The 70,790-nt window shown below is 52.7% G+C and overlaps 1 long non-coding RNA gene across 2 annotated transcripts; it reads left to right on the top strand.

The window, feature by feature from the left end:
- The first annotated feature begins 17,425 nt into the window (after positions 1 to 17,425).
- On the top strand, positions 17,426 to 44,556 carry LOC126492921 (uncharacterized). Of its 2 annotated transcripts, XR_007589708.1 has the most exons (5): positions 17,426 to 22,550; positions 26,910 to 27,132; positions 32,932 to 33,004; positions 34,283 to 34,349; positions 37,859 to 44,556. It is a non-coding gene; the product is annotated as an uncharacterized lncRNA (long non-coding RNA). The 2 variants fall into 2 exon arrangements; XR_007589709.1 differs by lacking the exon at positions 26,910 to 27,132.
- Positions 44,557 to 70,790: the final 26,234 nt, after the last annotated feature.

Genomic DNA, 70,790 nt, shown 5'->3' with positions numbered 1-70,790 from the left:
ATGTTTTTCTTTGGTTGTTGGGACTAGATGGCAGGCAGCAGAAATATTCGTTAGGCCAACATATACCCTACGGTGAGTAAATATTATCTGTTCTTCTGTAGAAGATGCTTGCATTGATAGGTTATCAATCAAACACTTCGTGGGGTCCCTAGTAAACACAAGTGCTTACGTAACCAGCATGTGAAAATCTCAATGAAAATTTTATGTGGACTTAAGGAGAAGTGATTGGTGTACCCTAAAGTTTGGCATGTAGAGGAAAGGGCCATTCCTTCTTGGGCTCTTGGATTGGGCTTCACGGTGGCTCTGTTTTCTGTTTAAAGTCAATTTAAAGGTGCAGAAATTTCTGGGTAGCAGAGAAGTAAATAAATCTTGGATTCATGATGTCAAATGATAAACGGTGCTCTTGGGGTAATTTAAAATCATCATCTCCTTAAAAAAACATGTATTTTAAGCTTATGTGTACAAGAACTTCTATATCTCAAATCTTTTCTTTCACGAGTGACCCAGCTTTGATTCACATCTGGAGCACACGGCTGGTTTCAAGACAAGAGGCCTAAATTTGTTTTGTTTTCTTTTTGTCAGTAATGTTGCAGAGCTGATTTTGTGATGTGGAGGGATTCTGTCTATGTTTCTAACTAAAGAATTTCTTAGCCTTCAGGTAGGGTCTTCCTTAAGAAAAAAAAAAAAATCCGAGGTCCTGCAGGATGGAAAAAACGGCAGAATTCTGTCACATGCCGAGCCAGGGAAGTTTCAGTGTTGCTTTTGCGTGAAAGGCTTGGTGAGGCTCCCTGGAGCGACCCCTGCGCGGGCCGGGACACCAGGGCTGTGGGCTTGCAACTCTGAGCTCTGAGGGTGCAGGCTCAGCCTCAGTTTCCCTGACTGCGCGAAGCCAGCGAGCCGCGGCCTGGAAAGGGCCAGTGCCCCTGGGAGGTCCGGGCGGCGGGTCTGCGCCACCGCCAGGGCACGACCCTCTAATCCGCTTTAGTCAATATAGTGTGCGCTCTGCTCCGCCGAGCAAACACGGGAACAAAGCAGCGGCCCTCGGCCCGCGACTCCTGACCCCAGGGTCGCGCCCTTTGTTCACCCTCAATGGGGCCGCCCGCCGCCTGGCCCGCGGCTAATTGGGGCGCGTGCAGCCTTTCGCTGCCTGTGCCGGTGCGTGCCTGGCCTAGACCTGGACACCGTCGGAGACCCCGACCTGGACACCCAGCTGGGCACAGACAGGCACCCGGCTCCAGGCACCCACATGGACCCTGGAGACTGTGCAGAGTAAAGATCAGACCAGGACCCTGGGCTCGGACGGGAATCCAGTTCCGGACACTCCTGGACACTGAAGTGGACCGTGTCCAGGGTGAAGATCAGACTTGAACATTGACACAGACCCAGTTGTGACTGCAGACTCCTTCCCCAACACCCATACAGACACTGGTTTCAAACCCAGATCCAGTCTAGGGCCACAGACTTAGGCCTGGTCCTTGCCAGACAGACGCATGCCCGGCCGCTCCTCCTCCAGCATCCAAGCAGTCGCCAGCCTGACTGTAGGTTGCACACTGGGTTGCCTCGGGCTTCAATGCCTCATCTTGAGCCCAGGACCTAGCCGGCTTGGCTCCTGACTGAGGGAAGAAGCCCTCTTCCCTACACCTCCAGATCCGAGGTTGCCTGCAGGAGGAGCGCCAGGCCAAATCCTCTCCAGCCAATGGGTGGGTGCTTCTGTGCCAAGCATAAGGGTCCCAAGCAGGCCTGTCTCCAGGTGGGACATTGGTCTTCCTAAGTTTGACACTTGCCCGGGAGTCATTAACGATCTCGGATGGTTGGTTGCGGAGTCTTTTGTTAGCCTTTTTCTGCTCGTCACCGCTGCTTGAAAGTCTGTTCACGTTGCAGGAAAGACAGAATTCTCCATCCTCAGATCCTTCTCCGCACCACATTTCTTGCCCCTCCGGATGACATCTCCAGAGAAGGGTCATGCCAGGTACACCAGCACTGGACGTCATGAACACAGCAGGCACCGAATCCAGGCCCGATCACTGCATGTCCTGCCGTCTTTGTTCTTCCACTCATATTGGACAAGGCTGTAATTTTTATCCCAAGGAGCTTTTAAAACTTAACTCCTCCTGTTTTGAAAATGGGCTTTATCTATTTTTTTTTATAAAAGGCACTTTCTTGTAATTAGGTGCAGAAAGGAAACAAGCAAAGGACTCTTAGAAGCCTTTGCCTTTGAAGATGGCAGAGAGAGACCTTCAGCCCCCTGGCCCTTCTGGGCAAGGTCCTCTGGCCTGATACTCAGCTGTTTCATTTTGTTCCTAGCTTTAACTATTGCCAGGCTTTGTCAGGAAGACTTTCAAGATGTGGGGTTCGCTTCTGAACGTGTTGTTTTCAGGGTAGAAAGTACCTCCGGAAGGGCCTGGCACGCTGGAGTTGCCAGGGCACGCCTTTGCGTTGTAAGGATAGCTCTGGGACAGGGGCCTACCATGACCAGGAGTGGAGGAGGCAGCGGCATTGTAACTTGGTCTGTGTGTGATGCACGGTGGCTGGGAAGCACAGTTGTACGGAGATAGCTCTTGCATTTGGGTCTCCCATCAGTTGGCTTGCCAAATTATTCTCTTTCTTCAGGCCTTCTTCAAATTTTAGTTCCTCCTGTGAAGCAGAACAACCTAGCCTTTTCCCTTTTCTGAGCCATCCGCAGTAGACAGTTGCCTTGGAGTGCTGAGGATTCTGAATACCTTCCCAGGAAGGAGGGGACCTCAGAAACGAGTAATCTGTGACCTTGCTGGGCAGGGGAGACTTTCAGATTTTCCCAACCATTTTCATCAATTGCTCCGCTTTTGATACCGAGACCATAGGGCAAGTACCTGCCAGGGTCCCAGACATGGGCTTGGGGACCACTCTGCCTGCCTGGCTATGAGGGCTCCAGTTTCAGGGTGCTGGTACTTGGGAAATGAGGGCAGAGCCCTGGAGATATGATCCTTCAGTTCAGGCTAGGTGGTTTTTTCTGCGCACTCTCACTGGCACAGTGCGGAGCACGTGTCTGTGATTTTTATACGTCACACCTGGTTTTAGAAGGGTGGTCAGGGAAGAGTTCGAGCCTCAGATGACCAAAGCTGGCTTCAGGGTTCAGATTGGGGAGGTTGCCCAAACGGATCCAGCTTAAGGCAGTTCTGTCCTGAGAATTCAAAGGTGCTCTGCTTTTTTTTTTTTTTTTTTTTTTTTTTTTTGGAAATTGCTTTTACCTGTGAAGTAAGCCTCTCTGGGAAAAAATGAATGGTGATGTGTTCATTTAAAAAAAAAAAACAAGTGCCCACCCATGTCTGTACAAGGGTTGGGGGCCTGGGTCTGTGTAATATTAATCCAAGTCTCTATTCTCTGCCTGCTGGGCCTTAGTCTTCCAGGAGGTTTGACCATTTCTGTTGTTCCTCTCAGATTGGGAGGTTCATATGGGATGAGGAGGAAGCGTGTGTGTAAGGTGTGGAGCGTGGGCTGTTCGTATGTGATGCTGCCCTTCTGCTTTCCAAAAGCCCCTCTACCACGGGTCAATCATTTATTATTAAAATGCTTAAGCGGCTCATACAGAGCTTGGTGCCTAAGGGGTAGCAACGCTGCCATTGGCGTGAACCATATCAAACTCCTCTGCACGGGCTTAATAAAGGGGGCGAATGAACATGGGGCAGATAGAATCTTAACCTTTTCCTTTAAACATGCTAAGATGGCCCCAATTTGGGAGTCTGGAGTCAGTGGTCCTCTGGGCGCCAGCTAGCCCATGTGTAGCTCATTTGTCTGTCTAGCCTGGCAGAGGCTGCTGTCTCTGACCTGATCCTCAGCCTAGTCTACACCCTTTGGCTCTACTAACATGGCTTTGAGGCCCTTGAAGCTTTCAGAGTGGCTGGGCCAGGAGCCCTTCTCCCTTTCGCAAAGCACGGCTTTTCTTTGGAGGTTAGCTCTACTGTATCCGAGATCTGTCTCTTATCTAGGTCACATTTTTCTAGCTTTTTGGGTGTTGGCACAAGTGTAATGAGGAAGGGTACACCTCAGGAGGCTACAGACAGGGCCTACCCTGCACCTGGCTGACAGCCCTCCAGAGGGAGTTCGGATCAGCCCCGTGGGCCACAGAGGAAACAGAACTGTGATTGCTGCACATGCACACGCACGTGCACTTGCACACAGGCACACACACACACATGCACGGGTGCACACATGCACCCCAAGACATTACCTTTATAAATCTAACACTTCATGTTCTCAGTATTAAAGACTGAGGCACCAACAGGCTGTCTTCAAAATCTCTCAGCCTGTCTGCCTTGGAGAGGTTTTATTTATAATTCTTGTCATATCAAAGAACTCTGTGTTTCTTGCAGACTGTTTTTCGGGGCTGAGTGTTTTGGGTTTTGGCTACAGCCGGTTAATTTTTCTGAATCTGTGGCTCCCGGTGTACACCGACAGACTTTTCCTAGCTCACCAAGTTCTTCCTTCTGAGCCTTGGGGTCCTGCTGTAAATTCAGTGTTCAGCACAGGACAGATTTCCAGGCTTGAAATTTTGAGAGGTAGAGAGGGAGCTGGCAGTACCCCTGTCCGCTGCCTCCCCAAGCCAGAGAAGACTCTGGGCAGAGTGTGCTTTCGAGGCCGAACCTTGCTGCCGAATTTAGAACACTGAGTTGAAAAACTGGTTCGTGGGTTAGGCATTCACAGAGGTGAAAATTCACACACGCGCGCGCGCGCGCGCACACACACACACACACACACAACACCCAAGGTCAGTAACTCTTCTTGTCCAGTGGCCTATATGACAACTTTCTTTTGGTTAAAGAAAACAAACTTCATATTCTTTTGAAATCAGGAATCTTGTCGAAAGTTGCTCTGTAAATAGCCAGAAGCAAAATGAAAGCACCGGTTGTTTCTTCCTCCTCTGGAATCTTTCTTTCGAAGCAGTTAAATATTCTCTTTTCTGGAGGAAGGAGACTTAGCTAATATTTTCTCACGTCTTGTATGAAGGACAATGTGCGAAGAATTGGGGTTTTAACTCTGAAGTTAGCATTGGATACAATTAGGACAACGAAGCTGTAGAGTAAAACTTCGTTTTGTGAAATCACATTTGACTTTGAAAATAATTAAGAATATTTCAGTAAATAAGAGCAGTGATCAAAATCTAAATACTTTGCTACAAACTCTTAGAAAGCTAAATCCTGTCCCAACCCTTAAAAAAAAAAATCTGTGAAGTCTTAAGCTTTAAAACAGTTCCTGCAACCACTTCAATTTAACGATGAGCCGTTTAAGTTCTGCATCAGCTTCAACCCCCTTTCTCTCTAAGATCTTTACCCCAAAGGTCTTCTAACTCGCCTCAACTGTGTAACACCGAGGTGCTGCCGAAGGCCTTTCGACTGGGGGGGGGGATGCGAATTTTTCAACTGACTTTATTATCACGTCAGCATTATTTTAAAATCTGGAGCACAAACATAAATGCTTGGCGGTTGCTGAAGTTTAGACTTTCACGGCTGTGTTAAGCTTACACGTGCTGCACAGAGAATGTGTGGCCAGTAGAAACAGTGGCTTTTCAAGACCCCCATCGAGGGACAAGGTGCAGCAGGGCTCCTTCGACAGCGAGATGTCTCCGTGAGGAAGGAAGGCAGCCCTCTGGCCTTTCGTGGGTGGGAAACACTTTCCAAACTTTTGAATGCAATGTCATTTTCTTGGAAATTTGTACCACCTACCAGAATCTGTAAAATTACCAATTCTAATACATCTTAAATTGCTGATAAAAATCCTGGGAGGAGCACAGTAGATTCTTTAGAAGAATGTTAGCTTCCCAGTTTATGAGGGTTCCATTTTAGAAATTGTAGAATTGAGCAACTAAAATTAACTCAGCACTCACTTCCCTTTGAAAGGTAATTTTTATTATTATTTTTTTATCTTTAGCCGAGCTTATTCTTATTCCACATATAAAGCCAAGAATCTAGCCACGGCACTGATCATCGGGGATAATTTTCCTTTATCTTAGTTCATACTTTTTTAATTTTTCTTGTTACTACTTTGGGTTGAAAAATAGCAATTATAATCCATCATCTGAATCAAGGCAAAAATCTTCATCCTAGGATGCATATATTATAGATAAAAATCATGTATTTATGACCAAACACATTTATCACAGATTCCCAGTTGTTGTGCTTCCCTTCTATTTGAGAGATAATAACCACTTAAAGATGTGTTTGGGGTGGTAACATTCTTTGGTGACAGTACACGGTAACTGAAAAGGAGAATGGGCCAGCTTCTAAAGTGCATTAAAGATGCTACGTAGTGGCTCGGAGAGGCTCTCTAAGCACAACTGATTACATGGATATGGAGTTAAGCGCCCACCAGCTATGGGAGTGGAGAGCCTCGTCACCGTCAGCTGCACGCACACTTAAGTGTGGTCTTATATTAAAAAGAAAGAGGACTGGAAAGAGGATGGAGTGAGGGGATCAGCAGGCTGCCTTGGTGGAGGTGGTGGTGGCTGTCCTGCCCTGCATCTGCTTTTGTCCTCACGCAGGCTTTGCTACAGCCAGCATTTCATTACTGTTGGTAACAAACGGATGCCAAGTTGGACATAAAACGGAGGGAACCGAAGCAAAAGATTCTGCAAATGGCTTCATTATGTCAGGAGGGAAGGGAACCCTTTCCCTGGTTGCTTGCTTGCCTTCGGTCTAACAGCTTGGAATTCTCTTCCACTGTTTTATCTGTATGCGAATCAGTGAGCTTCTTTCCTTTCTCGGTTTCCTCCACAATCGATACATATACATATCAATATATAATGTACACTCAAGGGACACGGGTGCTGATAGGTTCTGTGCATAAATAACCGAGCAGGAAGGTCGCCTTCCCAAGTTAGAAGCACAAGTTTGTATGATATACGCGTAGTAAAACGGGCTCTCAAACCTGCACTCTACTTCAAGACAAAGACGAAAGAAGAAAAGAAAGAAAGAAATCCTAAGCCTGGTTTGCCTTTTCACAGAATACTCAAAGCTGGCTCGCAGCTCCTCTGAAGGGCACATTGTCAGCAATGATTGAAGTGGCATCTTAGCCAGGAGCGGCTGCAGACTCGCACTGCCAGGGCTCCCGGGCCAGCTTTCTAAACACCATTATTCTTGGACATGCGAGTCGAACGATCAGAACCCGAGTGAAAATCTGATTTCCCCCCCCTCACACTCATCTTGTTTTAACTAGATTAAGTGCATCTGTTTACTAAGTCCTCATAATGCCCGGGATCCTGAAAATTTAACACCATTAAACATGTCTTTGTGGAGAGAAGCGAATCGAAAGTAGAGCCCCACGGCTTTCTGAGGCTGCACTGTGGGCCAGAGGCTGAGGAGAGAAAACCAGGACTCAAGAAAGGGCATGGCAGGAAGTTGCTGGCTGAATTCCCATCAAGCAGATCTTGGGAGAAATCAGGAAAAAATAACTATATAAGGCCAATATTATAAACATCCTGGTCCAGGGACAGGCTTCCTAGGACTTCTTTTCAAACAGCTGACCCCAGGCATGGCTGTGGTCCAGAGGGACAGCCAAGGGTTTCTTAGCAAAACTTGTCTAGCAAATGCTCACCAACAATATAAAATTTTTTCAGGTTTCCTTTTTGAACATTTGAGTATAGTTTAAATTTTTCTTACTTTGAATAATATAACTTGGTAGCAAGTAGATAAAAATTAAAAACAAAATACACACAACAAAAACAACAACAACAGCAAAAAGCTAGCCAAACCGAGTAATGGCCAATAGAATTACCTAAAGGCCATTATTTCCCCTAGATTAGGCAGAATTTGATTTCTGAATTTGCAACCAAATTACATATAAATCCTTGCCAAGTACAGAGAGAATTTTTTAAAAAGTATGTGTTCTTGACTATTGTTCTGACTCACCCAATTTCTTACATTACTAAATAAAAATTGGGAAGGGGTTAGAAGACATGAAATTAATTTATTACAATGTGAAGGTAAGGGGGAAAGTCGGCTAATAAGAAGGTTAGCAACCCAGCACGATTGCACAATGATTCCAGGTGAAAATTACAAAGCTAATATCCTCGCATTTAATCGTCGTGCTCCCTAATGATACACTTGTCAAATTTGTATTTGTGCCAGTGGGACAAAACTTGTAAGCGGCATAATGGAAGATAATCTCCTTTTCTTTGTGGCTTTTTAAAAATTCAATGTTTTAATCCACCCATTTAATCACAAAACATATATCACATTACTTATAATATTTATAGTGTTTAGGAGCATGATTAGAAATAGATTATAGTGTTGTGGTTGGATGCAGTTCTTTCTCTCTCTCACGAGTGGATCTCAGAGGTATGCAGCCATTTTAGAACTTGCACTTGAGAGCACTCTTATGTGGAAGTAAGCACCGAATATTTGTGTTCAGAATCCCCGTTTGGCCGTTCCTGAGCTTGCTCATTATTTTGGAAAAAGAAGATTCGGCATTTAGAAGGGCCTGGTGTTTAGAATGCCAGGATCTCTGTGGCCAGCCCAGTCCTAAAGTTTCTGTCCTTCTATAGCCCCGAAACTTGCTAGACCATAAAATGTCTTTAGTGTTTTCTGAACCATTACAGCAATAGATGCTGAAGTGAAACCTCATGGTTGAGGTTGTCCTCCTTGTCCTGCTGTGGCTGGTGTAGGAGGGGCGTCCTAGGGACTTAGGTGGCGATAGGGGACTGCCCAGCACAGGGTCACCCTGCTCCACACTGCTGGATCAAGACTGAGAACTTTGATAATAAGGAAAATTTTAAGTGCCAGAAAAGTTAGGTTTCACCCGCCCTGTGGCTGGGACTCGGTATTTCCACTTGGGTAGAGAGCAATAGGGCCCCTGCCATTCTGGCCCTGGGACCCTGGCCCTGGGAGCTGGGGCCACAATGCCCCTTCCCCAGGAAGGGTGAAACTCACTGTTCGTGGTTGTCTATCTTCAGTTACTGGCAGTTGTAGAAAATGAAAGTTGATCAGGACAGGACATATCCTGGATTTTTTTCCTTTCCCCTAAACTGTATGTTACGGGGTTGCTTGCATTGATGTAGCTGTGGCATTAGCCTAGGTCAGGGTCATGGTGGTCTACTGAACTTAAAAGCAAGTCTCTGGTAGTTAAAGGCCCTGGGAGAACTGGCCAATTCGGGCCAGCTTTACCTAGTGTGTCCAGGCCCTCCCTCGTGGCAGTCCAGTACAACGTGGAATGAAGTTTCCTGGGAAGCCGGACACACAAGGAATTTTTGAATTTACCAATGGCATAAAAAATTATATTTTTTATTACAACGGGCAAGTTTCAATTGGTTGACAGAAATGGCGAGATATGACGTCAAAGGATACTGGTTAGAATGCCAAGGCCAGTGGGGAGGGGGAGGAGGGAGACAGGCACAGAGACTGTGGGACGGGCCCTGGAGGCCTTGTTCTCCCTGGCCCTGGTCGTCAACGGGCTATCATGCACCTCCAGAACCAGGCAGGTCCAAGTGGCTGTGATCCAGAGCATGTCTGGACAGGAGGAGGGAATCTAAGTCTAGGGACCCTGTGTTCACATGTGTCTCTGAGAGCCTGAGGCCCAGGCCGGCCTCTGTTTGGAAAACGCTTGGGCGCGCCAGTGAAGCGATCTGGAAGACGCTGAGGCCTCCTTGGCATTCTAACCAGTAACCAGGCCTTGGAGCCCAGCCGTCCCATTCCCCCTTGTAGGGGCCCGGTGTGGCCTAGAGCCAGCAGTGTCGCAGTTGCGCTGAGAGCAAAGCTATGGCCTTGAACTACCCCCGCAGCTCCCGTGCCCTAGTCCTAGTAGCAGGAAGTTGTTTCCAGCGAGAAGGGGGCGAGCCTAGAGCTGGGTACGGGCACTGGGCACCATGCCTGCGCGAATCCCATGCCTCCCATGCCTCCCCGGGCACCTTGCGTGCCCCCTTTGCATGCTCAGTTCTGTGCATTACCTCCCCACACCCACTCGCGAGGTTCAGTGTGCCCTCCCTGCCACTCCCCGCTGGGCACCACGCTCCTTGCTCTGTTGGACTGGCGGGGTCGCCCGTGCGCGCGCCCCTTCCTTTGAGAAGCCACTGCCACTGTCCGGCCCACCACGCTGTCTCAGTACCCAATCTAGATCTCGGCGACCCTGGCGGTTGTCCTTAGCACCCACTGGACTGTAGGCAGGCAGAAGAGACTGCTGACGGCTGAGGGTCCCACTCGGCCCCAGCGTGCGCGCGCGTCCCGGTGCTGCCCGCAATCATGGCAGCCGGCGCCTTGGAGCGCAGCCGCGGAGCGCGCCCCGGCAGCCTTCTCCGTGCCAGGGCGGCGCGGGCGGAGCGGGCAGGGGACGCGCTCCTGTTCAGCCCTCCCCTCTGCGTTGGCCTCGGGGCTCTACGGGTGGGTCTCCGCCGTGCGGTGCCCAGTGGGGTGGGTGCGCGAGGGCGACGGGCGGGGCCGCGGGGCGGGAGCGCGCAGGCGGGGAGCGCCCGGGGCGGCGTGCCCGCGGGGGCGCGCACGCGGAGCTGCGGGGCCAGGAGCAGGGCCGGGGCGGAGAATCCGCAGCTCCCGCCGCCCGCCCAGCCCGAGCGCGCCCGTCCGGGTAGGGGGGTGCCCGGGAGGGGCGGTGCCCGGACGCACTGGTCCGCAGCGGGCACGGCGGCCGCGTTGGTATTCCGGGCGCGTTCGCAGCCCTGACCTCCGCGCGGAGCAGGGGTGCCCGGGTGCTCGGGCACGGCCGCTGCCGCCGCCCCCGGGCGGTCTCCCCAGGACGCAGGGCGCGCGGGCGCCTGCTTTCTCCATCCCCTCCTTCCCGGTCCCCTGTGCCCCCTCCCCCGCCCCGATCCGGCGGCGAAGGGGTGGGCAGGGAAACGCGCTCTCTGGGACAGGTGCCAACTCCGAGACAAAAGACATAAAATAGGCGGCAACGGGGGAAGCGCGGCCAGCGCGCTCGGGCGGGGACCGCGGTGCCGCGGGGGCCGCATCCTCGGTGCCGGCCGGGGAAAGTTTGGGAAGTCGGTGCGGCCGCTCTGCAGCGGCGGGGGACGCGCGGCCCAGGCCGCCCTCCGTGCCGCGCTCGTCCTCTCCGCGCCGCTGCTGAATAATTCATAGCGCGCCCGCCGGCCATTAGCATGCACCGGGCGCGCGGCGCGTCTGTGCCAAGCAGCCGTTGCATTCGGAGCCGAGGTAGCGCCAGACCAGTGGCCCGTAATGTCCCGATGCCCTCCGATCTTCCCCTCACCCTAGTGGCCCGCACTGTGGCCCCGCGCGCACCCTGGGCCGCTGGGTCCCGAGCCCGCCCGACGGCCAGGCTCTCTCTGAGCGTCCGGGCCCGCTGCGCCCGCCTGACCGCTCCGGGATGCACGTGAACTTGGAGAAAGTCACGGGGCACGCCGGGCCGGTCCTCCGCGGCAGGGCGTGGGCACATGAGGGTCGGCATGCTTTCGTTTGCGTCCCGGACAAAGGTCTCCAGTGGCGCCAGTCGTGCACGCGTGATTCGTTCCTTCTGGCCACTCTTTTGCGTGGTGGGTCGTTGGATGCAGGACTGCAGAAATCCGGAGAGCAGGAGCTGTGGGTACGGAGCACGGGGCCTCGCTGTGCGCTAGCCGGCGGCCGTTCCAACCTGCGAAGAGTTGCGGGAGCTGATCCGCGCTGCCCTCCGCTGTTCCTGAGTGCCCAGGAGCCCGGCGCAAGTCACCCCAGACTCCAGCCAGCGGTCGCGGGCACGCCAGCGCAGCGCTAGCCGCGGCCAAGAGGTGGTCTGGCAGGGCGGTGGACCTGTCTGCCGCGGGCATGATCAAGGTTGGAGAGGTAAGCGCTTTTTTTCACTTAAGCTTCTTGGCATTTAAATATTTAATGGACACATTTCTAAGAGGGGTCCTTCTTCAGGGACTGCCTTTCACAGCCCGGGACATATCCGAGGTAGGTTGCTTTTGAACCCGAAGCCAGCCAGCTTGCAAAGAACGCCAAGCTGTCCTCTATCCAGAACTTGGAATTTGTGAAACACAGCTTCTGATCTCAGGTGTGGGGGCTGCTATCCTCGCAGAAATTTTATCACGCATATAAAATACTATAACAGACATCTTAAACAATAGAAAAGAGAAAATATCTCGGGGAGGAGGGTGTTTGGAAATGTTACTTGGAAGCTAAAGTCCTTTCTTGAAAACTTGAACTGTTTTATTACTAAACCCTTACTACTTTAACAATGTTATTTAACGCTGGATGGACTTTTGCAGAGAGCTGGTTTAAGTGTGGCAGCCAAGATCCAGGGTGCAGTGGAAGGCCCTAGCGTGGAAGTTCTTGCTTGTGGGGCAGTTAAATGAGCAAAGCAAAGCAAAACCAAACAAAAAACTCCAGTTCATAGCCTCTTGAAATAAGTGCAGCTATAGGTGATTTGCACAGCCCAGCTAGCAGGCCTGAGGAGGTTTGTGGGGACCAAAAAAGGGGTGAAAGAATTTGTCTTCGCCATAATTACAGGGTTTTTAGGTAGAACTGAAATTAATTTCTTCGAAGTTGGATTTCAAAAGCCTAGGTGGTCTCTCCAGGCCCTCGATAACTTCATTTTATTTGAAACACATAGGTTCCGGGTATCTGGGAAATAAAACTGTGTCTCTGTGTGTGTACCTAGCCTGGGTTAAAATGATAAACCACTTCGTGGGGATTAAGCCTGCTTTCATATAGTCGTGCGTCAGGTGTGAATATACGGATTCTCCACATTTTCAGTGTGGTTTGGATAGCCTTGCTGGGGCCATTCACTTCAAATCACACACAGTGAGGGACACCTATTTCCATAACACCCCAGAGAGCCATGCGCTTGAGGCCCTGTTTCCGAGAATGTGGATGAGGCCGGAGGAGTCCAGGCCTGCTTTATGCCTACCTTCCTGGACCGCGTGCTCTGGTTGATTCAGGCTAAGAGCCTCAAGGAGTAGGAAGTCTCTTTTTGCAGAGTCTGAACTAAAGACTAACCTTGACCATCTTTTACTTCTTTCTTTCTTTTTTAACTAGTCTGCTTTACGCTGCTGACCACCCCTGTTTTGAGCTTTTGTTTATTACTTAATCCGAGGCATTTAGCAAACAGAAAACCCTGGGTAAGACATTTGGGAGCCATCTCAGCTGTAGAGGTGCCTCTGTGGAAGGTATGGCACCCAGAACTGCTTGGCTTAACGCTGGACACGATGGGGTCCTTAACAGAAGCTCACTCTCCTTGCCGGAAAAATGCTGGCAGTGTTTTCCCTTGTCCACCGAAGACCCACGGCACAGGGTTGGCAGGGTGGAGAATAGGTGGTGGTTAGCTGAGGTTCTTGATCATGCTTAGGACTACAGCAGATGCACAAACAAATGGACATCTCCCCAGGCCGTCGTATGGAAACCAGGGCAAGCAGGAAAGACCAAAGCCTTAGAGGAGGTGGTTCGAACCAGGACCTTGAACCAAAGGCACCATTTTGACGAGCATCAGGGTCCTATGTATTGCCAGACCATACCCTAGTACCTGGGAAATAGCAGGATTAAGCGTGTTTGTTTCCAGGGAGGCTGTCCAGGACATCCCCCCATTCTCAAATATCTCGTTTTGGTACCATTTGGCGGGAGGGGGGGTGGTGGATACACACACACACACACAAAAGAGGAAACATGTACTTGTCTGTTTTTTTCCCTGTTGGATTTAATAAAAGGAACGGGTAAGTAGGGCCCTGGTGGAATGGACGGCTGTGTGGACTTCTTGGGACATGAGGCTCTATTTCTGCTATTAAATTAGGGCTGATCCCAGGGTGGCTACAGAAGAGCCTCACCACTCCTCACACTGTCCTTGGCAAGTGATCTCTAGGGCAGATGCAGGCTGGGTTTAAGCACCAGGCATGTGTGGCAACAAGGCCCACCGTGCTTTCTACCATGGCAGTGACCTCTGTAAACTAAACCTGGCTTTCTGCCTCTATCTACTCTCCAGCAGGACACATGGCCCCAGCCCATCATAGACAAGGTCCTACTGAAAGGCAGGAGAAGAGAGGTGGAGGACTTTGCCCATCCAGATGGGCACCCTGCTGGGCGGGTACTTCTTTCTGTCCAGGAGAACCTCTTACAAGCCTTGAAAGAGGAACATTGCTCAGGGAAGTACCAGGCCTTGTGAGCCGGGCAAGAAACATCTTACAACTTCCATGCCTCGTTTTTATTGATTCTGTTGGATTTTCAGGGTTGTATTTAGATGTGTAGAATGAAGGGCCAATACTGATACAGAACTCAGAAGGCTGGAGTGCCCAAGCTCACGTTGGGGCGTGGAGTTGGAGCAGTCCAGGTTCTAATTTGTCCGTGTCTCCAGCTCAACCATGTGACCCAGGCAAGTCCTGTTGCCTTCCCAAGCCTGTACCCTGGCCATTCCGAAGAGGAATAGAGATGCCAGTATCAAAGGATGCAGACAACATTGTTTTCATAAGGTGCTGTTGCTGGCATGTTGTCTGAGAGCATCTAATGGCTGTGCTATAGTTAGAATTGTAAATGAAGTCACTGTAATTCCTTATATTTTTATCATTTACTACCGTGTGCATTTTATTATATATGTTATATTATGTTATATTCTAGGTAACAGATCCCACCTCTGGTTTATTCAGAAAGGACACCGAGACGTTGACTCCCCAGTGCCTTTGGGTTGGCTGGTGGTAACTTGCAAAGCCAGAACTTTCCCCGTCCCGGGGGATTTTGTGTAAATGTGACTACTGCATACATTGTGAATCTTGCCTTAGATACAGCAGAGGAGACAGAGGTTTCCTTAGGGATTCAGAATATGTTACCCCTTCACAGGGCAGTATGAGGTTTTCCTGGAAAATGACTTCAGGGTTCTGGTACGGGTCTGAGCTTTGTTCCCTATTGTGGTCCAGCATCCTTGCCAGAGATACGGATAGGGGTTTGATAGGACAGTTTTGCCACTCTGACACATGAAGGGTACGTTTGCCAAATAGCTTGTTTTGGGGAAATTTTCTCCTGGCTGTTCATTCAGAAATACCCAGCAAGATTACCTCCTTTTTTTTTTTTTTTTTTTTCCCTCAAAGCACCTTGTTGGAGCAAAGAGAAACCTTTAAGGACACTAGCCACACTTTCTGATGTTACAGGGATATTGCACGAGAAATAGCAACAGTTGCCTTCAAGCAGAGGCAATGGATCTTTTATATGGGGTGTTTACTTTGAGGACTGTCCAGTGATCAGAGTTCAGGCATTCGAGTAGTGTGGGCCCTGGCCTCACAGTCAAGGGCAGAGGTTTACGGGGGGAAACGAAAGTCCCCTGAGCTGTGGTTCTGGGGAAATCTCAGCGGGTATGGGTATGCCCATCTCTCTTTGTGGAGTGCAGTTTAAGTTTTCACTATTTTATCTTTTTCCTCCTGTGCTTTATTTTCAAAGGCCACAGGGGGTATGTCTGCAGTCCTTGGAAAGGTGGCCAGGTTTGGGGTTATGGGCCTGCTGAGGTTTCCCTTAGACCAAGTCTGGCCTGCCTAGCTGGGTTTCGGAATGCAAGTGAATAAAAAGGACTCAGAGGCAGAATCGCTTCCCAGGGGCTCCACCAGACAATGTGGGCCCATATTTGTGGTTTTCCAATGTCATCTCCTCCTCCTCCTCCTCCTCCTCCTCCTCCTCCTCCTCCTCTTCCTCCTCCTCCTCCTCCTCCTCCTCCTCCTCTCCTCCTCCTCCTCCTCACGTCCTGTTCTCAGATGAACTTGGGAGTGGCCTGTAGGTTGTGGGAGTCTAACTGGAGTGGAGAAGACCGCACTAGCCCTCCTTTATATCCCCAACTACCGAAAGTAGTTTGCGCCTCGTGATCAACAAACCCAGTATGTGGAGCCCTGAAGACTGCCTTCTAAATTAGTTGAAAACACTGGATTTATCTCCGAGGCCTCTACCCCAAGGAGAGTATTCCCGGCCTGCCCCCCAAGGGCTGATCTGGCCCACACTATGCCTGGTGGTGGGCCACCTTAAATGTGAGATCAGTGGCTGAGGTTCACCTTGGGGATTCAGAGTGGCCTTGCTGTGCCAGGGTTTGGATAGAGAGTATTGGAGAAGCCAGCATTATATGGTTCTGGGAATTCCAAGGGGGGCACTTAGTCAGTGAATACCTGCTACTTCAAGTGACCCTTAGTTAAGACTCTTCTGCCCCGGGGCCAGTGGAGGAAGACAGACAAGGGACAGACAGGTCCTGGCAGGGAGCATCTACTTATTACTCAACAGATATTTTTTTTTTTTGCAAATTGATAATATTTGTCTTCTGAGTAAGGTTTTATTTTAAAAATCCCTTTTGTTGATCTTGTTTATTTTGAATGCTGAAAGTTCATAGCATCCGACTTTCTATATTAACCTGCACCTCCAAAATGCCAAGCCAAGAAACTTTTAGGGATGTTCAGACATCTAAGGCTGTGAGTATAGGTGTGGAAAACCTGAAATCATGGGAAAGAAAGAAATCTTGTGTCCTGGGCAGGAAAAAAAATGGATTATATTCACTTGCTGGAGGAAGCAGGCACAAAGTGCAGTGTAGTCTTGGCATCAGATTTTGGCATCTTCTAGTTGGAGTCTGGAATCTGGAGTCTCCTCCTTAGGATGCAGATGTGTGTGCAGAGGTGTTTGGGATTCACTGTCCAGGCAGTGGTGGGGAGGGTTTGTGAGCAGTGATGGCGTCAGGCTTGGGTAGGGTTAGGACCCGTCGTGGTTGCGAAATGTGCACAGGTAAATTTTTTAAGGCTGGGTACGTTTTCCCTTCAGATTAAAGAGGAATGCTGCCCAGGTGCTCTGGCTTTCTGATACCGGGCTGGGTTTTTTGGCGAACCGCCCTTCTTTACTATTGGAATTTCTGGCCAGAGTAGCACTCAGCAGGAATATCTTAAATTGAGAATCTCCCTTGATATTTTTGAGAACGGTATATACATCTAATTTAGGCTTTTATAATTACATCTTAAATTATTAAAAAGGTTACTAGCTCTGCAGCCGCCTTTCCCCATACCTTTGGACAGTAAGAAAAACCATACCCAGGATGGCACTCAGACCGGACAGAGCTGGTTCTGACCTGGAGGGACTCATGAGCTTGTTAAAGTTTATGCATGTCAACTGCTGAGCCTTCCCACCTAGAGAAATGCTTGTTGATGGGGCATATGACACGTGGTTGCATCCGATAGGGACCTGCTGCCCTCCGTGGGGCATCAGTGTCCCAAGGCCTCGATGGCCCTGCTGTAGCTGTAGCAATGTGCTGAGTGCAGCAGTGGTCACTTCTGATTGTGGTGACACTGGGTGCATGGGGGGGGCATGTCCTCTTATGGCCATGCGATCCAAATTCCCTTATCTCAGCAGAACCCCCAAGCAGGGCTTCGGTGGCTTCTCTGCATTGTGGACTAGCAGAACAGGTCCCGTTTCACACAGCCTAGGGACCCTTCTCCTCCCAGGGCCAGGCTCTTGGCAGCCATGCCAAACCATTGCTGGCATGGATTCTCGGCGTTATTGGTCGAGCGCATGGCATTGGAATGCTACCTGCTTTGTCTCTGGCGTCAGCTGGCAAGCAGTCACGTGGCCGTATGCGTGAGGCCAGAGCTAGAGACCAGAGACTCCTCCGGGACAGCTTCTTCCTAGCTCACTCTGCCTATCCTCTTCTTGGCCTTCAGCATGACTGTCTGAGCAGGCAGGAAGCAGTAGGAAACAAGCAGGCTGCCCAGGAACAATTAGGTCCACATGCTTTGTCTGACCACCCTTTACATGGCTCACCATGGACAGAAAGACCCTTACCATGTCCCACATGGTAAGGAGTGAGGCCCATTGGCAGTGATCCGTCCACCATCCTTGGTGGCCGGGCTGGCCCTGTGGTACCTGGGTGTCTGAGGAGAGGTGTCACATGCTGCTCATGAGCCCCTCCCTATACTTCAGACCCATTGCCTTTTTACGTGAGCACCTCTGATGATGTCATACAAAAGGGCCCGGAGTGACATGGCTCCTGAGAGGACTACCAAGTGAATCTACCAGGGGCAGGCGGACACCTGTAGGAGAGGGTGGCCCAATCTGATAAGTTTTAGCAAAATCGTCCCTGTCAGGCCCTTAGTCTAACCTCTGGTTGTTCCGGAGGGCTGCAGCAAAGGATTGTGTGCCCAAGACAGTGACACGGAGTGACTTTGGTTACCCTGAGGGATCTGAGGGAACGGAGGTGATGTATCTCAGCTCTGCCCTGGCACTCCTCCTCGTTCTTGGCTGCTTGGCTGTTCTGGGATCTTCTTGCTCTCCCAGGCATTGGGTCCTGAGCACAGCGCTCAGCCCCAGCCCTACTTTCTGCATCCCGTCAGCTACAAGTAGGAGACATAATCCCCCTCGTGAACATAGGTGAGAAAACCAAGGCGAGAGCAGATGTGTGGACACTTAGCTAAATTCAAACCCATAGTCCAGACTCCTGGCTGAGGCAGCTCCCGCCTCCGTGATTAGGATGGGTCACGCTAAGAGTTCTGGTCAACGGGTAGCTGGAATGGGAGCCCCAACTCTTCTAAAAGAGAGCAGCCGAATGCCAGCCACCTCCTGCTTCTCTGCAGAACCCAGCATAGGAACAATGCGGCCTCTATCTGGAGCAGTTCGGGCAGCCTGGACTCCAGGCCCGTCAGAACTGCTTGGCTAGCCAGGCAGTCACAACATGGCGCCACGGCCACCCTGCCCATCTACATGGCTGACTGTCGCCTGGGCTGGGGCTGGACTGGTGTTCAGGCGTCCTCAGGCTAGCTGCTGAGTGGTCAGGCACTGTGGTATCCTCCCTCCTCTCCTTGTCGTCCAACCCCCGCCTGTTTTTGGTGGTGGGTTTGGGGGCCCGGCCCACCCGCCTCTGCCACGTCTGCCATCCTCCAGGCACCCACGAGCATCTTTCGAAAATTCCCGGTGGGCGGGGCTGAGCTGTAGCGGCCGCCTCTGCCCCCCCTCCCTGGGAGCCAGTGCCAGATGAGAGAGCAGGAGACAAAAGTAGCATTTTCCTCGTCCTCCTAGGCTGGCAGCAGGGCCTTCCCCCAGCGCCACTTGCTCCTGGCAGTCCTAACCCCGGGTGCCAGTGTAGCCAAGGCCCAGGCCAGGACCTACGGACTGATGGATGCCAGAGCCCAGGAGGCCCAAGGGTCTGTCCGGCCGAGACTGGCACCTGGAGACAGCCTTTTGGCTGGCGGGAGCCCTCTTACCCAGCCAGGGCAGGGGACATCGTTCTCACTTGCTGGCTTTTGAGAAAGTGGCCCTGTCCTTCAGTTCCTTGGTAAGTGACCTTCTCCCCTTCTCCTGCTGGGGACGAGCAGAGGGCCCTGCCATCTTGCGCTCTGTGCCTGTTACGTCTCCCTCCTCTCTAATTGGCTTAACCCAAACCCCAAATTCTATTTCAGAGCCCCCCCCCCCCCTCCTGCCAGTCTTGAGTGAAGCAGACACTGCCAAAAAAACTGCAGGGAAGAGAGAGAAACCAAGCCATTTATTTTTAAGATCCAAAGCTATGGCTTTCAAAATGATAATGAAAACACACGCTCGGTATTTCGCAGTGGCTGCGTGTTCGATGAAGAGCTGAATGAGGGCTGGAGGAGGCATCAGTCGGCAAGCCGCCCTTCCTTGCCTGTGTTGCTTTGTTGTTGGAAGGGGTCTTATTATTTCATTACCATTTTTTTTTAACTTTGGAAGTACCGGGAATGGCAGAGGGGAAAAAACCCAGAACCATCGTGAGGTCCTTCAGCAAAAGGCTCAGGCAGGGCCAGCCGCACACAGGAGGGAGTATTTTCGTGTTCTGAAACAGAGGTTCTTTTATTCTGTCCCGCATCCCTAATGCCACCATTTCCACAGTTTAGGGATTTAGTCCTTTCTGCCTTTCGTTTCGTTTTATTTTTTATTTTTTTTTTTTATATATTTTTTTTAAAGAAGAAAGCTTTTCTTGGATGACAGCTCAGTGTGGGGAAGATTTGGGGTTTTGCACTCTGCTTTTTAAGCACTTGTTTTTAAGGCCTTTTTTTTTTTTTTGTAATTTTGAGGAGGGAATCTATCTACATCATAGTAATGTGCTCAGCTTGTAACCCCCTTGCCAGGCTGGGTGAGAAGTGCCCATGGACACGAGTCACCAGGCAATCCTTAAAAGAGAGCACCAAGTGGTTCCCAGGCCGGTCTAGACCCTGTCCCAGCCTAGTTCTTTACCAGCAGAGTCGTGCCAGGCCACACAGAGCCTAAACTGTGTCCGATGGGTGCTAAGGATCCCCCAAAGACCTTTGTGTAACCCGCCGTGCCAATATCACCCGTGAGCTGAGTTAGAGGCTGTCTGAGTTTAGTCCCAGGCCCCATCCTTTATAAAAAAAGGTGACATTTGCAGAGCTCAGCTGCCTGCTCACCTCCACCCCTCTGGCACACTGACAAAAAGCACCCTCGACCACAGCCTGGCCGAGCCTATGTTTAAGGGTAGCTGGGGTCTTGATTTATGGGAACTGGAAAATCCTACACAGAAAGTTCCACTGCGCAGGAAGAGGAAAATTCCCAAGTACAGACATCTTTGTTTCCCTAGTCCAGAGGCACATGGGCTCTGTGTGTCCAGGAGCTCGGCTGCAGCAGCCGCCCAGAGCAGACTCCACCAAATATGAAAACGGAGCCCAGTCTGGCTGCTTTTGTTCTTACGCTAGGCAGCAGTCGATACTGAAGGGTTTGGGGCTGCGGAGACAGGCATATATAGCCGAGATAATTAAAACATTTTCACGATTATGACAGCCACATTCTGCTGCTGCAAGCTGGAGGATTCATTCCACCCAAATATTTAGCAAGCATCGGATAAAACACTAGTGGCAAAATAAAAGTAATGGGGGAATAAACTGTAATACGTTTCAAAGGCAAAAGCGTGGCAAAGAGAGAATTAGGCAAGGAAGAAAAGGGAGGTTAGGAGCTCGAGTCTGCATTTTAACAGCTGCCTACCCCTGGCCTGTTGTTTTTAATAGTTAGTGTAGGTGAATAGAGCTCCAATTTTAAGTTCTGGATGGATGTGCGGTAGAATTTCCTGAATGTTAATTCATCTTCTTTTTGGACAAGATAGGGGAAAGTAACAGAAAAATAATTCATGTAAATATCTTCACTGTTAAATTAGTACCTTCCACTCTGAGTCAATTTATCCATTGCTTTTAGTGTATGTCACACTGTTTTTTTTTCCCCCCCTCTGGAAGATTGTAAGTATCCACTTGCCACCTAAGTTTTAAATTCCGTTAGCATCAGATCCCCTCCCTGGTCGCCCAAATGTAAAATGTCATATTCTGTTTTTTTTTTTTAAAAAAAAAAATGGGCAAAATCTCAGATCTCAGTGCTTTCCATGGCACCCATTTCTTTTTGACAGTATTAAAAAAAAATAGAAAGTACCACGCAAAGCACTTTCCACATCATTGCTTCTATATAAATTCCACTATAGACAGAAATTATACATTCTCGAGGCACAGATGGGCTGGTCTGTCATTACCACTGCCTGGTACTTGTTGGAACACACGGCATATTTTAATTGTGGAGTCAACAATTTCGAAGAACTGAGGTCAAAACAAACAAGCTACATTTGTGTCGAGAAGCGAGCGTGTTCCCCGATCTTCTGGAAGGGCTGACAGAGTGCCACTGCTTTGTTCGATTTTTTTTTTCTTTTGGTCTCCATATACACACGGACGCGTGCCTGTTTGTGTGTGTGTAGGCATTTGCATACCGTGCATGCCCCTGGAGGTGAGCGCACACACTGCAGGAGTGGCTTCTCCCCCCCCCCCCCCCCCCCCCCCGACTGTGTGGCTTCCAGGAATTGAACTCAGGTTGGCAGGCAAGAACCCTTACCTGTAGAGCCAGCTCACCTATACTGCCTGCCATCTTTTAAGACTCCAAATGCCGTGTCAGAAGTCCTTCCGTGTTTTTATTAATTACCGATTTTTATCTCATTTTGCTGCGCGAATATCATAACACTACCCTTAAATTCCGACTTGTGGCATGCAATTATTAATATAACTTATTAACTATAGGGAGGTCCAGCCCTCGGCTATTCTGGGTCAATGTGCATGTAATTATTTTGAGACCTGCGTGAAAAAAAAAAAACAAATAATGAATATTTCAAATGGTCCAAAAATACATTTAAGTCGAAACTTGAAAAAAATTTCAGTGGGTCAGTTGGATAGAGTAGGTATAAATTAAAAAAAAAAAAAAGTCCCAGTGAGATAAGGGAATCCAGAATTTATTGGGCTGTATCAACGCACTCGAGGCCAGAGCACTTTTACGGCCACAATAATTTGCAGATGATGATAACTGCTTATTTTGGGAATTGTGTACAGGTGATGATGTAACCAGTGCTAAGCTGCACTTTCGCCCCCTTTTCCCATGTGTTAAACACTGACCTCTGTACTTCTGGAGTCCAAACGCTGTGTTCCCTGCCTGTGGAGAGCATTTGAGGCTCTTGCATTGGGAGAGAGGAAGGGAAGGGCCTTGCTGCACACCGCCACCCTCCCCCCCATCCCCGGGAGCTCCAGCCCCCGCACCCATTTGTTATTAGAAGTACTTTGTTGTGGCTTGTTTACTTGAAGGCTTCTACCTGTTGGTGGAGATGTTAGCGAACAGTGGAAACGGAACACTGATGAAATCCTCCCCAGCTGGCTAGGAGTGGTGAGTCTGTGTGTCTAACCTCTTCCTGCTTTTCCCGCGGGTCTGCCAATCTGTCCGCTGCTGCCTCAGAGTCAGGAATGTGTGTTCCTGCACTGGGCACCGTGAAGGCGAAGGCAGAGCAAGAGCAAGAGGGTGGTGACAGTGTCGTGTCATGTACTGTTTGGGCCAGGGGTGCGGTGGCTCCCCACTTTTGGAAGAGCACATACTTAGGGCGGTGAGGCGAGTTGGGCTGGCTTTGTATTCTGGCTCTAAGTCAGTTCACTTTGTGAGCCTCAGTTTCCTTGTCTCTATAATGGGAACAGAGAGCCGAGGCCTACCCAACATCAGAAAGCTCAGTTAACGGAGCATGTCCTCGCCCAGACATTGCTTCTTTGTGGTACTTTGGAGCTTCGGAATATTCCCAAAGCAGGACTCCCCTCTCCCTTCCACCCGGAGAGGCGGGAAAATCAGAAAGATCCACCCAGCTGAGCAGTTAGGTCAGGAATCGGGCCCCAATGGGCTTTCCTCCAAAGTCCCTATGGATCAGCTATAGTTTTTCACTGGTGTGTACCCCATACATGTAGAGGTTGGAACATGGATGTACAACAAGGTCTTTGCAGAGAAACATGCACAGAGGCATGTGTGTGTGTGTGTGTGACATGCACACACATATATGAGTGTCTGTATTCCCCTGGTGGCTAGCATTCAGACCTGGCCTGGGTACTGGTAATAGGCATTTTCCACCAAGGTGGGCAGTGTCCTTTAGATATTGTCTCTCTTCTTTAAGTGGATCGCAGAGCCCTTTGTCCACCCTTGCAATAACTGCAGTAGACAGCCCATCGCTGTCCCTAGGGGCTTGAAAGGAGCCCATCCCTAGGCTGGGGTAAATTGAGGTAGAGGGTGGTGGGGTGCCGTCAGAGGTAGTCAGATCCAGGCAAGTCCCAGATCACCTTCTCCCTATGTGGACGGATGGACAGTTCCAGGCGCCGGCCATTTGCAGACCCAGAGGAATGAGAGTGAGCCTCTGGGCCCAGCAGAGGAAATGGCGGCCCAGAGCAGGGAATCTAGAAAGGCGGGCCCTAGGGCGGGGAGCTGCCCGGAAGTCCTGCTATTGCTGCTGGTCAGCTGCTAGGGGCCTTCTTCCAAGGAGCCACCCACAGGGCTGGGCCTTCCCAGGCAGGTCTGTGTATGCCTGCACACATGCGGGGCCTAGGGCAGGGCTTGCCTGTCAGGAACACCAGGCAACTGAAGGGTTGAATGAGATGGGACAGAAGCCCGCCCGGTACTCCTCACAGGTCTTGGAGCTTGGTTTTTAAAGAGAGGGTTACAGTACCAGTCTCAGTCCGGAGGAAGCTCATGGGAGTTCTTGGCTGGGAAGCCCATGAGTTGCTCTCTTTATAGCCTCATTGTGTCCCGGTAGGAAGATCTAGGAAGCCCGCATTTGTAAGTGAGAGGTACTTGTTCACCTCAGCCTCAACGTCCCCTTCTCAAAATGGGAGAACATCAGACACACAGGCTTCTTGGGAGGTTAAAGATCTGTGATGTGATGGGACATTTGGCTAGATGCAGGGTTGTTGACGGGTCGCAGTTGTGGGTGGGCCATGGGAAAGAGGCCTTGGCATTGGGGCCTTGTGACTTTAGGCTTTTGAACTTGGAGTTTGGGTAGGGGATCGAGGCTGGAGCTGGAGTGCTCAGGAGGTAGCCTGGCCACACTAGTATGTGCGGGAACCTCTGGCCCAGTTTCCTGGGTGCCCAGCCCTGCCCGGGATTCCTGGGGTAGGTGTGCCTGTGCTTCTGGCTCAGGCGTGGGAGGAGGGATCCTGGGATCCTGCCTGTTCTCGCCTTGCTAGGGCACATGGGATGAACCTCACCTGGGCCTAGGCTTTCAGAGTTCCTATTAATGACCTATTTCATCTACCAACAGCACATGCGACCTTCTGGTGGACCCTTCAAAGTCCAACATGGCTGCTATCAGAGATCTTAGTGTCAGGGAGACACACTCCACCCTGCTCAGGCCTAATGCCAGCACATTGGGAGACTCAGATCCTGAGGGCTGGGGCCTGAGGATGTCAGGTCTGCATCCAGAGTTCTGTAACACCCTGGGAAAGCTCTGAGATGTGGACACTCTTGAACGGGTGACCCCCTTGGCCATCTAGCTGAGGGGTCGTGCCAGGCACTTGAAAGTGGGCACTCTCAAGGCCAAGCACGCAGCTAAGACCTCACAGCTAGGTACCAGGGTAGGAAAGGCATGGCCACTATAGTCAGTGCCCAACCACCAAAAGAAGTGATAAGACCAGGTGGGCGGGCCTGGATGGACACCTCCACAGCTGAAAGCCCCTGCCTTGCCCCAGGTGAAAGCTTGGTCACAGTAGGTTTTTCCCAGAGAGCACCAGTGCGGCTTGGCTATCACAAACATGTCTTATGCTGAGTGACTCCCATTCTGCAGAGTACCTACTAAGTGCTAGGACTTTGCATGCATTTTAAAAACCATGGCCGTGTTTTAAAATGTGTCCGTTTTTAACTTTAATCTATCCGATTCGATTTTATCTCAGCATCTGACCAGAACCCTTGCGAACTAGTTAGAATGCTCCTGCCTTTTGTGGAAGAAGTCCTAGTCTAGTGAGGGGTGGACATCAACTTTTCTATACCAGAAAATACAGGCTCAGAGAGGCCGAGGAACTTTCCCACAGCCACACAGCTTGGATAGCAGAACCCTAACCTAGATCTTCCCCATGGCTGTGCTAAACAACCTGATCTTGGACCCCTGTTTATTTTCTTCCTGTTGGAGGCTGACCTTGGCTGGTTCTCCTCAAATACCCAACCTCAGTAAGGATCTTTCCTGCAGCCTGGAATTCTGCTGCAGAAAGGAGTTGTCCCGGGTGGGGCTCCAGGCCATGTAGGTTTGAGGGTGCTGAAGACCCCTCCCTTAACAGAACTACCAACACCTCTACGTTGGTGCATGCAGGTTTGAAGGGTCCAGGACATTGTCCTAGCTCATAGTCTCCATACCTTCATGGTCTCATTTGCTGTGAGGCACACTCAGGGTGACAGCGGGAGAGAAGGAGAGAACGTGGTGCTGCCGTGGCTCCCCTGTGGCCCTGAGACAGGGAGTTCCTTGGGACTCTGGACCTAGATGCTGTGTCCCAGGTCATGGTGGTCTCCTAAAAGGCCAGTTCTTTATGGTGAATAGGAACTGTGTCACCATAGGGAGCAAGGGAGCCTTCTAAGAACCCCAGCCAGCCTTCAGTCAGTGTGGCCCATGCTGGGGGTTTGAATCCCCAAGCCCGCAGAGTCTCAGGCACACCAGAGTCGTGCCAAGCTCCCTCTCTTCTTCATGGCCACAGTGCACAGGTTTTAGGTCCTTCAGCCTACCAGGCCAAGTGTGCCTGTGGGAGGAGACCCAGTAGCACCATCCAGAGCACAGTGGAGAGGACCATGTGGTGCTCTAGGGGTTTGCCCCCCTCTCTACAAGTACCAGCAGGCCTGAGGCACACAGAGCACCAGCATGGCTGGCGTGGCAAATGCAGATATCTTCATCTCACTAAGATGCCACTGGCTCGATCCCTTCTGAGGAGGCTCAGGCTATGCGCTTAGAACACCTGAGGAATCCAGGCGACTTCTTGAAGGCGGTGGACCCACCGCCCCGATCTCTTTCCTAAAGCTGACCGTCAGGGCTATGGCTGCAGGGCCCTGCGCCCAGCCCTACTCCTGCCACGTCCCAGGGCTCCCTGCCAGGCACCACCCCCCCCCACCCAACCCTGTACAGGCCACATCTGCTGCAGCAGCCACGCCAGAGCTCCACCTCCTATCCTGTCCCCATGGAAACCAAGGGGGGGGGGGTTAGCCACTGACTGGTTTCCATTAGAGCAGCCTGCTTTTCTGGAGCCCTGCCCCTGAGCTTCAAGGCCTCCCCAGAGACTTCTTCCTGCATTTACTGAACACCACTCAGTCTGTGCCAGGGAGCCCAAGGGTCTCAGCCTTGCCCATACTGGCTGACTTCCATCAGGGGAGTATCAGGTGGGTCCAGGGCCCTGCTCAACACGGGACGCTTTGGGTCTTGGCAAGTTACGGTATTAGTACTTGGTCCGTCCTCGCCGAAGACTATCCCTACAGAGATTTGAATGACCCAGAGAACCTGTGTGGCTGAATCAGTCCTGCCTGGATTCTGGAACTCCCACCCAGCCATCAAACCTATGGGGCCTTGGACCCCTTTCCTGTTACTGGGCCTTGGTTTACCCATCTGTAACACAAGAGGGCCAGCGACTTTCCCTGCGTCTCTTGTAGATGTATTTAAAAAGGAAGGAAAAGAAGGAGGAAGGGTGAGGAATAAAAAAGAAGACGGGGCCTCGGTTCTCAGGCCCGGGTTTTGTTTGCTTTCAGGAAGGGTTTTTGAGGGAGCCTGGTCCTGGAATGTAACGGAGACGGTGGTTGGAGAGGCCACGAGCCAGTCGGAGCCCTCGGCATCTGTTTGGCACCCAGTGACCTGGCTATGAGGGCAGCGACAGGAGGCTTCAGTCCTGCCAGCGGGCTCTGCAAACGACTGGAGAGGCTTCCGGAGATCAGCAGTGTAGGCTGAAAATGAGATCCAGCTTTTGAAACCTCGGTGGGTTCATCTCTAGGAAGGCGGGGAGGCCCGTGAAAGGGACACACACGGTGGCTTTGTGAAGTTCTTTCCAGGGCTGTATGTGTCTGTAGTAGCTCAACCTGGCTGACCTTTATACTGGGGGCATCATAGCATGCCACCCCCTTCAGAATCGGGAAGCTGAATTAGAGAGTATGGGTGTAGTTACCGGCACTGGCTCTGGGGGGTTTGGGGGGCAACCTCCACGTGGGATGCTTGTGAGAGACCATTGCTGGAGCTGGTACTACTGAGGCTACTGAGTTCTACCCACGTTGGTCCCGCACCAGGACCAGAGAGCTGCTGGTATCAGGCCATCTGAGTCATGCAAGCCACTGGCATTGCCTTCTGTGCCTCAGTGTTTTCATCTGCACAATAGGGGCAGTGACTCAGACTCTGTGTAAGAACTAGATGAGAGGAGGGGTTGGGGCGGCGTCTGAGTGGTACCAGTGCAGAGTCCTTAAGATGAGCAAAACAGGCCACACGTTCCAGTTGCTACTGCCCATGCGTTCACGCACCCTCTCTCAATACTGCCTCTGTTTGATTTCCCATTCAGGTGCCACCCCAGCCTCGTATCCCTAGACCTCCTGGGGTTACTGGCCCCTCCCTGTGCCAGGGAAAGTGGCCCGTGAGGATGCTGTCTGTACCTCCAAGGGTGGGTGTGATGGCATTTTCAGTCTCCTGCCCTGGGCAGGGAGGAAACTTAGATGGGGACGGTGGCCTCCGGTGGCTACTGTCCAGCGTGCAAACCATACAACCTGATAGCTGTATGCCAGAAGAGCTGGAGAGAGCGGCATCCTAGGCCTGGCCTGGGCTGATTTAGACATCCAGGAGACTAGGAAAGCGAAGGAAATGAAGGAAATTTCCCCAGGGAAGGGAGAGACAAGATAGAGGCGCTTAAGTGCCCGGATAATTACAAAGCCTGGCCTGGTGATTTACTGCCTGGCGGACTGGCTCCTCTGACTGCCTCCACGACCCGTCCTTCTGGGCCTCCCATGCCCTAGAGACCAGGGAAAGAGGCAGTGGGCACTGCCCCACGCCCAGCCTCCACATTGTCTCCTGGAGTTGAGCTCCAAGTCGGCTCTCGCAGGAGGCACCGTGAAGGGGATCAAGCTTCATTCAGTGCCGGGCTCAGACATCTGGTATCTGGGTGGCCTCAGAGAACTCCAACCTCACCCAGCCCCTTTCTACAGACCGAGGGAAAGCGGCTACGAGATCAGACTCTCACAAACAGCATCCTAGCCTGTACCTCTGTTCGCAGCCGCAGGGACCTTAGTGGGCAGTGAAAAAGGAGACCACTGCCTGCCCCTCCCACCTGAAAGAGGGCTCCCATCCTTTCTCAGTTAAAGGCCAGTGTCCTTAGCGGAACATGTACAGCTGTGGTTTGTTCTCAGGCAGGGTGTTACAGTGTAGCCCTAGCTAGCCTGGAACTTGTTAACTTCACAGAGACCTACGGGCTTCTGCTCCTAGAGTACTGGGATTAAAGGTGCGTGCCACCATGCCCAAGTCTTGGTGGAACTCACGATTAGCCTTGTGTCTCCACAACTCTTTTTCATTTTATTGGGACCCTGTGTCACCACCTCGAAGCCCTCTGAGCCCTGTACTCAACACCCATACTGTGGACTTACAACCCCCTGTGGTCCTTTCACCCCGGTGTCTACACTGGGAGATCCTGGGGGCAGGGTGGCTATAACCGCTCATGGTCTTACAGCCTGGATCAGGTGTGTTTTGGGGGAACATTCTGAGACTGAAGGACTTAGAAGGAAGGTCCCCATGCCTCCATGTACGGCACCTGACTGGGACCTCTCCCAGGGACGTTCTCCAGTGCCGTGAAACACAGCGTTCTCTAGGGCTGATCCACACGTGTGGAACTACAGCTCAATAAAGGTGGTTTCCTGACTCTCAGACAGGCCTGCATATTCCTGCAGAGAGGACAGTCCCACTGTGGCTACCTTGTCTGCCATTCACCTTCTGGGGCCTGTGATCAACAGATACAGTATGTCTTCATCCAGTGAAGCAGCTGTCCTGTAGCTTGGTTATAACTGTATAACACGGGTGCACTCAACCTCATTGTTGGCGGGTGGGTGAGAACTGTGATCCTGGGACCCATTCCTCATAAGCCTTGGGCCTCAGCGTCCCCATCTGCCTCACTTTAGCTCTGATATTGGTGGGTAGCTGGAAGGTTCTAGAGTCCAGATTAAGCCGCTGGCTTGAAAGCATTCCTGAGCTTCAACCTGAGGCCCTGATTTTTGAAGTCTCCCTAGAGACCAGGAGGACTGACCCACAAAGCTGCAGGTGTCTGTTGTATAGATAGCACACTCGGAGCAACCACCCACTTGCCCAGGCCACCAGGTGCTAGGGCGCTGTCACCTGGTAGGCACTCATGCAGTGCCCAGCACAGCCCACCAGGTTCCTGGAACATAGGAACCACTATGAGGGCAGGCTGATGGAAACACACACACACACACACACACAGGAACCCCTGTGGAGACAGGTACATACACAGACACATGTATAAAACACACACACATACACGCACGCACGCGTGCACACACACAAAACTGGGTTGTAGGTCAGGCCAGACCTGGCCTCTGCTTTCTCTTTTCCTTTGTGTCCTAGATGTTTTGGTTCATGAATACTGTTCCTTTTGCACTGGAAAGAAAATACTGAAGTGACAAAATAAACCATCTGTCCAGAGAAAAATTGACCCTGCCTAAGTTACCTCTATGTGTTTGTTCCCCCAAACAGAGGCATTCCCAAAACAGGTGTGACATTGGAAGCAGTTAACACCATCCGCCAGCATGTGTGAGGCTTCTAACAGAAGCAGACCCCGTAGGGGCTTTATGGGGCCAGTGTCCCGTGTCCGGATAGCTCATGACCACAGCAACGGTGCCACTTTAGGGCAGGACCCTTGTGTGCTAGCTATAATGTTCTGAGTCTTTTATCTGAAAAGAACTTCTGAAAAGAAGCCAGGACTGGTTCCTCCCCCCCCCCCCCGGAACCGAGGCCTGTTACGTTGACGTCACAGACGGTGACATCATTTGTTGTGAGACTTACCTAAGCGGTCCAGGTGGGAGTGCCATTGTGTCTGATGATGGCTTGGTTTTTAGAATCAACTGGACATGAATGGGAACTGGAGGTTGCAAGTGGGAGACTCCACTGAGAGCGCCTGGTGGATTGGTGGAGGCTCCCACCCATTCGCTTTCTCTCTGACCTATGAAATCCATGTAAATATAGGTATAAGTGGCCACTCTAGATACAAAAGCGTGGCCCAGAGAAAACAGGTTCCTGAAGGCCACATAACCTGGGAGATTCTGCTTGGCTTCTTGGCTTTGGATAAAGCCAGACTTCTCCCAGGGACAGCCATTCTGCCAACCTGCCCCACTGGACCCTGCAGATACACATAATTGTATGGTTGTGAGTCTGAGTAGAAATGAGGTTGGGGTGGGGCTGAGCCGAGCCTCCGGGCCCTCCTGCCTGGTGTTTGGCCTGACAGATTCAGTACTATCATGAACACCAGTAACTGTGCTATGGAGGGTAAGCTCTAAGGGACAGAGGGATGGCATTGGGAGACTCATCAGCCTGAGAGGGGGCAGTGTACCTCTGTGGTTTATTCAGAGGCTCTTATGGTAGATAATGTAGTATCTGCCCACCCTTGGATCCCAGTGAGGTCCCTGTCCCAGGTTCCTGGGGATTAAACCCAGGGCCAGTGTCTGAAGTTAGAGGGAGTTTTGCAAAGCCCTCTACAGCTGGGGTCCCCTTGAGCTTGCCAACTACGTACAGCCAGGTGCATTCCTGCCTGCATTACTAAGGGTGGAACCAGGGTTTTCAGAACCACTCTTGGACTGCCGGCCGGAGCCCTGTACTGTCAGCATGGGAGCCATAGGCCTTCCTGTGTCCAGAGTGGGCCCGAGGCAACTTGTGTAGTCTCGGCCACTGACCCTATAGGGCTGTGCTCAGCCCCGCCAAGGGTCTGATCAACATCTCTGTTTCCCTCGGCTTGACCATCTTAATCCCGTGTCACCTGGCCCTATACCTGTGACCCTAGTTTAGAGGCATGAAGTTGTGCTGTTTAGAAAGCAGGGGGGCTCTTCTGCGGGCTCTATGCGCACCCCACCATTTTGCTTGTGGAAATGCCCCTCTTTGAGCCCAAGCAGGTGCAAGCTTTACTGGTTTCAATGCTCCTATGGTTCTTTTCCTAGGGAGGCCTTGGAGCCCAAGAGATGGGTCCGGCCCACTTTCCCCTGGTGAGGTTAGGACATGGGATTGCCTGTCCAGGCTGCAGGATCTGTGAATAGCAGGCAGCTGTCCTGAGATCATTAAATTGGGTAATCTGTACACTGTGGGCCCAGAAGTGGAGGGGGTTTTACTTTTGGTCCAGGCCAAAAGAAGAGATGGGAGGGGTTTAGCTGTCAAGGGTACAGGACAGTCCTTTCTCAAAAGATAGGGTCGGAGGCTTGGACTTAGCAGCCCCAGCCCTGGGCTCTCCTCTTCCCTCTTGCCCACCGGCTTCTCTGGAGCCTTCACAGCCCTGTGTGGATGAAGAACAGCATGAAGCTCTCGTGGGCTCCCAGTTCCACCTGTGGGTGCTAGCAGCCTGTGGAGACAGAGGGATGCCAGTGGTCCCTAGTGGGCCTCGGGGCCCGGCACGTTAGGAAAGAATCCCGAGTCCCTCTAGGTCCTAGAGAGTTTAATGAAAAATCACTCTCTGGCGATAATGCTTATCTAAGCAGGACGAGGTGACGACCCTCACTGCTTTTGACTTGTCCATGAGAGAGTAGCCCCTGGTCCCCTGGTGACAAATCCTGGAGAAGGCCACAATCCTAAGAGGATACCCTGAGCCTTCTTAGAACCCAGAGCTCGTGGAAGTGTGGATGCCTGAACCATGGTGGACTCAGGAGGGCAGGAGAGAAGCAGGCAATTCTGTCCAAGGCCAAAACACCCAGATGTGTAGGGATGAGGGGGGAGCCTGGGAGGCCTTCTGGTCAAGGCTGACCCTTGGTCCTGGTGTCCTGTTGTCAATCCTGGCCTATCCCCCCCCCCCTTCTTGGCTCATAGTGACAACTGAAGTTACTTACCTCTTAGTAATGCCCCAAAGTCCTGTTTATACCTCATAAACCCCAGGTATCAAGTGTCATTCCCAGAGTTAGGCAGGTAATGGACACTTGTGGATGCCAGGCACTGCTAGGCCCAGCGATAAATGCGAGTGGAAGGCCATCCTGTCTGAAAGATCCCAAGTCTGCAGGGGCAGTGCAGGCATTGTGCGGTGAGGTGGAGGGACTCCCAATGCCAGTGCTGCCTGACAGTGCATGCTGGGGTGGTCATCTATGGCGGCCGGAGGACATTCCGCCCACAGGGAATTGTGGGTACCACAGTAGGGTTGGAGTTAAGGGAGGATCTTAGCCAGGCACCAGTAAGCCAAGCCCCATGAGCCCTTCCCCTATAGTCACAGAGGACTCTAGGGTAGAGGTTAGGTCTTCTGTGTGATTTGGCTGCCTAGGAGCCTTGGCAGGGAGTTGGTTTGGAATGTGGTTCCTGGCCGGCTGGAACTGGTTAAAGCCAGGCTTGGCTCTCTTGTGTTGTCCTCTGTCTCTTGTGACCTGGAACTCCAGGCCTCTGGTGCCAAGGCCACAGTGAATAGCGCACGGGTTGTCTTATCTAGAGGTGGCTGTGGGAGTAACCAAGGGAGGGAGGGCCACACTACCTCTGACCTTTCTCTGTCCAAGCTACACGACCTGCCAAGGTGACACCTCATTTTTTTTTTAATTTCCTTATGTCTTGCAGAACATGGCTGCTCCAGAGAGCCTCCCAGGAAAGGAAAAGTGTATCAGAAGACCCTGGAGGACCTCATACACAGGTACGGTCTGCCCCACTTGGGCAGAGATCTCGCTCCATCACTCCGCCGGAAATAGTCCTGGAGATGATAGTATACTGGCAGACAGGAGTCCACGAGAGAAGCCAGGGCCAGTCCTCCCCTCAGAGGCTTTACCTGCTGCCAGGCCTACCCTGCCCTCATCCCCTCAGGGGCTCATCCTGGCCTCCGACCAGTGGAAGAGATCCTTGCCCAGGACAGGACAGGAGACAGTGCCAAGGATTCTGGGTCCCTGCTTCAGCCCTGCCTTCTGCCCTGCAGGCTGTGATGGCCTGACTTGTCCTCTTGAAGCAGATGGAATCCGACAGGGACAGATTGCCTGTGGTGGAGGGCAGAATTAGCTCTGAGACAGCCTCTTGCAGCCCAGTCATGCAGTAGGCATACTGGACCCTCTCCTCCAACCTCCTTGCTACCTGCCATTTATCCAGATAGGTTCTGTTAGCATTTAAGCCTCAGTGTGCCGGCCCACAGAATGGGCAGAGATACTCGTTGGTGGAGATCAGGGGCTGAGTAGTGACCCTTAAATACCTGTAGCTCAGGGGGGAAGACCCAGGGAGCTAGACAGTCTTTGGAAACTGTAGGTTCCCTGACAGGGAAAGACTGTGTAATACACTGAAGCCAGATTGCAACCCCGATCGCAGCCTCCCCTCAGCCAGCCTCCACAGGCTCAGAATCAGCTCTCCACGACTCAGCCATCCAGTTGAGGCATTGTATCTGCCTCTGTCCAGTGGGTGGCGCTGTGCTGTCTTCTCTCTTCATATGGCTGAGCAAGGACCTGTATCTAGGAGCCCAGACCTGTAGGGCTCCGTGGTTTCAAGTTAGTTTTGAGGAGGGTGCGCAGAGGCCTCATCGATTGGGATGACCTAGCCGCTTGAAGGCCTGGACCTGTTATACATCACTTAGGTAGGGCAGGGTGCCCACTCTGCCCTTGGCAGGCTGTGTCACCCACCAGAGGTCCAGCGCCAGCAGTTTGGCCAGAACTCTGAGGTTCTCTGGCAGTGACATTCCCTCCAGGGATGGCTCCTCCATGCAGTCTCTCGGTCCTTCGTGACCAGGTCCTTGTAGGAGGGGTAGGACCAGGACTTTATGAGATTTGAGCCCCAACATTTGGCCATGAGCTACCCTGAGTTCCAAGTGTCTCCTAAGCTGTGCCAAGGCCTTTTGTGGGCCCTTGCAGGTTGGTGTTTGTAGGAAATGATACAAATGCAAAAGGAGTGTTCATGGACGTACCCCAGCACCTAACAGGTGTCTCTTTCCTTCTAGGCATCAGCCTCTTCTCGACAACTCTCCCAGGTGACCTCTGAAGCTCAAGGACCCCTGTCCAGCCCAGGTCAGAGCAACATTTTGGTTGTTTATGGAACTCAGGGCCACCTTCCCCAGCTCTCCTGGATACTGCTATGGGTTCATGCCACACAGACCTGGAGGTTTGCATATGCTGGGCCTTGACGGGGCAGCCTCAACCCCTGGCGGTCTCTTTCTGGGACTCTAGGATGTCTGGGCATATCCAGGTGCACCCAGGACCCTAGAGTGGGCCATCTTTCTGCCCCAGCCATCAAGAGGGAGATGCTGGGGGCACAATGAGATGACCTCAGGACGTATACAATAACTGCAGTATTACTCGGGACTCAGTGACAAAGATCCTGTTTCCTCTGCCTTGGACACTTTACAGTTAGAACTGTGAACCTGTGTCTCTAGTGCTCAGAGGGATCTGGGAGCTGTGCTCACACTTGTCCCTGCCTGCAAAGAGCCAGATGCCAAGTATAGCCTTGGACCTATCCAGATGAATCTAGATCCAGGAAATTGGTGTGGCCATGGTCAAGGGCAGTCTCATCACCCAGGCTGTAGGCAGGGTCCCACGCCTTCTTGTATAAGCTAGAGAGGTCCGTATTTGGGCCTGGGATCCCTCTACTGTCTGTGCTTTGGTGTAGATGAACTGCCACACACAACCCTAGTGTCTGTGTCTGCACCTGAGGTGAGGGATGTCAGCCATTGCTTGAGAGTAGGGCAAATAGACAGGTGTGTGTATGGGGCGCGGGATTTCAGAACTCAGTAGATGGGATAGGACCAAGCGGGAGAGCCCAGAGCCTCTGAACACCTGAACTACCTCAAGAGTGCAGCTGGCCCAGGTATCCCTAGGCACCTAGTAGCTCCTGGCCAAGGGGCTCTGATTAGTCTATTGATCCTGGACTTTCTGGAGTACCTACCCTAAGACAGACCTGCCTGTCATACCCCATCTTAGCCCCCAGGAAGCCTTTAATACACACACACACACACACACACACACACACACCCCACTGTCCCATGGGCACAGATGAACCTCTAGAGTCCCAACAGTGTACCTTTCACCAGGGCTCAGGCTAGGAATGTGCCCCTGAGTCTCTGAGTCCCAGGAGCTAATGTGCATAGGAGACTGGGTGCAGGACGCTAGGAGCAGAGGTGAGAGTCCCAGAGGGCTCCTGGGCCAAGACATATGAGGAAGGGTCCGGAACAGAAAAGAATGGGCTGGGTTGGGGAGGGTGGCCAATCCTGGTCCATGACCCAGTCCCTACTTAGCTCCATGCACACAAGATGCACTGGGTGTATACAGTAGGTGCTTACTCAGTGCAGGTGTTAGTGACAGTTTCAGAGACACCCCCCAATACACAATATGGGGTTTACCATCCCATTCTCCTTTCTAGGGATCTCTTCTGGTGGAGAGAGTTAGCCCCATCTCCCCTGTGTCCTGGGCACACTGGACCATGGGGTCTTTGAGACACCAGCTTAGACTGGGAAGTTGGGGCTCTAGGGTTTAGTTGGCAAGGTTGGAATTGCACCCCATGAAATCTGCCAGACTGGATTTGGGCCGGGGAGGTCTGAGCACAGGCAAGCCCCTGGCTTTGAGCTCTACCCCTGCATGTTTAGCCAGCCATGGTCCCTACTGTGCTTGAAGTGTTGGCCCCTGCAAGTAGCCAAGTAGCCAACCTCAGCCGACCACCAACCCAGCAATGGTAGTCTCATGGCCTTGCGCAGTCTCGGAGGGAAGCTGAGTCTTGGGGTCAGTGGGCTGGACAACCAAAGGAGAAGCACACTGGAAGTTAGATATGGGACTTCCAGATTCCCAGAGTCTGACACTCCCAGTCAGGAGACCAGCTGCCCCAGATCTCTGAAGGGTGAGGGAGGACACAGATTCATCTAATAGCCAGGTAGTGTGTTTTTTAGGTAAGGTCTCTAGCCTAGGCTGACCTTGAACTCTGCACACAATTGAAGGTGGCCTTGAACTCTTGATCCTTCTGTCTTCACCTCTTGGGTGCTTAGATTTTAGATGTGAGCCACTACACCCAGGGTATAGCTTGCTGGGGATTGAGCCCAGGGCTGGAGGCTTGCTATCCAGGCACCCCACTCTCAGAGCTCTAGCTCCAGATCTCTTAAACATTTTTAAAAAGATTTTTCGCCTGGTGGTGGCAGCACACACTTTTAATCCCAGCACTCAGGAGGCAGAGACAGGTGGATCTCTGAGTTCAAGGCCAGCCTGGTCTACAGAGTGAGTGACAGCCAGGGCTATGCAGAAAAACTCTAAAAAAACAAAAACAAAAAAAAAACAAGCAAACAAAAAGATTTTCTTTAAAAAAAAAAAACAATTAATGTGTGTCAGTATTTTGCTTCCATGTGTGTCTGTGAGCCACGTTTGTGCCGTGTGCTCCCAGAGTTTAGAAGAGGCCACTGGATCTCATGGAACTGGAGTTGCCGATTGTTGTAAACAACCACGCGATGTTTGGAATACAACCAGGCTTCTCTAGACGAGCAAAATGTGCTTTTAACTGCTAAGCCATTGCTCCAGCCCCAGGACATTCTTTATTTAGTCTTACAAATACCTTGCATTTGGTCGTTGGCTCCAGTGTAATTGCTAACCTACAAAAGTCCTAGCCTTGGTCCAGCACCAGCTCTGTCTTCATGTAGTATTCTAGCCTCCAGCTCCCAAGGACCCCCTGCCAGCCAGGCTGAGTGAGGATGATTCCAGAGAGACGATCCTGAGAAGCTGAAAGGCCCTGTGGAAGGCACCGTGGGCCTTCCATGATGGGGAGCTTCTTGGGAGGCTCTCAGAGAGGCTCTGATCCCTCCGAACAACTTAGTGACCTGTCACAATGTACCTGAGTTCTCTCTGTTTCCTTATCCCTAAAACACGGGAGGATGAAAACACCCATGCTGTCCCGTGGCTGGGGGTGGGGTGGAGGGCACAGTCACAGCCTCTCTGTGTTCCACCAGTTAGCCAAGGATCCCGTTGTCACGAGGACAAAGTGAACCCTAGTAGTAAGGAATTTAACAGTGCCCGGCACGTCGAAGGTACCAAATGCTCTCATTTGCTGGGCCTCGAGGCAAAGGCCTAGTTACTTAGGAAGACTAAAAGTTTGAGGCCAGCCTGAGCTATATAGAATGAATTCGAGGTCAGCCTGGGAAACTTAGCATGACCCTCAAAATAAAAATTTTGAAGGGTAGGAGATGACACTCAATGGTAGAGGCCAGGGTTCAGTCCCCAGTACCACCACCACCCCTAAACTGTGTTCACACGTATGGGTCCTTAGTGTGTACCCAGAACTGGCCCGTGAGGTTACAGCACTCTTGAGTGGCTGGGGACTTGAAGCCAGAACCATGTGGCTTCCCTCTGAGGAGAAGTCCTTAGTGATTGAAAGAGGCCACCGTGCTGTTAACACTCTATAGCATTATCAGGACCACTATGGCTGAACAGGTGATGTCTGGTGGCACTCTCCCTTGCCACATCACCATGGCAGTGTTACCCTGTAAAGATGACGCGGACTCCTCTCAATTCCACTCTCGTTTTTGTTTGTTTCTGTTCTGTCACAGGCCCTGCCCTGGATTCCTGTCGACTGGCTGGTCCCTGTCAGAGGCGTAAACCCTTGGCTGTGGGAGTTGCATCTCTCCTATGACCCACCCCACCCTGCAAGGTGGCTTCCCTGTCCCCTGGGCCTCAGACTGGCTACCTGTGAAGTGGGATTGTACTCCACACAGATTTTTTGCTCTGCACAGGTCCAAAGGAGGCAGCCTGAGGTGAGACCTGTACCCCCTAGAGCTGTTTTCTTTGCCCCGACTGTGTAACTGGATTCTGAGTAGAGCAGAGGCTATGATGGGGAGGAGGCACAAAGCAATTCTGATCCAGCCCTCTGGAGTACCTGCTGCCCTCTGTCTAGAGAGGCTTGGAGACCAGCTGTGGTGAGGGGGCAGAGGGACTCCTGGCCAGGAGCCGGAAAGGGGAATTGAATAGATGATGGTCACTTGTTTAAGAAGCAGCTGGAACGAGATGAAAAAGCTAGGGCTGTTCTAGTTGGATCTGTAGAAAGTAGGATAGTGGTAGCTGTATGCTCCTGAAGAAAATCTTCCTGGCATCCGTCCTGTTGATGGCCGCTTTGGCAACTGATCCCTTGACCTCTTGGCCCCAGACAGGAAGGAACTATCTAGCCCACTCGTTCCTGGAGCATAGGATGGCACTTGAGCCCCTTGGCTTGGGGCCTCCCAACCCGGGCAGATAAGGACATGTCCTGTAGATTCTAGAGAGGAGCTCGGGCCCGGGAGGCGTCACCGTGGGCCACCTGGAGCCCCTTGAGGGGAAGTGTGGGAGTCTCTGGAAGCCCAGAGCCAGTTTGGAACTTGGGTGGGAGGAGAGTTCTGGAAGGGGATGGCTTGACCTATTTTCTCTGACCAGACCATCTCAGGCCTCGGCCCAGGGCAAAGCCTTGATCTGGTAGGTTGTTCTTTCTCCTCCCTGCCAGGCATCCACTGGTCCCACCCTCTGGCTTCCACGGCCTTTGTCTTCCAAGGGTGCCACAAAATGGCCGACACAGCCCTCCGCCATTTTGTAGCTGAAACAAGCAGTAGCCTTGGAGACCCCTGCTTCCTGCCTGCCCCGAGTGGCCTGGACAGAGCCCAGGACCAGCGCTCCCCCAACCCCCACTTGGCTTTGGCCATAGCTGCCCCAGGCTTGGCACAACCAGCTGCTTGGCAAAGGTGCCTGGGAGTCCTGGCCCCTTAGCCAGCTCCACTTCTGCCTTACTACCCACCAAGCAAACAGAGAAGGAGGCTGCACATCAGAGTCGGGAAAAGCCAGCCACCAGCACTGTCCTTGGCAGGGGCTGGGCCGGCATGGATGGTTCTAGAAATGATGTCTGTACTGCGGTACCAGGTTCCTGAATGTGGCCATCAACAAGCGTAGATTTGAGTTAGGTCTCCCTGAGAGAAAAGCCTCTGGCCTCCAAATGCCCCTCATACCCTTAACCTGACCAGGGACCTTGGGGATCCCTGGCTGAGCGTGATATAGAATGCCAGGGTTTCACAGCGGCCAGTCTGTCTCCTGGCCTGGGTAACCTATGATGTCATCAAGTAGTCCAGGTGCTTGCTAGAGGAGGCTGCTTTGCTCCAAGAGCAAGGCTACCCAGTGGGCCACTGGGGCTCTGAGGTAGAAGAAACTTTTCCCTGTCACACGGTTCCTCTGCCTTCCTAGAGATCAGAAGCAGCACCTCCCAGAGTGCTGCCTTAATGACGCCATCCAGGCCCACAGCACCCCCAGCGTCCCCGGGTCATCGTCATACAGTGCTGTCCAGCTTCCCAAAGTAGGACAAACGGGGCAAGTTCTGGGAGCCAGGAATGGCCAAACAGCCCCGCCACCCCTGTGAGGGGGGTGTTCCTCAAAAGAAGCTAGGGGGTAGCTCGCTGGGAAGCAGGGAAGGGTGTGGGATAAAATGTCTTTGACTCTTGGGCAGCATGGGGGTTGCTCCATGGCCCTGCCTCACCCCGTGCCCTCTACCAGCATAGCAAGAAGCCATGTGTAGACAGTAGGGCCAAGCTGTCCCATCTAGGGAGCTAGCTGGATGCCAGCCCCAGGCTTCTTTCTTCCCACAGCTCCCAGGAAGAACATTCTGTCACCATGAAGTGAGGCTTGCTCAGGCCATGTCCCCTTCCAGGGAAACCCTGCAGTCCAAAACCCACCTGCCCAGACCAGGATGGAACCTCCCGGGGTCCTGGAGTATAGGCTTCCTAGAATGAGAAAAATCTCCCCAGGAAGGGCCAGGTCCAGAGGGAGTCAAAGAGCAGGCAGAGTACGTGCCCCACAGTGTGGCATCTGAAGTCATTTCCCACGCACCTTCCTATGTCCTGGACAGTGCTTGGGTCGGGGAATATCTGCGGATGAGTGGCCAGAGCTGGTAACCTGTAGCTAAATGTCCAGCCCCAGGCGGAGTGCAGGGAGCAGGAGGGCCCCGCAAGGGCCTTGCCCAGTGTACCACAGGCCTTCGGTGCTTTGCCCTAGGCATACGCCATCATGACTCCCACTACTGTCTATACCAGACCGCTATCTCACTAGCCCTCCAGAGAAGGCACAGAGCCAACTGCCGACTGACTTTGTCTCGGACCCTATTTCTAGATGAAGAGGGCTAGGTTCAGATCTGGGCCTTCCCAGCCAGGCTCTAGACCCTGAGTCTCCCCTTTTCTCTCGTGAATTTTGCTATGGATCACAGTGTTCATTACCTCTATTCTAGGGGTGGGCATGCTACCAGGGTACCACAGCTCTCGAGTCTGCTCAAAGCCCAGTGCAGGTCAAATCCACCTCGGGATCAGTGTGAGGTGTGTAGGGCTAGAGAGAGCCAGGTCCGAGGCACTTAGATGCTAGCTCCAGGTTTGACTTTGCATCCTTGTGGTACACTTTTGGAAAAGGATGTTCAAGCCTGTGGGTACTTCCCCACGGACCTGTCAGAGCAGTCCAGTCTGAAGCCAGGGCACTGAGCAAACCTGGGTCATCTTTGTTCAAATATGATCTTGTAATGTCTGGAGTGATCACATTAGTCGTTTTGCTAAAGTTTACACAAAGGCCTCACTTGTCTTAGTGACTGAGATTTTGGTCACCCCTAACATGCTTGTCTTAGCCAGACCAAAGAGACTCCTCAGTAGGCATGGCCCGCCTCTGGGCACACTGACCTAGGCCTAGTCAGTAAGCATGCATCTTGCTAACTTTATGGGCCATGTTCACAAGGAGACCCGCCTTCTGCCCAGCCGGATGCCACCCCTCCCATCGTTCCCAGACTCGCTGTTGGCACGGCCTACTGAGCAGAGACACTGGCGGCTTTATGGGAGAAACCTAATCAGGGAGACCAGGAGGGGGAGGCTGCCATGGAGGGGGGGTCTGACTCTTGGTGGCCCCAAGCCAAGCCTGAGGTGACTTCAGGGTGACACCGTCTGTCTGCCTCTCTCCCTCCAGACATCCGCCCAGCACTGAAAGGGCCACCTGCCTGCCTAGGCCTTTGGCGCACCTGTCCTGGCCAGCCTGGCTCCTCCCCCAGGCACCCTGCCCGTGGGCAGACACTACAGGACTAGGACAAGGCTGGGAGGTGGCAGCTGGCAGATGGCAGGGTGCCTGCTGACTGCTCACTCCCTGGCGACCTGTTCAGGATCGCCATTCATGTGCACTGCCCGCCCCGCCACTGGCCCTCCTCCAGCCTCGCCCCACTGGGTCCCTTTGGTTTGTTTCAGGACCCCTTCCCTGTTACCCGTTAAGAAAGGAGGCATTTATGTGAGTCCCATCCCCCAGGGCGGAGGCCAGTGGTCAAGCTAATCCTGGCACTTCTCGAGTATGAACTGGGTCTTTTCCTCATTCTGTCACATTCAGCTTCAGAGACCAAGTAAAGGTGACCACAGACCAAGTAAGGGTGACCCTTCCGGAGTCTCGTGGAACCAGTGTACCCCTGTGTAGGGCAGAGTCGTCTTAAGAACTGAGTGGCCATGGTAGCCGGGCCTGCCACCAGAGCATGGAGAGATGCCTGAGGGAAATGGGTCTGAGACAGGCACCTGTGGGCCAGCCTCGCCAGACTAGCACCCTGGGCAGAGTGAGGCCTCCTGGGGAGCGGAAACCTTGTGGGAAGGAGCAGGAACCACAGGCCAGTGGTTCCCGGCAGAGGGACAGACCAGGGCAAAAGCCAGGAGGTGGGGAGGGCCTGGGAGATGGCCAAGGAGGGCAGAGGAGGCTTGCCCAGGGCATTCTGCTGTTTTGTGGGCTGGGGGCGGGGCTGACGGGCACGGTGGAAAGGATCAGAGAAAGGGTGTCCGATGATGGATGGCTTGGCCATCTTGGTGGTAACAAGAAAGGCTGGTAGTCAGGGAGGGAGGGCCTTTCCCACCCTTGTATCCTCACCACCCTCGATAGCCAATGGTCTCATCTTCCTCTCCTTGAGATGTGCAGGAATAGTCAGGCTTGTAACAAACTGCTCTGGCTTATGGGCAGATCCAAAGCAGGCCTTGTCTCTGTTCCGCACCCAGAGCCCTTCAGCTGGCTAGGCTGCTCCCTCACTGCCACCATGTCCCTGCTTGGCCTTCCATGTCTCTGCTGGCCCTGCCGTGATGCCTTGGTCAGAATGGCCCAAGGGAAGTAGGGTGGTGACTGGATTCATGGAGGAAGTCTGTGATCCAGTGAGTCCCTTCTCTGGCTCTCAGCTCTCAGGAGGGAGAGTTCAGGCCCCACTTGTCCTATCTTGGGAAGCTGCATCTTGCTGACAACCTCTGAGAGAGGACTAACTCTTTCCGGGGTCCAGTTAACTACCACAGTGTATGTGAGAGAGAGTATAAGCCTGTCCCCACGCAGCGCTGCTTCTCTCAGGCCCCACAGTCAGTGGCCACATGGGTCACTGACCACCCACATAGACATGCTTGACCACCGTGGACGAAGTTTGAGTCATAGTCTCTGGCCAGCTGGTTTGAGAGGCCATTCCATCCAAGCCTTTGCCTGCTGCAGAGTGTCACCAGGCAGCAGACAGACTGGATGAAAATGTCACTGTGCTGAGGGCTAGCAGGGTACAGCAAGGGGAGGCATCCGGGGGCTGGGCTGTCTCCCTTCGGAAGCTGATGACTGTTGCTTTTGTTTCTAAACCCAAACAGGTCAGGAAGTAGTGTCAAGCAGGAGCTTCTGCATGCAGCCGATTTCCCTGTGGTGAGTAGGGCCTCACTGTCCTTCCTCGGGAGAGTAGGGAGCCATGGGAGACCTCAGAGTGAGAAGGACTAGGGTCAGAATCACAACCCTGCCACTGCTCCAGGACCTCAGCGTAGACGCCCTTACCTGGAGGCCTGTGCCCCCCACCAGCAGACTGCCCCCGGGGGATTCATCTCATCTACCTATGATGCACTGTGATATGATGAGCTTTGACCCCCCACATCGGGCTACCTGGGCTGGATGTGGTTTAAGGGAGCTGCAGTTCCATCCATTACTGGCTTTGAGACACAGCCTTGCTACCCTGAGGCAACACTGTCTGTAGGCTCACACCCTTCAGGTCACCCAGCCTGAGAGCTCTCTGGGGACCTCAAAGGCAGCTCTCTGTCCCCTGTCACCATCACTCAGCTCTCCAGTGTGATCCCAGCACTGATGGAGAACCCCCTGCCAGGAGAGCCATGCCTCCCAGGCTGGGCTAAGGCGCAGGGTGGGGTGGCCACGGTCAAGGAGGGACCCAGATGCTTGTCACCCGCTATTTCTCTCCTACAGATGCCATGAGTTCTGCATGTTGCAATGAAGCCCAGACTCGGGGAGGGTGGTCAGGAGCAGAGGCAGGACAGGCACTTTTGGGGGCTATCACAGTGGCACGTATCAGCGTATCAGCCTCCTGCTGATGGCTAACTACACTGGCCAAGGAGCTGCTGAGAATCCCCGAGGGTCCCCAGTGAGAGGCAGCCCAGACCTCCCAGGCAACCCTGCTTACGATATTGTATCCTGCTGGCCAGGGGCAGAACACGAAATGTTGAGAGGCCCATGCCGAGGTGTGCCTTCTCTCCTTCTTCAAGGTGTTTCTGAAAGGCTCAGATGGCGTTGGCAAAAGTGACTTCTGGTCATTCTACCATGTCCAGGTGCATCCTGGGAACTGACAAGGTTAATCATGGCCAGTCAGTGACACCTCCGCCTTCCCACCTGGTCCACTCATCGTAGATGGGAACACGGGGTGGGGGTGGGACTGAGCCACTCTCTTCCCATGCCTTCCTGCCTCGCTAAATCTGCTTGGACCATCCTTGGGGATATGTGACCTGTCTCTTAGTAAAAGGGTACAGGCTTGAGGCAGGGGATAGCACCCCTGAGGTTCACATAGATGTCCTTCTCGGGCTGGACAGCGCTCTGGGGCCGTGTTCCCAATCCACTCTGCCTCGTAGACTGGGTTCACAGTGTGGACTTAAGCCTAATGGCCCCAGGGTCCTTGGACTTGCTCCTGTCACCCTTGGCAGGGAGAGGGAGGTGTGGCATCAGGTGCTAGGGTTCATGCAGAGAACCAAAGCTGGTTGGCTTCCTGGTACTGGGCACAGAGCTTCCCTCTGCATTGCTGTCTGAGGCCTGAGAGTAGAGCCACCTCGGGGCTAGAGCCTGTGTCTTCACAGTGACCCCACCTCCCAGCTGGAGGAGGAGATGTCTCCACCCAGCCTTGTGCCTGCCCAGGAAAACTATGGAAGGAGGCCTGCAGTTGAGTCTCCAAGACTCTGTTGGTACCCGGGAGCAGAGAGCTACGGACGCATCTTACAAGGTGGGAAGGATGCTCAGCTGGGCAGGCTGAAGGCCTTGCTTATAAGGCGGGCTTACAGTATACTTGCCCAAGGGTCCCCTGCAAGCTAGTGGCTGTGAGTGGTACAGGCTCACAGTACAGGGTGACTGTTGTCCCAGAGTGGGCCTCACCTGTCCCACTACACAGTGGCAAGACCCACACCGGGCCGCCTGTCCTTACCAGGTCTTCCTCCCTGCTGGGCTCTGTCCAAAGCTCTGGGAGTCCCAAGCTCAGAGCCAAACACAGAGCCCCCGCTGGCTTCAGGAAGTGCTAGTCGCCAAGGACAGACTGGCCATCAGTGTCCAGCCAGGGTCTGCACTTCCGCCCAGCTGGCCACCATGGGGAGTTAGGCTGCCTCCCACAAGGATAAAAAGATGGTTTTGAGCCTCCCATAGCAAGGTCAGCTCAGGCCACCCTGGGGGGAGGCAGAGACAGAACCAGAGTCCTCAAGGAGGGGCTCTTCCTGTGAAAGAGGAGGGTGCATGCCCAAGTCCGCTGCCTCGCTGGAGTCCTGGTGCCTCCAGCGCTTCCTGTGCTTCATCACAGAGACTGGGTCTCAGCCAGGTGGATGCTGGAAGCTCCCTGGACCTGGCTGGCCTTTGACAAGTGACACCCTTCCCCCACTGTGGCCATTCCTGCCTAGTGATTGATCAGCTTTTTCTCTCTTCTCCCCGCCCCCACTTCCGTCATCCTCTCTGCTTGGTGATTTTAAGTGTCCTGGCCCACTGTGGGGGAATCCCTTAGCACCAAACTGGCCATGTTGGGCCCCTCACCATGTTCCCAGCTCTTCTTCCTCTAGGAGGCATCTCCAGACGCCGTAGCATCCAGCTCGACACCAAGACTGACGGACGGCCTTTGGGGTGAGGTAGTAGGTTGTATGGTTTTGGGCTCTGCCCCGCTCTGCGGTAACTATACAATCTACTGTCTTTCCTGAAGTGGCTGCAATATCTACAGAGGACGCAACGCCAGCCTGGCCTGGGAGGCTGAGGGAGGCTGAGGGAGGCGCAGGGGGTGGTAGCTGCCATGTCTGACAGGGACCTTGGACAGTCCCTTGACCTCGCTGGTCTGTTGGTTATCTGTAAGGGTTGAGGCGTGGGGGTGTGCAGATGTGTGGCATTTCCAGGGCACCTCCTCTCCCTTGGCCATGCTGAAGCGACTTTCCTTCTCCCGACCCCATCATATTAGGCTATGAGTCCTGGCCTCACAGGCCTCCCTGAAGAAAGGGTCCGGACTGCACCTTCAACTCTGTTCCAGAGTTGCCGCACACTCCAGACCTGGCATATGCCCAGGCTTGTCAGCACGAGGGCAGGCCTCTGTTGAATAGCAGCATCTCCATCTACATAGAGACAAGGCAGCTTTTCCATGAAGGAAGGGAGAGGAGGGTTCTAGCCGGCTTGGGCACCCTGTGGGCAGAGCCTGCAGCTGGACTGTAGACTGCTGTCCCTGGGGTGGTGGGTTCAGACACTGGAGACGTCCCTCATCCATCTGGTGGGTACAGGCCTTTCTTGCTGAGCCACTGTCTCTGCTCCCCCCCTGCCCTGTGCCAGCTGTGCCATATGGCTCTGGCGGCCTGTGGCCAGGGTGGGCGGGGAGCGGCTGGGCCTCCTCCAGAACGTGGACCCCGCAGGGTGAGGTAGTAGGTTGTGTGGTTTCAGGGCAGTGATGTTGCCCCTTAGAAGATAACTATACAACCTACTGCCTTCCCTGAGGAGCCCAGGGTCACATGCACATGGAGGCCCCTGCTCAGCAAGCCACGTGGAGAGCCTGTGCCACAGATTGGGTGGGCTCAGCGGTGTGGGGCCCGGATAAAAATAAAAGCATTTTGACATGAATTTACAACTGGTCCTTGGTCATTCTGGAAGTACAGGTGCTGGTGGTAGGGGATGTGAGAGCTAACCACAGCATCCGCATGTCTGTGTGGACAAAGGGTTGCAAGAGCTGCTCAGGGTAGTGACTACTACAATCTCTCATGTGCCTCTCTATGGCCCACGCCCTGGAGAGGGCATTTGGCCTCGACACCAGTGGAACCACAGACTCTGCGACTCCAAGTTAGTACTCAGAGCACAGCCCAGGATGGCTTCCAGTGTGTCTCAGCCCAGAGTCCTGACCAGATCCAAGAAATTCCCACCCTTTCATGCCTGCTTCCCTCAGGACAATATTGGGGTGGCCCTGAATGTAACTTTCCATCCCTAGGCCAAATGGCCATCTATTTATCTTTCTACCAGGGGCCCTAAGCCTTCATTAAGGTAGTGTTGGGAGAGGGGTCAGTTCTGGGCTAGGGTTAGCTAGGAATGTAGAATCTTTTCTTACCTGACCAGATGCCAAGGGCCGTCCCTTGTGGATGTTGGCATGGCTCTCCTCGAGACCTTGACCTTCTCCCCATGGTAGCTGCCCTTAGGCCCAACTTCCGTCCTGAGTCCTGACCTGCCTCAGCTCTGGGCACCCACACACCTATATGGGCACACCTGGGCAGACCAACTACCTTAATACTTACCTGCGGCCATCCTCGGCTGCCAGGGCTCTCAAACCTAGCCTGCCACTCTCGAAGATCTAATACCGTGCTAGGTCCAGTACCCAGTACCCAGAGGACTCTAAGTAAGTACCCAGAAGAGTCTAAGCAACAGGAAGAACTTCCCAAAGTAGGGCTATCTGAGTTGGGTCTTGACGGCTGTGTAGGAGCTGGCAGCTAGACACCCAAAGACGTAGATAGTCAGACCTCATGGAGTGAACTGCTATCTTTTGGGGCCATGGTGGCTAATAAGCCGTCACCTTACCTATGTTCATCCTGTAGTTGGTTAGCCAGTCATGTCTGTCAGTTCTTGTCCTCTGAGTGTCCTTTCTGTCCACCCACCCTTGCTAGGCCTCAGGACCTAGAGGGGAATCCTTCCTGCCCTTCCCTGGGAGGAGTTCTGCTCACCGTCTTCACCATCCCTTGCCCCCCCCCCCACGCTCTCCTGCTCAGCCCAGCCCCTCACCCCTTCATCCTCACACAGGCCCAGCCTCCAGCTACCACACCTAGCTGTGTCTGTGTAAGCAGATCACAGCCACCTCCTGACTCCTACACCCCAGCGAGAAATGTCCTGGGCCCGGCAGAGCTCAAGGATACAAGACAAGAATAGACAGTGGCCACCTGGAGGCAGCCCTGGGGTCGAGGGCATCTGAGAGCTCTGAGGAGCCCTGCAGTCAGGGTAGCTTCCTGGGAGATGCCACCTGTCAGGGTGGGAGCCACCTAACACTCTGCAGAGTGGAAATTCCAGAGACTGTGTATTCTCTTCCTCACTTCCACTTCCTATTGGGGGAGCAAACCAGCCCCACTTGAGAGGGTGGAGTCAGGATTCCAGGGCACCCCAGATGATAGTGCCTCAGGGAAAGTACACAGGAAGGTCCTGGTCACTGGCCGGACACCTGATGCCACCTGCTGGCCAATCTAAGAAGTGGCTCCTGGGCTGGTCCTTGTACCGGGATATGATGGGGGGACAGATGGGCTGGGGTGCTGTCTAGGGGCCAACGGGATTCCGCAATCAGCTGGTCCTAGGATACACCCCATCCAGGCAGGCTGGGACTATAATCAGGATGTACATTAGTGACCTTGAGGACAAGCTAGTTCAAGGCCAAGGAGGAGAGCAGTTTGGAACTAGGGTGACCTCAATGCAAGGAAGCCAGGTTCCACAGAACCGTTCAGAGCCCAGGCACCATAAGGAAGTGGAGCTGAGTCATGCAGGAGCAAGACCTGCACATCCTCACTCCTCCTGGGATGACTCACCTCCTGGGGCGGGGGTGGGGGAGTCTTCTGGGTGTGACAGGTGCAGCAGCGACAGAGGATCCAGCTTTTGGGGGGCTCAGGAGTCACAGAGCCACAGCCAAGGGCTTGCGACTGAGACCCACGAAATATATATATATATATATATATATGTATATGTATATATACACACACATATCAGATCTATAATATAAAATGAATGCTGCATATAGTGTAATGATCAGCGTTGATTCAGAAGATATTACATAGCAAGTGAATACCAGCTCTCATTCGCTGTTCTACGAAAGGAAGACACACAACCCTGTGCAGTGTGACCCAGCATGAGTCCATCTGGGGTTATGTATACCTGTCTACACCACTCCTGTCAGGCATGTATGGGGGTGAGGGGTTGTGCAGAAGGCTACAGGAAGGCCATGTGCTTAGGCCCAAGGGTCTATTTCTGGGGCCTGCCCTGGGAAGGGAGCCCTGTTTCAGTCTCTGCCATCTTAACCTATTCGTCACATGAGCCACCCTTCTGACCAGCCAGTGAGGGGCGCTGGCTGCACGCTGATCCGCCTCCTCCACTCGGCGGGGTGCTTCCCAGCAGCGACATCGTGTGGCATCAGGAGGCTATGGCAGCTGTGAACTGAGCTCACCAATCCCACCAACCTTCAGCTCCAATGAGGTGGTGATATGGGGGGGGGGGGCAAGTGGGAGCACTGATCTGGGCTATGCCAGCATTGGGGTCTGAGATAATTCAGGGAAGGTCTGCACGAAGCTGGAGCTGGTCCTAATACCCCTCTGAGCATGTGGCTGAGGAGAGGCCCTGCTTGGGAAGTAGCTGTCATGGCTGAACCTTGGGTATTTTCATAAGCACATATGCCCATGAGCCTCGGGCAGCTGCATACCTGTCCTGTGACATTCAGCAGGTATGTGTCTCTGGTGTCACCTCCTGGGATGGATTGCGGCACTGGAGAAGTCCCTGTGTCAGCTGGATGGATGCGGCTGCTCAGCCCTCCACTCTGAGCCCAGGTCTTTCTCAGGAACGGACAAGGTGGAAACACCTTAACTACACAAGTCGGACCAGGGACAACCGGAGAACTGAGATAAGCCAGGAAGCAAAGTGTCTTTGGGTGTGGCTGGCTTATGGGCCCAAACCTTAGTACAAAGGCAGGTGCCAGTTACTCCATGCTTCCTCCCCACTTACTGCATCCTGACCCCCAAGTTCATTATGCACACCCTTGCCAGCCCCAGCCTCTTCCTGCCCAACCAGGATCCAGCCTAGAACCCCAGCTGTCTGTGGTCCAAAGTGCAAAGCCAGGATGCTCTATTCTGTAGGGGCGACTCCCTGGGGGTGGGAATGGGCGGCACAGGACATTAAAGTAAACCCAGGTGTGCTCGTGACGCAGCTTCAGGACGTCTGATTCCAGTCTTCAGTGCAAGCCCTGAGGCTGTCGTCCCAAGCTGGCTTCACGAATGTGGAGACTGAGGAACAGAGATAGAGCCGCTTCTTCAAGGCTGCACAGGAGGCTAAGCAGAGTGGGTAAAAGAGGTCATGTCTGTCCGCCCACCACATCCATAGCTGTCCTGCCTTCCCAGCCGCTGGGGACTATGAAAATGGCGGACAGGAGGAAGGACTAAGGAATCTGCACAGGGCCCTTTCTGTTCTGCCCCCCAGCTGCCCTCCTTGGCAAGAGGGAAAGTGGCCAATGATCATCAGTCTGTCTTCCCAAGAAAGAAATGACTGCCCTGGCTTTGAACCGGGGGTGAGGAGATGGTCTGCCTGGGAGGTTCTCGAACCCCAGCGCTCTGGTCCTAGGCATCAGACATGCCTCTAGCCATGACCACACGGGTGATGATAAGCCGTCAGCGTGAGGGGGAGACATTGTCTTCTTGTGATCTCTGGAAGCCAAGGTAAAGTATGTCCTGCCTTCCTTCTCCCTGTCGTCTCCCCTCTCCTCCCCTTCCCTCCCCTCCCTTCCCCTCCTCCCCTCCCCTCCCCTCCTCTTCTCTCCTTTCTTTTTCTCCTTCCCCTACTGGGCCTTACTCACCATCTACTCTTATCCTGGGCACCCTCTCTCTTGGTTCTGTCTTCTGCTCAGGTCAGCTTGGCCTGAGTTCAGGGTCACAGCAAAAACTGGGCCTTCTAAGGAGACAGTGCTTCAGTCAGTGTTTGTTAAACCGCAATTGGCTGGCCTGCCACTGAGCAGGGCTGTGGGGTATGAAGATGTGGAAGGTTGGGGAGGGGGAGACCGGGGAATGTGTGAGGCCCTGAAGCCTGGGAAGGGCCCTCACAGGAAGAAGAAATGAGGTCTTGTGGGTCTGAAGACAGGAACAGCCACAGAGGCCCCAGGAAGAGGACAGCAAGCAGAACTGGATGGAGGCCAGGGCGGTGTGCAGAGAAGGCCCCAAGGGAGGTGCCCAGTAATATGGAGGAACCCTTGGAGGGGGTCAGATGGCGTTGACAGAGCCCCTGACCTGTGGACTGGATATGGAGTGCTGAGCAAGGGGCAGGGAGGTGGGGAGTGACCAGCTACAGGAATGAACAAGACCAATGCTGGGACTAAAGTGTGCCTGGTAGAGCCCAGGAGCCCCGAAGGCCCAGCCAGTGTCCTCTGACCTGGCAGGTAACGGGGGATCCCTCACATTCCTCTGGGGGAGCTGAGGTAAGCTGTGGACAACCCTGACAGTTGCCCTGCTCTTGAAGCCCCTGTGCCTCAGCCACAGGAAGACTGCCAACGGCCCCTCAGGCCCACAGGCATTGCCCTGCAGTGCCCCCGGCATCCACAGTAGGCCACCAGGTGTGGCAGAAGTAGTAGCATCAGAATCCCACCCAGAATCCACCCTCTCCCTGCTGTTTCTGCTCAGGAAAGAAGGCCTGCTTCTCCCTGGTTCTTCGCCATCCTCATAGGTACTGGCCAGGCCAATGAGAGACAGACAGGTTCTGCTCAGCAGGAGGTTCCTTGTTGGTGGTCCCCGCAAATGACCTGGTCCTCCAGACCAACAGCCCCTGAGCTTACTCTCTGAATGGTTCTGGCAAAGTCCTCTAATTTAGGAACCTGTGTGGCCCCACGGGGGTATCAGAAATGCAGGCGTGGAAGGGTTCTGAGGGAGGAGGGCTCTGCTCAGAGCATCCCCTTGAGAGGTAGCTATGAGGGGCCAGCTGCCTATGGTGAGGCCAGGGACGTGACTGGTGAAGTAACCATTTTGCTAGCTGCTCAGGGGTGGGGGAGCATTCCAAAGCATGGACAGTGTCCGTGGTGCTGTCTGTGTTGGTGCCGAACTTGTAGGTATCATCTTGTCCTCACTCGTGGTCTCAGGGAAGCCTGGCCTGAGGTTGCTAGGGTTTTAAATGGATACACAGGTTAACCTATTGTCCAGCCTCACCTCTGTCGTCATCCTCCTGTGCCCACTCCACTTTGTCCTGTGCCCCGAGTATGTGGTCCACCCGCAATAGTCCCCTAGGGTTCCGGGGACTGTGGTCATCCTCCCCTGTCCCACAGCTTAGCAGTCGGAACTAAGTGATAGTTTGGGTCAACTTCGTACAAACTAGTCATTGGGGAAGAAGGAACCTCAACCGAGACAATGCCTGTGAACAAACTGTGGGCCATTTCCTTGACGAATGGTGGATGGGAGAAGACCCAGCCTACTGAGAGTAGTGCCACCCGTGGGCAGTCAGGCCTGAATTGTGCAAGAAAGCAGGCTGAACAAGCCATGAAGGCAAGCCAGTGGAGTGTTCCTCCGTGGTCTCTGCTTCAGTTCCTGCTTCCAGGTTCCTGCCTTGAGTTCCTTCCCTGGCTCCTCCTAATGATCCTGTTCTCCTCTTGTTTATTCTTTCTGCCTGCCAGCCCCGCCTATCCGGCTCTCCTGCCTAGCTCTGGGCCGTTCAGTTCTTTATTAGACCAATCAGGTGTTTTAGACAGGCGAAGTAACACAGCTTCACAGAGTTAAACAAATGCACCATGAAAGAACGCAACACATCTTTGCCTAGCTAAACAAATGTTCCACAGCATAAAAGAATGTAACACCCTTCAACTACTATTCCACAGCATTTATCCTCTCCAAGTTAGCTGTGGGCAGGGTTTTATTGCAGCAAGAAACCAAACTAGAACAGAAGGTAAATGAAAAAGACTATGCCAGGGGTCAAGTGAGCCCAGAGCTGCGGGAGAATTCGGGAGAGGCTGCTGCAAGTTGGTGGGAACCTGGGGCAAGTCGAGGCGGCGACTGCTGGCTCTTGTAGTGACTCATGAGATGGGCTTGCACTGTGAGTATTCCTGGTGGCGCAGGGAAGTGGGAAGAGGTCTATAGCGCTGCCCCATGTCCTCTCTTGGAGTCATGGAGCAGTGACCCGTGGAGGCTCTGACAAGGTCTGTAAAGGGGGAAGCAGGTCCACATGATTTGGTTCACTCATGCTAGTGACTGTCCCACAGAGCAGGAGCCATGTCAGGGGCTGGAGTTAATAAAAGTCTCAAGCGGGCAGAGAGTCCTGGGTGCTGGCAGCCACTGACCTCAGACCGAAGTGGACTCACGCAAAGCATGGCAGAGTGGCCCCCCAGTGAGAAGCTGCAGCCCTCACACCGCCCCCCACCACCATACTTGACCATCCAGGGAGAGTCTTAGCCTGGCTTTGTGTGGTAGCCTATCCTGAAGGAATAAGCAGGCTCGGGAGTATCAGAGGGAAGGGCAACTGGATATGCGCACACCTGGGCCCACAGAACACTGAGATCGGCTCAGGGTCAGGTGAACACTAAGTGTCGTAAGTTAGGCTCCAAAGCCAGAACAAGGCAGGAACTCCAGAGACAGAAGGTAAGGTAAGGTCCCTGACACTTCCAATTTCAGACAAGGCCCTTGGCCATCAAATGCTGCTTCCCTGTACATGGACTTCCGGGGTGCAAAGCCTGGCTCCTGAGTGTGAGGCCCCGGTTCTGGGTGGCTTTGCTAAGGGTGCTGGGAATAGTGGGCTTCTAAGCTACAGTTTGGTGAGAACTGGGAGACAAGACTATGCAGGCCAGAGATGGGGGTCTGTATGGTTGGGGAAGTGGTCCCTTTATAGTCAAGCTGCTTTAGCCTGATCTGCCAGCCAAGCATGAGTCGGAGGGACATCATGAGCTTGAGGAGTTTGGAAAACTTCTAAGAGACTCCCCACGGTACAACGGAGAGGCCCAGAGGTGCTTTCTATAGCCGTGATCAACACCACGACCAAAAGCAACTTGTGGAGGAAAAGGGTTTCTTTCATCTCAGGCTTCCAGGTAACAGCCCATCACATAGGGAGGCCAAGGCGGGACGTGACACACGTCAGGAAGGAGTACTACTTACTAGCTTGTTCCCAATGGCTTGCTCAGCCTGTTTTCTTATACAGCCCAGAATCACCTGCCTAGAATCCATAGTAGGCTGGGCCTGCCTACACTAATCAAGAAAATGCCCTACAGACTTGCCTACAGGCCAGTCTGATGGAAGCATTTTCTCAGTCCAGGTTCGCTCTTGGCAGATGAATGGGATCGGCAGCTTCCATATATGCAGTTCCTAGTCTTTCCACAAGGTGGCGCCCTGCGCCGGCAAATATACCAGTAGTAAAAGGCTGGTCAAGTGGGTGCTTGGCCTTGGCTGCCTGTAGATTAAATGGTTCTGGTCTCCAGGTGTGGTAGCCTCTGGTAAGAGTGTGGATGGAGACTTGGGCTGAATAGCCTCAGTGTCAGCCTGGGAAACCTCAATCTCCAACCCACATGGACCCCTGTCCCCAAATCTCTTTTGTAGGTTTGCAGGACTCCGACCCCACGTCCACCCGAGTTCACCATAGTGCTCTGCCTCTTTGAATTTCATTTTCCCCACCTGTAAATAGAGAAACAGATATCCCTACTCCTCTCCGGTTCGATAAGATTGGCCATTGCTCCCAAAAAAGTCTGCCTACCCCTCCAGTCAGTACCATCTCTTCCCCTACCTTCCCGTGTGCCAGCCCCTACAGATAGAGGGGTGTCCTGCAAAGTGAAGGGTGGCCGCCTGGGTTAGGCTGTCAGCGGGAGGTGAAACAATAAGAGAAGGGGAACTTTGTTGATCCCAGGTCCCAGGCGTGCAATGCTTCTCAACCTGTACCTTTGAGGGTCAAATGACCCTTTCACAGGGGTCACCGAAGACCGCCGGAAAACACAGGTGTTTACATTATGATTCATAACAGTAGAAAGTTACAGTTAGGAAGTAGCAATGGAACGATTTTGTGGTTTGGGGGTTCTCCACACACAAGGAGCTGGATGAAAGGGTCGCAGCGTTAGGAAGGTTGAGAACCACTGCAGTAGTGGGTGGATGATGCCTGCAGCGCAGAGGTAGGGGCTGGTGTTCCATCTGCTCTTCCCAGACGAGGCCCTCAAGACGGAGACGCCAATGCCGCTTTCAGGGTCACGTAGACGTGCTCCTTCGGTGATCTCTGATCTTGAGCCTGATCATGGGAATTGTGGCTGTCAACACGACTGGTCACCACTGGGTAACCCTGGGTATGTCATCATGAGAGCCTCAGGGGTGCTGATCTCTAAGAGGGTCATTGGGTCCCAAGGCAGGCTCCAAAGTGTCGGACCCACAGGGATGTTGTGGTGGGGAAGGGAGGCCATTCAGGGACAGCCATGTGAGACAGACAGGAGGTCCTGGCAGCTTATGTAACCTGGCAGGCCCGTGTCCCGCTGAGGAGCTGGTGGCCAACAGATGAATTCTCCCCATAGGCATGGGCAAAGGCAGCTGCTGGCCCAGCACTGAAGGAACCTGGTAGGTACAGGGACCAGGTCCGAGAGCCTGGTACCTGGGGCACATGCCACCACAGGGTGAGGGTGCCTTGTCTAGGGGTGATGGGCACTGCCATTTACTGTTCTGAAGGAGACAGGCTCTGATGAACAGGGAGGCAGCTAGGGCTGGAGAGAGGAACATCATTGTGTGTCCCCATGCCCTTCCTAGCTGTTGATTGGTGGCTCAGTTCAATCTCTCCCATTAAAGCGCTCACTCCTGGGGCCAGCGTTACCTGCTTCCTCTGGCCTTCCTGCCATAGGGGGCTGCTTGCCTTCCCCCTCCCCCCCAAAGCACGAGTGTCCAGCCTCAGCTCACATCAGCCCTTCTCTGGCAGCTTTATCTGGCCTCCCCCTCAGCCTTTGGGGGCACTAACCACCTGCCTGTGGGGAGGAGCTCCTGGGTATTGAGTCTCTTTCCACATCCCAGCTTAAGGGTGAGAACCCTGGGATGTCAAGGGAGCAGGCAAGACCTTCCCAAGGTCTATAGCCTGGAAGACGCCTGTCAAAAGCACTAGTGGCCTCGCGTTACATAAACCCTGGCTTTGTCACCGCCTGCCCTGGGCGACTTCTCATCTCCAGGGAGCTTTCCTGGACTCTATCTCCCCTCTCTGCCCCAGCTCTTGTACCCAGATGTTCACAAGCCCTGGCACCTAGGATGCTGTGGGTTACTAGGACAGAGGGGAGCCAGTCATAGACGTGAGGCATGTCTGTCACCCACAGGATGAGAGTGTAGCTGTATGCCCTCACTACCACCAACCCAGGAGAGGGAGGCCAGGACCTGGCACTGAGGCCCCCTATCTGCTCCAGATCTCCCCTCCCCCACCTTCTGAGTGGATCCAGTGTTGTCACAAGTCATGTGCCATGCAGTCCCAGAGGAGGCCTGTTTGGACAGTGAGACCCACAAGGACATAGGTGGCAAGAGCCAAGGAGAGACCCATGCTGTGGGGGAGGTGCCTGCCATAGGGACTGACTGGAACTCTTGTTTCATGACCCCACCTCCGGCTCCTGTGCCCCAGCCCCCCCACTTAGCATAGAGCTGACACTACGTGAACCTGGGTGAGTGATGTAGACCTCAGTCTGGGCTCTAAGGGTTGAATAAGAGTTTATGTGGGAGAAGAGGGGTGTGTCTTGTGTCGAGGGCACAGAAGAAGCAAAGGCCTGAGTCAGGGCAGGAAGTACTGTGTGAGCAGATAGCAAAGACACACTGGACGGGTAGAGGCATTGAGGCTGCTCTGCCAGGAAGGGGAAATGGGTCCCGGTCTGTCCAGAGCCACTCTGCCCATACCCTGTCCCTGCTCTAACTTCAGTAGTCTGTCCCCTCCCTGTCTTCCTCAGCCTCTCCTGTCCTGAGCATTCTTGCACATCCCACGCAGTTCCCGCTGCCCCTCCCCTCAGCCAGCTGGACAGTGTTTAGTAGGCAAAAGAGGATGCTCAGGCCCAGAGAGAGGGCCAAAGCGGCGGAGCCACCTCCGGACCCCGATCCCGAGTAAACCTGGAATGGATCAGGTGGGAATTTCCCCATCTCTGCTAACACTGAATACTTGCACAATCAAGGCTGCAGCTGCATGAGGAAGGTCCATCTCACTCACCTCCAGTCCGGCAGCCCCATTCGTCTCCTAACTCCGCCTTCCCTTAGGAGGACTCCCCAGCAGGGTCGTTTGTAAGGAAAAAATAACCACTCATTTCTATGGCTGCACGGATGCTGCTGCCTCTGTCACCGCTTCCTAGCTAGTGGGATAAGCCTAAGCTAAGGCCGAGTTTTCATAATTCATAATGAGGCTCTGTGTCATTATTTGAGATCTGGCGGCAGAAAGAAATATCCGCCTAAATACCCCAGAGCATCTCATGCCTCCTGACCTGGCCCTGCCACCCTTCCCCAGGGTGCTCTGGCAAGCACCAAGCTTCCCTCTCATCACCACACCCTGCACCTCCCTCTAACTGACCCCTCCTTCCTCTTGTCTCTCTTCTTGGTGGGAGCCTGATCACCTTGCCATCTTCCCCACCCTCACCGGCCCTGCTGGGATGTAATCCTTTCTCTCTGGCCTCCATCCTCCACTCTTCTCCCTAACAGTCCTGGGCAGCTTCTTGAGAACAGGCCTTGGTCAGGCTGTCCCCTCTTGTGACTTAGTTGTGAACTGGACTTGGCTCAAGACAGGCAATGGTAGCAGGACACCTAACTGTCCAACCTTCTAGTAATGACCTGCTATGTTATGTGGCCCCCTGGGATCACTCAGGAGTGCCCTCATCCATCCCTACACCTCTGGTCAGGCATAGATACTGAGCATAGGCTTGGGGGGGGGCTGTGCTCTGTGGGCAGCTTCTCTTGAAGGCCCCACTGGCTTCTCTCAAGTTGGTGTGATGGGACAGGGGATATATGCAGGTTCTCAGTGGCCACCTACATGATGGATACAGTCAGAACTGCACACCTTCGGAGATTTGGGGCTACACACCTGTGGAGATTTGGGGCTGCAAACCTATGGAGATTTGGGGCTATACACCTGTGGAGATTTGGGGCTGCAAACCTATGGAGATTTGGGGCTATACACCTGTGGAGATTTGGGGCTGCATACCTGTGGAGATTCAGGGCTGAATACCTGTGGAGATTTGGGGTTACACACCTGTGGAGATTCGGGGCTACAGACTGAGGGGAGGAACCTTCCTCTCCCTTCTGAAGAGGATCAGTGTCAGGCCATTGCAGAAGCACTGTGCCACAAATCTACATACAGGCTTTATTCCTCCTAAGAGTCCCTACACCCCGATCAGGCTGTGTGATGTGTGTCAACAGGTCTTGAGGCCAATGGGACACTCAAGCTGGGCTGTGTCTTCACACCCCCGCACTCAGGGGTGCTGACTACAGTGAGCAGCCAAATACTGCAGAGATGCTAAAGCTCAATAGAGCTTGTCACCTTGGTCCCAAGCCCTCTTGTCTGGAGCTGACTCTGGGTTCCAATCTCCAGAGCACATCAAGGACTTTGTTAGCTTAGTAGGAGTTGGCCTGTTTGGGCATCAGTTCCTACTGGTGGGGTCCTTAAACTGTGACTGAGGACAAGTAATATGCAATGTCTTTCTGTATGCTGTGAGTATGTTTTGCTCTCGTTGGTTGATAAATAAGGATGCTTTGGCCTGTGGCAAGGCAAGATAGAACCAGGTGGGAAATCCAAGCAGAGACACAGAAGAAGAGTCTGAGAGACACCAGTCATCCAACTGCCCAAGAGGCAAGATGCCAGTGAACCAGTAAAGCCACAGCCATGTGGCAATACTTAGATTAATAGAAATGGGTTAATTTAAATGTAAGAGCTAGCTAGTGATAAAACCTGAGCTATTGGTTGACCATTTGTAAGTAATATTAAGTGTGGTAATTTGGGAAGCAGCTGCAGGACTGGGCAGAACAGAAAAACCTCCATTTATAGCCAGGGCACAGTGTGGTGCTGGACCTGGGAGCAGTTTGGTGGACACAACACTGACTGTGGAGAGGGTCTGGGGAACAGGCATAGGGAGTGACATGCCTGATATCGGCAAGTGCTGACTGGGCTGTACAGGGTCGTTTATACCCAGTAATCCTTTATTTAAAAGCTTGGACAGTGTGAGATGACCCCAAGAGTCCAAAGACCAGGCCAAGGCCATACCACGGCCAGGGATCCAAGATGGCTATCAGGTCTTTGGCTCCCAGGTTGTGAAGTGGGATTTTCTTCTGTATGCTGTGATTACCATTAATGAATAAAGAAACTGCTTTGGACCTATAGCAGGGCAGTACTTAGCAAAGGGGGTGGGGTGGGACTAAACTGAATGCTGGGAGAAAGAAGGGTGGAATCAGAGAGAAGCCATGTAGCCTACCAGAGACAGACGCTGGGAACTTTACCTGGTAAACCACAACCACATGGTGATACACAGATTAATGGAGATAGATTAAATTAAGATGTAAGACTTGGCCAATAAGAAGCCAGAGCTAATGGTCCAAGCAGTGATTTAATTAATATAGCTTCTGTGTGATTATTTTAGTTCTGGGCAGCCTGCTGCTACAAGGTTGAGCTCCTTTTTCTGTAGTACTTAGGACAGGGATGAATGGGCAAAATTTTCTTCCCATTCTTGAGGGAGCCAGTCCCAGGATACATCAGCCTCTGGGTCCAGGATTTAGTGAAATCTGGGGTCATAGAGAGGTGACCTGGGGCTTCTGGCAAGCCTGCTGACACTGTCAGCTCTCTAAGGTGGCCTTGACTCAGGGGATAAGTGACCAGCACTGTCTTCTTTCTAGAGCAACTGGCCTTTCAGGACCCGTGGGCAGCTGGCCAAGGTATCTGATTGTTTGGTCCTCAGGAAGGCATGGTTCTCACTTGGCAATCTGTTCAGGCTTCCTGTCCCAAAGGCAGTATGAGTCCAGATAACATGAGCCCCCATGTCAAAGAGGGTTCTTAGGGGTCCTGGGACCTCTGTGAATACCAGCTTGGCTTCTGCCTCCCTGCCTTTCCCTATTTTTGGACCTCTGATAATCTATTCACCCCTGATCTCTGTATTCATCCTTTTTCCTGGGCAAAAAAAACCCTATAGGTCACTTCCTGGTTCAAGGCCAAGACCCTGGGCCCAGCGTGGACACTTCTGTCCCCTGTTTACCTGTGTCCTGTCCTCCCCTGACTCTGCCCCATTTCAGCAAGGTTACAGGAAGAGTTCAGTTCCTATCCTGGCTCGCTAGCCTCTGGGCCTCAGAATTTTGTCTTCAGAACAGAGATTACTGTGCCATGCCATAGGACTGGCATAGAGACTGACTATGCTTATGCTTACCAATCATGAACACAGGGCTCTCTCTATCCCTGTTCTTATTTGACTTGAGACAGGCATAGCCCTCCTGACCTTTGCTAGGTGTGACCCCTGCCTGAGATGGAGGACTACCTGTCTGTCAGCCCCAGGACTCTGAATCCTCATCTTCAATCTTCACCTCAAATGTCTAAAACCCAAGCCCTCCTGACCATACCCTATTCAATGCTCTCTCACTCTTGGCTCTTGCTCTCCCTCCTTCCTCTCTCCTTGCCTTCTTCCCTCTCTCTCTCCTTCCCTCCTCCTCTCTTTTCCTCTCTCTCATAGCTACGCACTGGCTTTGTGGATACTGCAAACACCTGCAGAATGGCCCATATGGAAGTCTCCTCCATGGACCCTGGCCCAGCTCCATATACTCTGCCCTGGACCTGAAGTCCTTGACCTCTGCTTCTGTTGTCCTTGCCCCATAATTCTCCTCTATACCTGTCCCTGTCACCTGGAGAGCAGTTGGCCTTATACCTAAGAGGGGGACTTCAGGGACCGTGACTGTAGGTAAGTCAAATATAGTGTCCCTCTGCACCTCCACCCAGGACAAATCTAGCTCCAGGCAGTCCTGGTGCCGGCCCTCTCTGTAGCCAGTCCTCTTTCTCCTTCATGCATGACCTAAGAGGAACCTTCACGAATCTAAGACCATGGCTCCCAGAGAGATGAAACCTGTGGCTTGAGACTGAGAGTGTAAGAATCACCCCTCCTCCCCAAAGCCGGGGCAGGTAGGAGTGGCCGTGTCAGGAGCACAAGACTCTGGGAGAAACCCTCAGCAGAGCGGGATATCATCCAGGGGCACAGAGCCTTGCCAATTGACTATTTTGGAGTTCTGCATGCAAAACTCAGTGGTCCATCCCATGGGTGCAGCAACCCATTGTCTCCCACAGAAGAGCGGACGAGGATGCTGGGGCATTTGAGACAGCAGTGGTGAGAGGGAGCATTCTAAGTGTCAGCTTCAGAGGGAAGCAAGCTGGGGGAAATGCTGGTTCCTAGGGATGGAAGGCCCCGGGGAAGAACAGAGGGAGATTGAGGGCAGGAGACAGCAGAGACCAGGAGCACCAATGTGGAGCCCAGAGGAGTATGGCTGAAGATGCCGGTGCGAGGGAGAGAGAGATTAAGATTGTTCCAAACAGCCAGGTGGTAGCAGCACACACCTTTAATACCAGGGCTTGGCAGGCAGAGGCAGTCAGATCTCTGAATCAGGGGCCAGCCTGGTCTATAGAACAAGTTCCAGGACAGCCAGGACTATACAGAGAAATCCTGTCTCGAAAAATAAAGACAAACAGATTGTTCCAAGCACATACATGGGCCAAGTGTGAACAATACAGGACAAACTAGACACCCCAGGGTGCTCTGACCAGACGGCCCCATTCATTCTGCCTGCTCGCTTCCAGAAGCTGTGTCTGAATTCCCAGGCTCGAGTGAGGAAAGGAAGAAATAAAATCTTTGCAGCCCTTTCCCGTAAGCTGTTACAATTCTATCTTTGTTCCTCTAATGAAGCAAATGCTGGAGAAACGGATAGCCCTTCAAATTTCTGTGAAGCCTTAAATAGAAGGTCCAGGCCATGCTGTACCCCCACCATTATGGGGGCACCAGCTGGGAGAAGAAGCAACTCCAAGGACATCTCGGCTGCCTTTTGGAATGACCTCTCAGAAGGCGCTACTTGCTGTGGAGCGGGAGAAATTGGGAAACCGGCAACAGAGAAGGTCAGCATCAAAGCTCTTGCCAACATCATCCAAAGACACGGCCTGCCCCTGCCTCCTGACCTTGGCTTTGTGGAGTTCAAGGTCTCAAGGCCTTGCTGGTTGTGAGGAGACTGTGGGTCACGGGACCAAGTTCAGGACAGCCGCTGCTCTCAGCTGTCTCTGGTATTCCTAACTACTGGAGAGAGAGCAACCAAAAGAGCATGGGCACACATCCAGACACAAGCTCACACAGATGTACCCATCTAGACAGGGGCATGCCAACACACCTGTACGTGTCCATAAACGTGTGAGTGCATGCTCACACATACATGTACCCATATACTTTTTTTTTTCCATCTGGAATGGCACCTCTGCCCGTGCGTGTGGTTATTCCATGCCTTGATGAGCTTGAGGAGCACAGCCCACTGATTTGGTAGGATGTCTGTATGATAAGACCCAAGCTATCCCCTTCCTAGCTGGAGAGCCACAGGAATGTGTGTCCTTATCCGTGTAGCCCCAGCCAGAAACCCCTGGAGAAGTGCAGAGTCAGCTGAAGGCGCTCAAAAGTTACTGTTTCTCTTTAGGACTTGGAGCCTTGCTACATTTCATTCCTACATGGCCCGGTGTCCTCGGGAGGAGATACTTTGAGACCATAAATACCGGGTTAAAATTTCACCTACTTATTCTACCATCCATGGCTGATTTTTGCCCGATTCCACTGTCACAATGGTTAAATGGTTTTTCATTCCATTTTATTATGTTTTACCATCAATCTCAGAAGACACTCTAATTCCCAAGGACTTTCCAGGCTAGTGAGAAAGACAGCTAGGGCGAACCAGTACAACGGCAGCAGTAGGAGGCATGGGGATGGAGGTGGCAAAAAGCAGGACACAGGGAGGCGAGATCAGGGAGGCCTTCCTGGAGGAGCTGGTTCCTGAAGTAAGACTTTGAGGGAAAAGCAGAAGTGAGCAACAGAGATGCCCCACAGACGGAAAAGTGAGCAGGGAGCAGCACAGCTTTAAGTCCAGTGACTGGAGAGAGGTGAGATAAGGCTGGTGCCGATTCCTGGTGTGGGGTGCCAGTTCTGCTGAGAACTGCTGGCTGCCACTGCGTAGGGTTGTGGATGGAGATAGGGCTGTGCAGGTGGCCTGGGATAACCTACAGAATCAGTCAGGTGGGACATGAGCAGGTAGGGTCACCAGGTAGAGGGAGAGTCTCCACTCTTGCTCTTCGTCATTCCTGCCTTCCTGCAGCCCCTCAAAAGGCCAGAAAAACCAAGTCTCACTGGGCACATGCCTATAATCTCAGCACTTGGGAGGCAGAGGCAGGCAGATCTCTGTGAGTTCAAGGCCAACCTGGTCTACAGAGTGAGTTCCAGGACAGCCAGGGCTACACAGAGGAAACCCTGTCTTGGAAACAAAAAAACAAAACAAAACAAAACAAAAAAAACAGCAAGAAAACCAAATAAAAACAACAATCAAGTTCCAAAGAGGTAAGGTCAAAGACACCCTGAGGAGCAAGTGTGGGTTAGTGTTCAGACTCAGAACAAATGGGTTTGGAGAGAGAGCCTTCTTTCAGTGGAGGGACCTTCCTCCTGGAGCCTGCACCTCTCCCAGACCCAGAGACTAATCCATGGGGCCCACCCACCCAGCTTACAGAGTTTTTGGTGACCTTGGATCCTGCCAGTTCTGTCACAGCTAGCTTGTTGGGCTTCCTCCCAAACCAGGCAAGGGTGACCAGGCAAAGCAGTGCAGCTCTGGCCTTCAGTTCTCTCAGCTTGAGGACTGAGCCTCCCCCATCAAGTACTGAGGAATGAAACACACAGGGTCTGCTCTTTGAGAGTTTGCCAGAGCAAGCCTGCCTGGCATTTCTTCCTGCTCCCAGCAGGATGTGACGTCTATTTCAGACCAAAGCCACAGCATGGGACAGTCACAGAACTCAGAGAAGAACTGGGGCAGCCAGCTGTTCAGGAGGGTAGAAACCCAAGAGAGATCGTCCCTGCCCCAGAATGGGCTTGGGTGGTAACCTTCAGCTCTGGCCTTGCTGGATTCACTAAAAGGAATCAAGTCCCCAGGGCCATGGACTTGGGGCTAATTCTAGGCATGAACTTGTTCTAAATGCATTTGCAAAGCACAGAGCACCGAATTCACTACCAGGCTCAGCCTGGAAGGTCATGTGGTTGCCTCCTCTTCCCCCAGGTCAGGACATGCCCCCTGGCACTCTCTTTCTGAGGCCCGGCACAGTCACGCCTCCAGATACTACACAGGAGCCCAGGCTGGCAGGAGAGTGTTCCTGATCGGCTAACCTAGCCTCTCATCTTACAACTACCAACAGGCTGCTGGGAGACCAAGGTCACAGAGCCCAAGAGGGAGCTTGGGGAACAGTTGAAAAAAAACAAGGGCTTGTGAGCAGGGCCTCAATGCATCCGGGTCAGGCCCGGCACTGCCTCTCAGCCTCAATTTCCATTGCTGGGAGCAGGCAGAGGAGCAGCCACAGGAGGCTCCCTCAGAGACGCTCAGCGCCTTTCGGTATCATCAGTTGCCTCCTGAGCAGCAAAGCTGGAGGGGTTAACGCTGGGCTGCCTGACCCTCTTTCCCCTGAACAGTGGCATCCTTCAGAACTGTGGCCAATATCTCTGCCTGGTGACTTCCTTTCTGTGTTAGGGAAGTCATGGGTCACATGTTCAAGGGCAGGTACCATCTCCAGTTACTTAGCTTCTGGCATGTGGAATCAATAATGCTCATAACTTAAGGGCTCCGGAGACTGGGGGATGGCTCCGTCAGTACAGTACCCACTGCACAAGCCTTCAGTCCCATGAAAGCCCAGCAAAGACTGGATCAAAGGCCTGGAAGAGCACTGGAAGGCACACCCCAAAAAAAGTAACCAAGATGCCACCAGGAAGAGCCCACAGATAGAAGTCAGGCATAGTGGTGTTTGCCTGTAATCACGGCATGTGGGAGACTGAGACAAGGAGGATTGTCAAGAGTTCTAGGCCACCCAGGGCCATAGAGCAAGACTCAGCCTCTACTCAAGGGCTGCAGACGGATCAGCAGCCACCCGCATGGCCTCGAAGTGCTATGGTTTCCAGGATCTACCAGAATCACAGTCTAGCCATGATAGAGAGATGACCATATTTAGGTCCAGCACGTGGCCCTCCTCTGCTCCCCTCAAGAATCCTGCAGAGGAGAGGACTGTCCTGTCCAGGAGTCACAGGTGCGCCGGTGGCTGCAGGCAGGTGGCTAGGGCAGAGGCACAAAGATGGTGTGTCCTGACTTTCTTACATACTTGCTATGGCACTGTGTCTTCAACTTCAATGTATGGCAGACAGGGAGGAGCAGATTTGCTCTTAATGAAGTAAGTACAAACAAGGGACTGGAGAGATGACTCAGAGGATATAGGCGCTTGCTCCCTAGCCAGATGACCTGACTTTGATTCTTGGAACCCATGTGGAGGAAGGAGAGAACTGACTCCCACAAGTTTTCTTTCCTCTTTTCTCCACATGTGGGCCATGGTGGGCCTCTCCCCCAAATACACTTTTTAAAATGTAAAATGAAGTTTTTTTTTTTTTAAAGTGTAAGCAAGTATAGGGGATAGTTCAGTCAGTACTGTCTCATAAGCGTGAGGACTGGGTTCAAGTCCCACATAAAAAAGGCACTGTGGTACACGCTTGTAATCCCAGGGCTGGGGAGGTAGAGGCAGCCAGATCGCTGGTCACTGGCCAGTCAGCCTAGCCTGCTCGACAAGTTCCAGGCTAGTGAGAGACTCCCACAGGAAAAAAGAGGATGACAGCTGAGAAACAATACCCGGTCTGTCTGCACCCATACAGGAACACACACACACACACACACACACACACACACACACACACACACACACACAGAGGAATCAGGTCTGCTCAGGGCCCACTTCTGTATGCAGGGTAAAGCCAAGTGCCTGCTCCAAACGAACAGGTTGTTTTTTTCAGGATTGTTTTCTTTCTAAGTTGCCATTATCCAGAGCTACCTGGAAAATGCTAATGAGCTTGGCATTCAAATCTCCACAGTCGTTCAAGTCACCCCTATAAGCAACACGCTTACTGTTGAATTTTAGCTCCTCCCACTTGGACCTGCCCGCTTCTGTTCACTGCGGCACAACTCTCCCCCAACTCCCCAGACATGAGAGAAGAACCTCTGACCAGCTCAGCAGCAGAGTTCCATTGTCCCTTGTGTGTGCCATCTCTGCACACTAACCTCTGCTCCTTCCCCTGGGCCCGGGGCAGGTCAGGACAAGCAGGCAGGGAAGTTCCTACTCTTGAGTCTATGGCTGCTTGGTATCCCCCTCTTGACTGCCCATTGCCTGTAACACCAAGCCCCACTTTGCCTACATTCTAAGACTCTCTTTGTCTTGGCAGAATGATTTTTGCATCCATACCTTTGGATGGCCTACAGAACTGGCTCTGGCTTCCAGGCAGACAGCATGTGGCCGATACTGTCCCATCCGATGACAAAAGAGACTAGGGGTCAGCCTTCAGTCTTCCGTGGAAGCCTTCTGGGTGCCACGGCCAGACAGCTAGTGGAGGCAGACTCTTCCCCACCCAAAGAGGGATGCAAGCCATCAAATGACCCAGTGAGCAGTAGACTGAGGTTTTCCCAAGGCACCGGGGGACTGTGAAGGCAGGTGCCAGGGACAGTAATAGGCTAGACAACGTGTGGCCAGCCTAGGACACTGTAGCCCAAGATAATGAGCGAGTGCCGAGATGTGGTTCAGTAACTGGGTAAGATCCCAGAACCCAGCTTGCTGCTTGTCAGCGCTGTGGTTGCTGGGCAGGAAGACGGGAATCATGTTTAGAAAGCACCAGCTCAGCCCCTGCCTCCCACTTAGCCCTGCCACATAGGTTTAGGGTTGTTTTAAAAGTGAAACTCAGAACTAACACTTGACAGGAGACTTCAGTTCGTTCCAGCGCTTCCACCCTGGGGGTGTGAGGATGGGGCTCCTGTGCCTAGGCTGTCCTCCTGCCGGCTAACCACTTTTATTAAGAGCAGATGGTCTTTCCCACGCGGCCTGGTTCCATGTACTTCCCTGTCCTAGGCCTTTTCCAGAGAAATGGACTGCCTCTTAAACCATGAGGCATGAAGCTCCCTTCCCTGCCTCTAACTGCCCCTTCTAGGGGCACTCCGAGGCTCCCAGATAGAGGAATCCTGCCTCTCCAAATCTGAGCCCTGGGAGGATGCCCAGTACCTTGTGCCAGAGCCCCATGTGTGCAAAACTCCTGCAGGCTGTGCCGCCCACACCCTGCTCCTTGGCCTCCTGCAAGATCAGAATCTAGCCCTCGCATAGAATCTTGTATTTCACACTGCAAGTCTCAACATAAGCCAGTGTGTTGACTTGAAAAATAAATATCACAAACAAAGCCAGGGGAAAGGGCTGGGCATGGAAAGTCCAGAACCATATCAAGAAGCCTTTGCCGCTCGCTTACCTTTTGGATCTGTAAACAGAGCCATTCAGGCCAGAGGTGGGAAGCTGCAGCGGGGGTGGGGGGTGGGGGGAGTGGGGGGGGTGGGTGAGGGCTGGGTTCTAACCCACTTGGAGACTCATCATGGGGTTGCCAGCATTTGGTGAGACCAAGTCAGAACAAACTCATACCTTCCTGATAGCACCCATATATTGCTTAGGGAATTTCCATTCAGAAAGGATATTTTCAACCATAATAGATTATAAAGGGTACTCAGGGAAGAAAAGTACATTTCTTTAAAGCAACTAATAAAGGCTGAAACTATGACACTTCCTTTCCCTCCATGTTGCTGAAGAGTTAAACAAACAAAACACAAGTGGTTTTAAACACGGCCTGTCCCTTTCTAGGGACCCAGGTGTGGGGCACTGTCCATTTCCACTTTTTAGTAAAGCCCAGGGCCATCCAGCTGGTCTTGTCTACAAGGGCAGCCTTCCTGAGCTCTGTGGACACGCTGCAGGGCACCACAGCCCCTTCCAGAGAGTGCTCTGGATAGAAGGGACTCTTCTACAGAGGGCAACGGAGTGGCGGGCGGGGAGGGCAGCAGGGGGAGGCATGCAGTCATGGTGTCGGTAGGAGTGAGGGCTTCCTGTCGTCTATGCCGAACGGTAGCCGTAACAGTGCAACCAGAAAACTGCCAGATAGCGGAGACCTGAGCTAGCTGCATGGCATAGGGAAGGAGGGGCTGGAACAGAGGGCGGCACGGACATGAGATGATTGCCGAGAAGCCTCCTAGAGGAGGTACGAGCCTCGGGCTTGTGGTCACCACATTAAGACTGTGACCTGCCTTTCGGAGGGGGTCATGCAAGCCCTTTCCTCATTCTCGCACCAGGACCCTGGGAAAGACACGATGACCCTGCTTGCTAGATGGGGAGACTCCCGTGGGAGTCAAGTCCAGTGCCAAAGTTACAGAGTGACTAATGGGTGGAGCAGACTCTGTGCTAAGGGGGACTAAGGGGACAATATCCCCAGCAGAGGTGGTATGTGTACTCCCAAGCCTCCAGGAGATGTTGAAACTCAGTATCAGAACCTAGGGAGAAAACCTAGGACAACCTGGGATATCCCCAGTCATTCAGGCCCAGGATAAAGTTGAATTTATATAGCAGGCACAATAATGGATTAGCAACCAAACAGTAATACACTGTAATAAGCATTATTAAAAATATGTGAAATGTTTATTTCCATTTAATATTTTCAAACTGAATTTGACCACGGATTCTTGAAAACAAAGAAAGCACATTTTGTTTGTTTGTTCGAAACTGGGTCTCTTCTATTATGCAGCCCTGGCTGTCCTGGAACTTGCTCATGAAGCAGGCTGGCCTCAAATTCACAGAAACCCACCTTCCTCTGCCTGCCAAGTGCTGGGGTCAATGGCATGAACTACCACTCCCCTTGCATTTGTGACTAACACACTATGCCCTATCTCTACTCTCCTGACCCTTGCCCAGTCACAACAATGTAGCTCGTGGTCCTACCTCCTGTCCTTGTCAGAACAAATGTCCTTTGGGAATCGAATCTGTCTACTTCTGCACTGAGACTCTCCCGGTACACAGTGGGTCAGTCTGCAAGTCTGTGCTCTGGATTGGATAAAAGGCACCTCTAACCCAGTACCTCAAGACATAACCCACTGGGGATATAGTCACATGTGTCCACAAGGAGAGTATCTGTGTGCCCTGGGAGGGGAAAGGGACAAAGAGCAGAATTACTGCGGGCAGGCTGCTTTGACCTTCCAAGACTTAGAAAGACAGACATCTGACCCATGGTGAGCACAGGCAGTCTATGAACTTAGGCTGGAGATGGGTTAATCATCAAAAAAGGGTAGTGTGTCCATGATGCAGCAGTTTCTGGGCAGAATGTTCCAGATCTTGCACACCTCCAGTGAGGTTATAGCTTTACCCTCCTCTGCCTGGGTAACCACCAGATGTTGACATAGCTCCTGTATCATCTGTTGTTCTGATGGGATTGCAGCCCCCACTTAACACCATCCATGGTGGGCTTCCCACAGACCTCCATACCCCAGTCCTCCCCAGCTACAAGACCCTTCCTGGATAGGGCCCCATCACCTCTGCCCACCTTGGCCCACTTCCACACTCTCCCCCCTTGAGCCGGTCTCCCCTTCTTGCCATGGCTTTTGAATTGTCTGCTGCCAACTCCAAAAGTCCTGGGGCCAGGACTGACTGTCCAGAGTACCGGGCTCTGGTGTCTGCCAGAGCCTGAGGTGTCAAAGCCAGCAGGTGGCCTCTGTACCAGATAAGTGCAGATTGCAGAATGGATATGAGGTCTGAGAGCATCCCCATCCCCTCTAGGTGACTTCTGCCCCCGATTTCTTCATCTGTGTAGTGGGAGTAGGCGGAACTGCCTTCCAGGGCTACCACGAGTCTCGTGTCTAAGGTGAACATACTTTGTTTCCTGGACGGTGAGTGCCAGTCCTAGGGTGGCATCCAAGGACATACCGGGATTGGTCTTCTCTGAAGTCTACCTCTGGCCACCAGCAGCTTCTTATTTTCCATCAGCAATACCTATTTCTCCTGCCCTGGTGGACTTCCACCACCTAATTGAAGGCAGGCTTCCAGGAGACCAGAGGCCACTGTCCTGGCAGATGACATATGATAGGAGGGCTTTGCAAATCAGCAGGGGGCAAGCCAGTGACCCTTGGAAGCCTTGGGTGGCCCCTGGAAAGAACTTACATAAGCTGCAAGGTAAATACCGATAGGCCTAGACCCCAGACCCATGGGAGAATCTCTAAATGCTGGGGCAGGGCAGGTAGTGGGACTCCTATGCTTCCTCCACTGGGCTCTCACTGCTGTCCGTACGCTTGCTGCAGGAAACTCCCTGCAGGTATTTCTTCCATACACCTTCAGGTAAGTGTGTGCAGCAGCAGCATCACAGACTGGCTTTCTCTCCTGGGCCTGCCACCGGCCAGGAAATGTGAGCATGGAAGGAAGGGACAAGTGTGTCTAACCTGCATCCCGTGGGCCGCATAAGTCCCAGGATAGCTATAAATGTGACCCAACACTTGCAGGAGACATCATTGTGCAATCTCAAAAGGCATCCCAGAGTGAACTGTGACACATGCCCAGAAACTCCCAGTGGGGTTAGTAACATGACAACTAGGGGACACAAGTGCTTTGATAGTCCCCAGAATCACAGGAGTCTACTAAGCCCTGCACAGGCAGTGTCTCTGCTCTATGTGCACCCGTAGACACAGTCAACACGTGGAAAGCAAGGAGAGAGGGTACAGAGGCATCCCAGAGCAGGTGTGCACCCTCTGCTCTCATGGTGGGTGCAGGACAAGCCCTTGCATCTCTCTCCTCTGAAAGCAGTCTCCCAAATGAAATTCACTGTCCTCTGGGGCAAGTGACAGGGGACCATTTGAAAAGAGATGTTCAAGATGTCTAAGGGAGGCCAGATGAAAGTCTGTTCAAAAGTGATTCCTCTGTATATGTAGTTAAAAAAACAAGTTTTCTTTTCTTGAAACCTTGGGAGCTCCAAGAACCCCAACTATTGGTTGTCTGTGTTCTCTGTGTTCACAGCGACTCTGCTGGCCCCTTACAAACCTTAGTTCTCTTTCCTAACCATTATTTCAAGATCATTCTAAATGCCTAGTAGAACTAGGTTTATGGCAGAACATTTTTTTGAGTTACTTATTTATTTATTAAAGATTTCTGTCTCTTCCCCCCAGCCGCCTCCCCTTTCCCTCCCCCTCCCCCAATCAAGTCCCCCTCCCTCGTCAGCCCAAAGAGCAATCAGGG

Source organism: Alexandromys fortis, unplaced genomic scaffold, assembly GCF_014885135.2.
Source record: "Alexandromys fortis isolate MF-2015 unplaced genomic scaffold, M_Fortis_MF-2015_v1.1 scaffold_28, whole genome shotgun sequence".
Taxonomy (NCBI): domain Eukaryota; kingdom Metazoa; phylum Chordata; class Mammalia; order Rodentia; family Cricetidae; genus Alexandromys; species Alexandromys fortis.
This window is presented reverse-complemented; position numbering and strand designations above follow the sequence as displayed.